The following is a 72,089-nucleotide window of genomic DNA, read 5'->3' as shown; positions in this document are numbered from 1 at the left end:
TCTGTTAAAACCGACTTTCAAAAACGACTTAAATTGGTATTTTTAAATTAAAATTAAAAGAAATAAATTATTTGTGGCTACTTGTGCATAGAGAAATTAAATTAAATTTGACGGGACCCCTAGCAGCCAAGTTAGCTTCTTATTGCATTTTGGACAATTTTGACTTTTATATTGGATATATTAAAGCAACTGTCGGCTTTATCATTGCCACCTGTATTATTAAAAGGCCCCTGTTATTAGAGATGGCCATGAATCTTCGAAAAAAAATGACTTTCGTGGAGAGCGTGATGGGAACGGAAGCTACAATTCAAAATAGCGAAACAATAACGTCGTCAGAGAGCCATTATAGAGTATTATATTTAGACCTCTTTTACTCTACTTAGTGAACTTTAACCTAAATTATATATCCCATATAAAGTATATTGTAAACAATTACTATAATTGAAGTTATTGACAAATTTACAAATGAGCCAATCTTGTTTCGATTTCGACGCTAGCGACATCTGTTGAAAAAAGAGCTACTTCACCTAGAGCCGACACTTGCTTTACGCTATTCATATCACGTAGTATTTTTTGGAAGGCGATCTTTGACTGGCTTTAACTCCAAACTTTGCGAGTAAGTTTCGAAGATCTTTTCACTGTGGGTTGACAAGAAGTCATAAAATGTAATAACGGTGAAAAATCGTTGCGATCTCTTTTAGTTCTGCAGCCTTAGACGTTTATCTATGATAAAACAATTTCTTTAATTTAGTCCGAATCTACCCAAGATTCGGGCGGTTTTTGGGCTGGGAAAATTAAATGTTTAAAAAAAATTCCGAAATTTAAATTAAATTATTAAGTAAAATTAAAATGTTTTAAAAACACGAATACGCGCAAAACTAGAATTGGCACCCTTCTAAGAGTGTACTACGAGGCAATTTCGATCTCGAAAAACACGCGATTCTTGCGAATTGAAATCAAGAGCGTTAAACATAAAAAAAAAACGTTGTGTTTACCTTCTGGAAGGAATAATGTCATTCCATTATCTGAGTGAAATTGTCAAAATGAAACACAGAAGACTGATGTGTTTTCCCTTCAGAGAAACACGATATTTCCATTAAAGTATCATATTGCATGATTTAGCAACTTTATGTTCATTTTCCGCAACCCCTAAATGTGCCATTTTAAAATATGGAAGGTTTTCGTTTGCAGGGTACAATCTGGATTCTTTTTCATTTAATCAGGTAAATTCTGTTCTAAGGTGTTTTTTCGTTCGTTTTAACGGAACCTCGCATCTAAATGTACAATGACGAAACTTGTATCTTTCAGTTTCATTAAGATGACGGATTCTCAAATCAATTGGAAAGAAAGTAAACCGAAATATTGCTGGGGAGACGAAGAATATGGTCTGGAATTTAAAGGTATTCTTAAGAATTAATAATAATAATAATTATCAGCTAGGCTAATACCCAAGGCACCACCTTAGGCCCAAGTCATCTAGCGACTTATTATGCCTTTAAACAGGTGGCCGGGTTACAATGCGTAGGAGGGTGGTAGCAAGCCCAACCTGCCACGCGAGCCAACAGCTCCCTACACTAACTATTAACGTTAACCTCTACAAGTTTTAATGGAAGGGGAAACCGAAGAACTCGGGGAAAAACCCCTGAAACCAGAGACCAGCAGTTTAACAAAACGCACTTGTGTAAATTATATCATTGGAAACAAAACAGTGGCGATTTCCGTGAAGCTTATTTTCACTATCGCAATGTTAAATTAAATGGACTAAGAAAAAGGTATGGTGGCTAACGAAAATTAAAGATAAATATAATATAAACGGTAATGCTATAAACTATTTCTTATTTAAAGGGGAACGGTCAAGGTTTAACCAGTTAGATAGCAATATAGCCCATTAAAAACTAAAATGTATGGCGAAAACCGCATCAAAAAATATTGAGAGGATAATTTTTAATAAAATAAAGAAATTTCGGGAAATCGAAAAGCCCGCGTCCGCCGTGACACCTGGTGAGAAGTCGGTGAGACAGAAAAACAACGTAAAAGCGTGCGCTGCTGAAGACGAACAAAAAAATTGTTTTGCACGCGCGGCGCGTTCTAGTTTTAAGAGACCTAAGCCTAAATTGCGCGATTTTAAACGTTAGGATAGTTCGCAAATCGCTCTTACGGGGTTAGGGGCGCTGGCGGCAGCCCCTAAGATGGCGGCGAAAATTCAAACCCAAACACCTGGTGTTATTTTTCGTTTCAACTTTTTGGGCCCAAAGCTATTTTTCAAGACAAAAAAAGGTACTAGTTAGTATATTGAACGTCTTGTTAATCTTTTGATACGGAAATAAGGCCATATTTGGAAAAGCTTGGCCGTTCCCCTTTTTTTTTTTCATGTAGAATACTCGTATCTTTATCAACTAACCTTATTTAAAACTCATCAGATCTGATGAAGATTTTGTGAAACGTATTTCACGTTGATTAAAAAACTCATTGGGTTGCATACTTCATATTTATTTTATTTTCCGTGCAAACGCTGAGCAGTATTTAAAAAATTAATTAATTAAATAAATTTTATTTCTGTGTAATTTTTATTTAACAATACTTCGGTTTAGTGTTTATGGTAATGACGACTTATTTGTTTTCATAATTAAACCATAATTTTTTTGTACAAAATGGTTACATTAATGCCAATATATTTTTGTTTACTATGTATTTCATATTTTCAATTTTGGGGTTTTGGGTTCCCTTGTAAATAATACACATGCACTTAAATGAAAACGAGATTTTTGCTGTTCTTTGTGTTTTACTTTAATACTAAAGTTACATTAAGTGAAAGTTTCAACCTATTTCATTTCTTAAACCAGATCAAATACCAATTGAAGTTTCAGTAAGACTTAAAATTATGAATTTATTCGATGTAAATGAAGCTAAAATGGTACGTACATTTCTATAATGTTGCAACTTATGTATACACTTTCACAATATATGTCAACTTTACACCTTTACTGCTTTAGTCGATTAAACCCCCCCAGGTACTTTTTTATTTATTTTTTAAATCAAATCAATTGGCTATTTATATTGGACTAGTTACGTTACCACTTTGGGAACATCTGATGTTCCCGAAGGGGTAACGAAACTAGTCGTCATTTTTAAAATTAAAACTTGTTATTGCACAATAAGTGGATTTTTAATTTCCATTTTAGTTTATTTACTTTAAACGTATTCTATGGATATTTCCAAAAAACAAACCTTAAACGAAAGTAATTCTTAAATAGAGTATGCATTTCCAAACGAATTTCACATTTCTGACATTAGGTTTAATAGAAGCTCTAGTTTTTTGGCGCTTGTCACTTTAGTTGATACCATTGAGTTGGGAATAAATAGAGGTACAACTAAATCTGGCTAGCGCGGGACCAATTTCATTTAATAAGGATACTTTATCAACTTTATCGTTCTACCGTGGCAGGATCTGTCTCGAGTGGTGGCAACTATATTGCAATTGAATTTTTTCGCGAATCTGATGCGAAATTGAAATGTATGATTACTCGTAACAAACAAACCTTTGAAGTTGTTTAAAAATAATTTCATTCTGTCAACACGACCCTTTTGTAACTCAAGTTACGGTGAGTAATAATTATTTATTTTTAGCCATATAACTTTACAAAATATAGATGGCGCTACCGCCTAATTATAAAGATGGATTTTGTACAGTCTTATCAGAACAGGTCCCGCGTAACCATGGCAACCGAAATCGTAATTGTAATTCTAGCAGTATTATTCCCAATTCAATGGTTGATACTCGTTTTAAAAGGCTCTCACTTATTCTGTTATTGCTCAAAAGGCTGCACCGTTATAAAAATGGCACAAGCTACCAAAGAACAAAAGTGTAGTAGCACTCCGTTGTTTTGGTCACGGCAGCCATTTTGGTCTTAAATTTTGATCTATACGAAAGAGCATGGGTGACGTACTAGGTCTTCACAGTGCCACTACTCTAAATGGTTATTTATTTGTAGGAATACAAGCTTTTGCTTTTAAAGTCTATGCTGTGGAAAGACCCAGTTTTGGATGTTACAAAATTCCATGTTTCAGACGCAGTAGTGATACCGGAGAATTTCTCGAAATGTCTCTGGAAGCCGGACACTTCGTTTCAAATGTGTAAACGCATTCAGCTCTACCTCAAAGATCACCAACCATCTGCATTATACAGAATAGTTCGCGGAGGGTTCATTTACTTTTATTCGTGGTAATAAACACTAACACTACAGTGAGTGAACAGTTTAAGCACACCACGATCATTTAGAAACGCAAACTTAGAAGACAAATTAACGGCCGGTTATTTAAGTTTTGGAATAAATTGTTTCTTGAACAAAATTATTCTTAGACATTTTCAATTGTCATAATCAGTTAGCTAGGCTAATACTCGTGGAACCTCCTTACGCCCAAGTCATCTAGAAACATTTAATGCCTTTAAATCAGGTGGCCTGGTTACATGGCGTAGGAGGCTGGTGGCAAGCCCTTCATGACACGTGAGGCACCAGCCTACAGTACCAATTATTCTCATTAACAAGTCTTTATAGAGAGCAAATGAAAAAACTCGGTGTTAAATCCCTTTTACCAATGGGAAGACAACTTGCAAACTCAAAGCAGAAGGACTGGTTCTGATTTTGCACCAAATGCCATAAGCTGGGCTCAAACCAGGCTACTATTACTGCGAGGCGAAATCGCTAACCAATCTTCCACCCCTTCATAAGCAAACTTCCAAAAACTTCTTATAACTTTCGCGTTTGTATATTTTCGTGACTGCTTAAATTGTCAATTGATGGTTACGATTCACTTAACCGTTATTTGACTCAATCACCGATAGGTATACCTTGGAAGTAAGCTGTAATATGGAGTTTCAATACTATCCCATGGACACTCAGACTTGCCCACTGGAAATATTTTTCCGTAAGTAGGCATATAACCGTAAGTAACATAAACGTAAGTTAGTAAGATACTAAATGACATGGGACTCATTTCCATTTTACAAACAATATTTGGTATAGAAGACATACTTATATTCCAAGAATACAAATATATATAACGTTTGCTATATTTATCTCAGAGGTACCAAATAAGTGAACTTTAGTAAATGTTCATCTTGGCCTAGAAGATGAAGATTTTGACCTTTGCCTACAAAATAATTATCTTCCAAATAAATTAAAATCTTACGTTACAAAAAACTGCTATAAACAGCGCGATCTCGACCTTCCTCATACTGGGCTTTTATGGAAACGTGATTACCCAATAGGCCGACTAGGATTGGGCCGAGGGCATCAAGTCTACAATTGGCACCAAGAGGTTTCGAAAAAAATAAATGTAAAATATTTTTATCATTTACTTTTCACAAAATATTTTTTCCGGCTTAATTTGAGTAAATGCGTCCACATTTTTCGAAACAATGTAAAGCAATCATTTATTAACGTCACTAAAATATCCGCGAAGTTTACATTGAAGTTGTATTTTCCATCCATTTGTCAATTATTAATTGCGGGAGCACCAAAAGGGGCACCAAAATTACCTAAGGCCTAGGGCCCCACAAGGTCTTAATCCGGCCCTGAAGCGTGTCCTCCACCGTGGTAAAAAGTAGTTCGCTTCATTTTGAGTTTGAATTAAGCTAAACTAAACTTTTAAGTACTTAAAATTTTGCGAAAATTCTTTTACGCAGATTTTTCTTCTGCCTACTAAAATATTTCAGATATTTATTGAATCTTATCAAATAAGCTTCAAATTCTTCCCCAGAAACGGTGGCGTCACTAAGACCAGGCGCTCACTGCTCTTCGTAACATCTCCGTCCTAGCTTCCACAAGCCTTTGTTTCGTAACGGAGACAATGCCTTGTGGAAGGCAAGACGGATACGAAAAGAAGAGCCAGTGGGCGCCTAGCCTAAGGCCACTGTCGTTCGGTGGTAACACCATATATCATTTATGAACCATGCATGCCAGTCCATCTTGAAAGCAACATTTATTATTTTAATCAATGGATAAAAATAAAAATACTGAGGAGAGTGTCACCCTTTTAGGAGATTTCTGAGGGTGAGAACTTGCTTCAGCAAAGAAGGCTCTAGCAAAAGAATATAAAGCCCCAGGAATGGAAGGTGTAGCTCCGTCTAGTAGAACTTTTGCACCTCTCGTTTTTAAAGAGAGACCGGGTTGCGTTAGCCGATTCCGGTTACTCTGATTTGCTCTGGCGGAAGTTTCTAACGCAGCCAAAAACACGCGGCGAATAATAGCAATCCTTCCATTCCTGGGGCTTTATATTCTTTGGCTCTAGAAGGGATTTTTTTCAGCTCACGCGTTATCCAATAATTTGGAACATGACAACCTTAGTAGAAACTAGAGTATGGTTCTTTTGCTTTAAAATGAATTCAATTTTATGCGGTCCCAGTTCAATAGCAATCCTAGGGTTTCAATATATTAATTAATTATTTTATTTCACCATTTTTAAGAAGAAGCCTTTCCAAACGCTAGTGCGACCTTTCTTATTCCGTGCAATAAAAATCATTTTTGTCTTAAGTCTATAGTAGAGATGATACAGCCAAACTCAAATGGATGAGTGACACCCAAATTGGCCGTCAACGAAAGAATTCCAGAAGTCTGGCGATCAAGGAGTCTGTGGCTCCGCTGCAATTTTATTTAAAAGAGCCCATTTCGGACTATTACACCAAAACCACCAGCAGTGGTAAGAACAATGACTGCTTTCTAATTAAAACTACCTCTAATTCAAATAAAGGGTGTTTCAAAAGGTTATGCAAAATGTTTAAGGAATTGTAGGGGGTGAGTTGATAAGTATGCCTGTTTGTTTTCCCTATTTTCCTACGATGAGTTAAAAGAGCGCCAGAGAGCTTCAAAGTGTGGCCTACTATCCTCTGGAAGTTGGGTGCAACATGCGGAAAACCAAGCAGCACGGAAACGCGAACATTCAGGTTTGGGTTCGTGTGATAGTTAAAAAAGGACTTTGTAAACAAATCGAGGTAAACATCGTAATAAACTAAACTTAAACGGTATTTAAGTCCCTGCTGCTTGGCTTGGCGCTTGTTGCAGCCTACTTCCATACAAAATAATTCTAAATACTACTGTAGCAACATATAGCACGAGTTGACGAGATCGCTAATATAGCCAAGTTGATATTTTATTACAAGTATTGGTTTAAGAAGTTAGTGAATCACTTCACTTAAATTACAATTACAAACTCGTGCTACTATGCCTAATGATTTCAATAGAATTGACTCAATTGAGGGGTTATTTAAATCAGTAGCTAAGCAAAAATAAGGACCCAAATATTCAATTCTAAGGAAGTTAATGATCGTTAATTAATTTAATCTTTCTAAATCTAAATGTATATTCTAGACAGCACTAACCATCGTTTTTAATCCGTTCGTCATCAACTGATCAAAATACTGAGTTATGTTATGATTTATGGCACTGTAACTCAAGGGATACTGGTTTAGTGCAAGCTATTTTGAAATTATAACAATAAATATTACCTAATATCCAGAAAATGTCTCATTTATATATGGTCCAATAAGTATTTACACTTTTATGCTAGAATAATTTATCAGTGAAGGTAATCAAACCACTTTAACAGTTTAATATAAATTTAGACTGTGATGTCCTGAGAGTAGACCTAATTTTAAAATTTTATCCGATTTCCAAAATATTGCAAATATAAATTTGAGATTTCGTGGATCAAGGTAGTTCAATCAATAACACGCAGGCCTGCTTTGTTGTATATCCTCCATCAAACATCAGAACCAAAAGACTAAACTTAAGTTGGTCAGAGGTCCGATTTGAAGTGTCCTTAACCATCACAATATGAATCCACTCCGAGCCCCTATATCATCATTCATGTTCCACTAAATTCTACATTTTGTTGGGGTTATTACTAGAGTGGCGATAGTGTTTTGGCCATAGACTCCTAGGAGAGATCTGATACTGTCGAGGCTTTTGACACCTATGTGAGTGGCAAAGGTGTGAAGGATATTGTTAGAATAACTGTCAAAAAAAATTCTCTAGCCAGAGGAGAGTAAGATCTTGTACGTTTCCAAACATCGTTATTAAATTAAAAAATATATCAGCCACAAAATAATCAAATTGCAAAAAAAAAGAGTTTTGTTGTGTTTATAAGTGAGTAAAATATTAAATTATATAAAAAAAAGGAAAGAGTATGATGAGTAAAGTCTGACTTTAAACGCCAATATTAAATATTAAAAAAATTGTTAATAGGCTTTATTGGAAATGTACTCTGAACAGCTATGAAATTTAACCTTTTAAGCAAATTAAATTAAACCCCAAAAAATGGTAAAAAATGAAAGTGGGAAATGTGTTTAGGCTATCTACATATAAATGAATGATGTTAGTTTGAAGGCTATTCAGAACTAGGGGAGTGGGAAATTTGTGGATACTATTTACACCTTGAGGAATGGTTTGATTGGCGGCTATTAACACCGAGGGAAGTGAAAAATGTGTAGAGGCTATTTACACCAAGATGATGGTGGTAGTGTGGAGGCTAGAGCGTGAACGAATTGCGGATTCTCCGTGAAAAATCCGATCCGTCCAATCCGTACGGTTACGGATTAGTAAACCGTAACAATGGACAAATTGATCGGTAATGGATTTTTACATATTTACTTTGAATCCAATCCGTTCGTGGCCTTTTCTCTTCGAATATAATCCGTAAGCGTTCACACCGTAAGATATTTAATCCGAACCGTCCGATCCGACAATTAATATAATCAAGTTTATGCAAAACTCCAATCCGTAGGATTACGTATTGAACTCTCAAAAATTCACGGATTGGATTTTGATTGGATGAATACGATACTGAACGAATTCAGGCTTTCCAAATTCAATCCGTCCGTGTTCCGTTCACTTCGGATACAACTATAAGCCTTTTATGCGTAATAAATAAAATTCGAACCATCCAAAACATTAAAATTTTTAGGACTACGGACTAATATATACGAATAAATGAATTGTTAGGTTAGTTACGGATTTTGATTTCTTACTCATCTTACGAATTTGATTTTTCTGTATGAATCTGAGCTTGAAAGGATTTGATTAATTAGCTGGATCTTATGAAGGTTCGAAATTGGACCGGTTTTGGAACCCCATTTTCGTCACCCCAGGAAAGGTTTTGTGCAATTAGGCATAAAAATATAAAGTTTTGATTTCTCGAGGGGGAGGGAATCAATTCGAAAGTCTTGGATGTCCAAATGACATTGCGCCGAAAGAGTCTACAGTCGTATAAACGCCCATGGTTCTTCCTCTACTTATAAGTCGCGGTAGTTGGCCCTCGTCATCGGAGCTGCTACGAAGAATACCCTTTCCCCCCTGGCCCTGGGTGCCGCGGGGTTTTTCTCGCTTCCTGCTCTGATCAACCCTGGTTGTATCATTTGAAAGCCCCAATTTTTGGAGGTTAAGTTTAGACTATTTTATGAAATGCAAATGTTACAAGATATATTCTTAAGTATGCTAATTTTTTGGTCTAAAGCCCCGTTCACACTACAAGTAAGTGGGTTACTTAATTGTATCCAATTAATTGAAGGCAAGAACATTGTTTTGTGTAACAGAAAAATTGTAAGAATGGTTAAATTTCTTTGTTAACACTACACAGTTTTCTGGAGTACAATAAGTTGCATACAGCTAAGTGGCTTAATTACTTGTATAGTATGAACGTACAAATATATGTTATTTCTATTATTTAATGATAAAATGTGAATTTGCACACTCCATGTCATCAGGAAATCGTCTGCCATCCGCGGCAACATTTGGTAAACGACGTTGCAGTGATGTTGTTGGTGTGATTAATAATGAACCATCGTGCCTCGAATAGGAGAGTTTTGTTAAAAGTCATTAATGATTTAGTTGATTACAGTTTGTCGTAATTTGTAAAAGTAAGTAAACTATAAATTGTAATTCACAAATGTTTCATTTTACTTTTAGGAAGTAGAGCCTTTTTTAAGATCGAATTTTCGATTTTTGTTATTGTTTTTTGGATATTTTCTAAATTGGGGTTCATAATATCACCAAATATGACAATGGGAAATAAATGCTCTCCTCACGGTGATGCTAAAATTTTTCCAAAAAGCGCTACTCGATAGCGGTACCATAAACTAATCTATGGCAACATCCGGGGATTTGGCGTTCAAGTTTGTATACCACTATTTAATAGCTTAATGCGTATTTAGTCGCGTTAACTTCAGAGCCGCAATATTCCCTTCGATAAGTAAAATTCGAATCTCTCCAATTCGTGGCCAATTCTCACGGATTGAATTTGGAAAATCCGTTACCGACCAATCCGTCCCATTATTCGGATATATTCATCCGTAATCCTATGGATTGGATTGTTTCACAGAAGGGATTATTTTGATTGTCGGATCGGCCAGTTCAAATTAAATTCCTTACGGATGCAACGCATACGGATTGTATCCTACATAAACAGTTCACGGACGGATTGAATCCGAACCGAGTAATCATTGACGGATTGGACATCTGAAGACAACGATCCGTTCAGACTCTGGTGGATGCTATTGAGACCGAGGGGAGTGGAATATGAATGGAGGCTATTAACACCAAGATGAATGGTGGTAGTGTGGAGGCTATTGAGACCTACGGGAGTGGAAAATGAATGGAGGCTATTAACACCAAAATGAATGGCGGTAGTGTGGAGGCTATTGAGACCGAGGGGAGTGGAAAATGAGTGGAGGCTATTAATACCAAGATGAATGGTGGTAGTGTGGAGGCTATTGAGACCAAGGGGAGTGGAAAATGAGTGGAGGCTATTAACACCAAAATGAATGGTGGTAGTATGGGGGCTATTGACAACTAGAGGTGTGGCGATATTGAAGAGGCTATGGGCACCCCAGCGCCCTGGGTTAAAGTAGCCCCAGCCTTTAATTTATATGTAGAAACTAAAAATATTTGGCAATTGATGTACACTTCTCTTTTTTTTGATCGGACGAAAAACAAATTTATGAATATAAAGTTACATTTTGAACACCATTATAGGAAATACTACAAACCTCATCTGCACTTTCAAATTCATTCGCTATTTGACGGGAAGCGTGATCAACGTGTACATTCCGAGTTCCTTGGTTGTCTGCCTGTCGTTCGTGTCCTTCTGGTTGGACGTGGATGCCGTGCCGGGAAGAGTGACCTTGGGAGTCACCGGCCTGCTGACTTTGGCCACCCAAATCCATTCGTCTCGTAGCGCGCTACCTTCGGTAAATTACATGACGGCTCAAGACATCTGGCTGCTGGGCTGCTTGGTCTTCGTCTTTCTATCCTTGGTTGAATTTATTGTCGCTAATTCCAGAGCGAGGAAAAGTCAAAACGTTGTAAGTTATAAATTTAAGGAGCTCATCATGGTAGAAGTGCTACAGCGAAATCAGTTGCAAAATACCTGTGAAATTAAAACTTAATGAAAATCTACCCTTGCCATGGCTTTTTCAAATCATGAAAAGCGAAACATTCAACAGAAAGATTAATATTATCATAAATAATAAACAGAATACAGTGTGACTATTAATCTCTTAAAACTGGCCTTCTAATTTTACAGAGAAAAAAGTTTTTCGCAACCACTGATAAAAGGGTTTCTTCGTTTTCTCCTTCCATTAAAACAGGTTGAGATTAATAGTAAAAGTGGTTATATGTAGCTTTTGGCTCGCGTGGTAAGAAGAGCTTGTAACCTGGTCACTTGATTTAAAAAACGTATTCAAGTCGCTAGCTGACTTGGGTCTACCGTGTTGCTTTGGCATTAACCTAGCTGATTATTACTGCATTTAAAGTTGAATTTTCCTATCTTGATGAGCTCCTGTTAATATTAAAAATTAATTTTCAATAAGGTGAATTTACCCTACCTGGTAAAGAAAAAAATTGGCAATGGCTCTTCTGCTTGTTAATTTTTAGTCTTAAGTAACATATTTTTGACGACCTGAAAGTGAAACACACCACCACCTGATAAATATAGTTATGAACTATTTTCCAATAAACCTTTCATGGTTGAAATAAACTATTACGTATCTTATGTAACTACTGTATATCTTTTAAATTAGGAAATGTTACCTGAGCCTGGGATTCGGTCAATCATTGTTAAAAACTTCCTTTTTTAAATTGGCTTAATATGGTTGGCATTGAACCAATAATTCATTTAAAAGAACAATTTTAAAAATTCTGGCAATAGAGCAAATTTAAAAATTCCGGCAATACACCAAATATAAAAATATTGGCTTTATGAAGCATTTCTTCTAATTCGGATTTTTCTCTAAAACAGATTGATTAATATTTTGAATTATATTTTCAATGATGAAATAGAAATTCATAAATACTTAACAAAAAGTCCTGAGATTGAATAATTTATGATAAAACCATGACCTAGTCAATTGCATTTGCTATATTTTCATTTCCTAAAAGTTCTTCCAAACTAACTACAAAAAAATGTCAATTTCAGTGTCACATTGATTCTACTCTATTGCTTAGTTGTAACTTTGCGATAAGCCAAGTTTCAAATAAGAGTAACAACTACGTTCCTATTTTTGTTTCAATGTTATTTATTTACGCGATAACTATTTTAAATTGTAGATAAATCCAGAAGAGCCACCTTTTAACAGTTTGGAGAATTTAAATGTTTGGATAAACAAATCAAAGCTGGAGATTAAGTCGGAGAACAATGAACCCAAGAAAACCTCGGGGAAAAGACAAAAGAAGCTCTTGGGAGCAAAAAGAAGGGAAATTAATTTCGATGGCATTTCGAAAATATTATTTCCCATTCTGATGGCACTGTTCACTATCATCTACTGGATTTTCTTCTTGATCAAATCACGAAGAATGTAAACACTACAAAAATTCACTAAATACAGTGATTCCCAAATCCATGAGTCTATTATTATTATCCATTAGTCAATTGAGTTAAAACTAAAACCTTAAATCGCAATCGAAATGTTTAACAATTTAATACATAATCCGCATGTTTACGAACAAACAATCTCCAAGATTAAAGCACTAACGCACAATCTGCAAGTTTAATCTGCCAACTTAAGATATCAAGACACATGCAAATTTAAGACATCAAGAAACAATTGCAAGCTTAAGACATCAATCCACTAGGCTCGATTTTATAATCATATAGTGTCCTTTTGTCATTATTTTCAAGCGTTTTTGTCTGATGCTAGTGCTTAGTTCAATAGGCCTTTCTATAAAGTCATTACGCTTGCCGAACTTGTTTTAATGTATCGCTTTCGTCACGAGAAACGTAGGAGTTCAGTTCAGTTTTGAAGGTTACATTTTTATAAAAAGGGTGACTCGTCGAATTTTCATAGTGAAACGTCACTTCTACGTCACGAGTGACGCGCCCGATACATCTAAACAAGAAGGCCAATGTTACTTTATAGAAAGGTCTATTTATATTTTCTTATCACGAGAAAAATGAAAATAAAATAAAAACTTCCGAATCCCAAGTTGGAAGAGTTGACAAAACTAAAGCGATTGACTTACTTCGTACATTGAGTACAATTGTGAAATGAATATGCGCGTAAAATCAGAAACAATTCTTGAAAATACGTTTTTAAAAAAATGTTACGTGAAATCTGATAATTTTAAGCATTCTTGAGCGAAAACCCAAGAATTATCACAAATTTAACTAAGCTTGAAAATACATCAACCGCTCTACTTTGATTAGATATTAACTTTTTTATACCGTGTTCATCTCTGATTCCATAGATTTGGGTACTTTTGACAGATTTCCAAATTATCGACGGCGGGTCCTTTTGATCGCAGTGTATTTGATCAACCTTAAAAAATGGGTTCCTTTATAATTGAAAGATATTATATCAAAGTTCAAAAAATCGACCAAGCAATACAATGCATTGTTTTTTATTTTTTAAACTAAGTTCAAAGTACCTATAAAATTGGTGCCTAGCCTAGCAACCCTATTCTCAATTATCACGATGGATGTATATAAAAATCCCATCTACTGACATTGTAACTAGGGAAATCCCAGCTACTGACAAAAAACATAGTGACATCGTAACTAAATAGATCCGACATAGTGACATCGTAACTTGTTAGATCCCACCTACTGACATTGTAACTAGTTATATCCCACCAACTGATATCGTAATTTATGATATCTCACCTTTTGATATCGTAACTAGTTAGATCCCACCTACTGCTATTCTAACTAGTGAAATTCTAGCTACTGAAATTGAAATATGAAATTGATTAGAAAGGTCTACAACGGGTGCTATTTATTTTTTGCGATCAAATGATCACACTTAAAAAACGTATCGATCAAATGATGACACTTACAAAACGTTTCAATAAAATTAACTTTACTTTCGATCAAAAGGATGGAACATTTGATGAAGCTTGTTCTTTCAAATTTTGATTATTTTTCTTAAATGTGAAATGTAGTTCTTTTAAAAATCTCCATACAATTACCTCTTAACTTTGAGTCCAAAAACTGTATGCACTTTGAATTTCCTGTACATTAAACTCATTCTTGTTATTAAAGTAGGTTCTCCGGTCTTTGGTTTCATCACAATAGCCACAACAACAAACAGGTTTTGAATTATTAGTTCCTCATTCACATTTGAAAGTTTTGGTGTCAATAAAGTAATATATTATAAAAAAAAGGTTTTTGTGTAACTTTCCATCTTGAAAAAGCGGTATGATTTTCAATGTCCACTCGGTGGGGCCAAATTTTAAATATGGGAATAGTATTTGGCTAAACCCAATTTATTTTACATCAAACATATGATCTTTGTGATAAATCCTACATTATTTAACATGATTCCTGAAATCAATGTACCTTTGCCACGTACAAATTTGTTTACTTGTTTAACCAGGAAATAGAAGATTGATTGCCGGGAATAAAAACGTTGATGTCTGACTACGAATATAATAACATCCCTTGGTCTAAATATAATATAGGGTGTCTACTAAATTTCGAAAATTTACGAATAACGGAAAACGTTTTTTTTTTATTTCAAATTTCTATGGAACAAACCTCGAGCAGGGGGACATTTTCTTGCGTAAAATTGAATGACCTTGAATGATGTCTAAAAGTTCATTCAAAACATATCTCGAGAACCAACCGATGGGTTTACGGATTTGGTTCCAATTAGAAAGTTGTTGGTCGCCATATTAATAGTTCAACTAATTTTGATTTGACCAAGTTTGTCTAATCAGAAGCAAAGAAATTGAAGTTTAATGAATTGAACCTGATTTCTGTAAGATTAGTTATCATGACAACATAATTTAGAATAATTGAACTCCGTCGTTAAACGAGCTCAAGAATGTATCGCAGCCGACGGTGGCATAATTGAAACGTTGTAAACTATTGGGTATTTATTTGTTTTAGTCACATTAAAACTAATCAGGTGATTTTTTTTACTGAATTCAAAACATGTAAAAAAGTGGTATTTTTTTGGCATGCGCTTTTGAACTCTTTAATTTTGAACGCGGTCTTTAAAATACACATGCGGCTTTGGCAGTCACAAATGAACTACATAAGCAGGTAATTTAACTAAAAAAGCCAAAAAATAAGGAAAAAGGAGCAAATAAAAATCACAATTAATGTAGTACAAATAGCACGCCCTACTATCTTTAACAGTACAATAAAACAAACATAAGCAGATGGCTTAATTTTCTACTCCTACTCATAAGGATGTGTAAAAAGAATAAACGGATACAATCGTTTGCCTATCCAGAAATCTTTTTACTAAAATCGTCAAAGCGACCATTGAAGGAAACCAGATTTGGCCCTCAGGTGAAATATTCTAAGCTTGCTCGTGGGTGTGACTGGTGTTCGTTGCCATAGTAACACCTTGAGGTTGGCCATGACATTAAAGCCGCGTTCACACTCAACACTTTCGAAACGTTTGGAAATTGTTTCGAAAGGTCAATTTGTAAAATTTTTATGTCGAATGTATTAACCGTAAGCCTATTCATGCAGTTGACACCGAAAATGTTCAAATTCTTTTTTCGAAACCGATTTAAAACGTTTCCAAAGTGTCTATTGTGAACGCGGCTTCAGACGTCACGTGATAATTCCAAAGGATCGCGTTCCTTTTTGCCTCGTGATCTGTTACCTGAAATAATGTCATGGCGGGCGTTATAAGACGTGGTTTAGCAACGACGCTTGCCTACGACGCTACGAGCAAGCACCCAATTGGTCACCACAGAATTGGAGTAAAATGAAATGGTAGGGTTCACCTAATGGAAAACCTCTAACTCGCTGTCACTAGTTTAATCGAACTATGCTTTTGATATTTAAAATATATATTTGCAAAAGTAGCATAAGACCCAAAAGTGCGTCGGCTGTACCTTCGCACCTATTAAAATTTCTAGTGAGACCTAGTCACACTATAAACTACATAACCTACTAGTTGGAATAGTATTAGCAACGTTATATTTAGTCTATAATCTGGTGCGATTATCTCTTTTCGATTTACTCGCCCGTAGACATACATTCTAAAACGCCTCACTCGGTGGCGCTGGAGTATCTTGATTTTGATGACGTATTTTCCGACCTCCTTCACCCCCTTCTTTTCCCTTTTTTACTTTGCGACCAAATCTCATTAGCTACTATACCGTTCTGACACACTTTTGGGTCTTATGCTACTTTTGATATTCGGTAGATGATTTCGGCTGGTTTAATCTGACAATGATTAATATTAAAAAAAACACAAAGACTGAAAACAACCTTAAATTAGATTCCAAGATTCCATTAAATTTATTTTTTATTATAAGAAGTTAATATGAGGTCTATAAAAATATATTAAAACAGTCATTCTCATCAATATGAACAGCAAATAGAACTTTTATGTTTCGAAATGTTCGTCCACGCTCGAACTATGGCGAAATCCCAATACAATAATTTAAGCACCATTAACGAACCGTTCTCTAATTAAGTCCTGTAAACCATTCGTGATAGATAAAAACGAATATTTACCTTTTGGGAAATAACGCTAAGTTTCCTTAAAGACATCGTAACAAAGTGTTATTTCTACCGCTTCGAACCGATCTATATTCTCCGAAACAGAACGGTCACGTATTTGCGCCCAGGAAACGAAAGAATCGCACGGAAAATTATATTTAGCAAAGACAATTCATTAAGTTTCGGACACGACGGAAAACAGTCATATCGATTGTAATTATCTTTGAACTTCATAAAATAGAATTAAGTAGTTGCAAAAAGGATTGTGGTACGGTTGAGCGTCTCTAAATTTTGTGATAAAGGATTTCACATTTCAGTAAGACCGCACTATGAAAAATGGGTTTTCACAACTTGTCTGTCTTCTGTGTTACATTTGTAACTTGGAGGTTAGTAGGGCATTTTAAGTAATAAGGGAGCTTTTTAAATATTCTTGTTATGAGATGATACCGTAAACCATTGAGGGTAGAACTTGCTTTGGACCGAGATGCAAATCACTTTTCTTTCGGGTGCATTGTTAATCGGATTTAATACGATTAAATATTTTAAATCGTGTTAATCGCGATTAAATTTTTAATCCGATTTAATTACGCTTGAATCTTTTATTCTTGATTTAATTACGCTTGAATCTTTTATTCTTGATTTAATTACGTTTGAATCTTTTATTCTTGATTTAATTACGCTTGAATCTTTTATTCTTGAATCTTTTATTCTTGATTTAATTACGCTTGAATCTTTTATTCTTGAATCTTTTATTCTTGATTTAATTATGCTTGAATCTTTTATTCTTGAATATTTTATTCTTGATTTAATTACGCTTGAATCTTTTATTCTTGATTTAATCTTTATCTTTTTAAATCTTGATTTATTTTTTATTTAACTTGATTTCATCTTTCAAATCTCAATTTAATCTTTCAAATCTCGATTTAATCTTTTTAATATAGATTTTATCATTTAACTCTCTATTTAATCATTTAACTCTCGATTTAATCATTTTACTCTCGATTTAATCATTTAACTCTCTATTTAATCATTTAACTATCTATTTAATCTTTTAACACTCTATTTAATAATTTAACTCTCGATTTAATCATTTAGCTCTCGATTTAATCATTTAACTCTCTATTTAATCATTTAACTCTCTATTTAATCACCTAACTCTCGATTTAATCATTTAACTCTTGATTTTATCATTGAACTCTCGATTTAATCATTTAACTCTCGATTTAATCATTTAACTCTCTATTTAATCATTTAACTCTCTATTTAATCATTTAACTCTCTATTTAATCATTTAACTCATAATTTAATCATTTAACTCTCTATTTAATCATTTAACTCTCTATTTCAAGTGGAATACAATGCATTGTACCCCTGTACCCCCCCTTGAGGGTCGTTCCTTGCCGTGGTAAGGGGGCTAGCGCGGGTCGGGGCTAAGCTGACGGCGACTCGTGGGTCTTCGAACGCCAGAAACCGGATGTGTTCCTCCAACTCCAGACTAAAAGCGACCCCGTTCCACCGATGGTCACGCCTTGCATGGTGGGGGGCTTAAGGTGGATTGTTGACACAAAGGGCCGTTGGCGCAGTTGATTTATCCTGTGTCCAGCTCGTCCCGGCGAAGAGATCCCCGACTGAAGTGACTGATCCCCTAATGGTGACACCTTGATGGTGGGGGGCTTAAGGGAGTTGTTTGACATGCGGGCTATGCTGGGTTAAGGCTTCTTATATTAGATTGGTCGTGCTTAGACTCTGAACTGATCGTAACCACCCTCTGTTGAGGTTTCAGGTCTTGACTATGGCCTGTCTAAAATTAGTCACATTCGTTTGCCATGGATGGCGACCTGTAAGCCATGCGATGGGAGTCCTGGAGGTTGAGTTTGTTGACATACTGCGGTTAGTCTCCAAGCAACACGCCTCTTCGGTCCTTGAGTGTGCTTAGACAGGAGGTCTGCTCTGATCCGATGTAGATCAATCGACTCCTATACGGGGATTATAGTTCCCGATAGGAAGGACAAACTGGGCATCGTGATAATGCTAGTTATCCGTGCCTGGGTATGTATCTCTCATATCACTTATCTTGCTTGCAAGATACCCATGTTGGGCTCCGTGGTGGGCGGTGAGTGGGGTTGATGAATTTTTTGTTTTTCTTTATGGCTACCGAAAACAACTATCTTGAATTTGGATTCCTCGAGTTTCAAGAAATTTCCGATTCGGAAGACGCTGTCTTCCAGAGGTCCAAGCGACCTCGAAATGACTTTCCAGAGGTAGAAGAGGTGGTTAAGGAGAGTGACGAAGCTACACTCGCTAGGGAGTTCCTCGCCCTAGATAGAGTCCTTTGCAAAAAGGACAACAAAGTGCAAATGGCAGTTGCACAGAAGATCAGGACGATCTTCAAAGCGGTGGAGACCATGGTGTACGCCAGTCACCTGGAACTTGCCAGGGTGCAGGGTGCTTTTGAACAACTTAATGAGACTGTGAAAGATCTCAGAAAGCAGAAAATGAGCTTCGCTACTGTTGCAGCCAGTAACGCAAGCTCAAAAGTTCCTGAAATTTCCAAGGGCATGAAAAAGTCCACCAGCATGAAGGGGGGGGACCAAAGGTCCTGCCCAGGGGGGGAAATGTGGTGTTGCTCTATCCCACAGAGCAAGATGAGACTTCTAGTTCTCTCGAGAAGAGACTAGAGATGGAGGTGGATCCCTCCAAACTGCAAATAAGTGTTCAAAGTGTTCGGTCCTGTAGGAACGAGGGTCTGGTGGTTCAGGTTAAAACCACTGAAGATATGGAGAAGCTGAAGAAGGGAATCAGCGACTGTGCTGGTTTGGCAGACAAAGTCAATGTGAGAGCTCCATAGCTCAATAATCCTAGGGTTATCCTTTAAGGTGTTGACGAGGACATCGTAAAGGATGAGATTGTTGCAAAACGTATAAGCAACAATAAGCTCTACAGCAAGGAGAAAGATATTGTCCCAAAGTTCTCCCTGAGGAACAGAAAGGGTGGTATAAATTGGGTGCTGGAGGGGCCTCCAGCCCTGCTTAATTCGTGGAAGGCGAGAAGAAGCTTAATCTGGGCTACACAGTGGTTGGTGTCAGAGAGTATGTGTATCTTCCAAGATGCTTTAAGTGCATGAAGATTGGGCATATAGAAGGTGGGTGCATTGAAAATAGAAGGTATTGTTCCCTATGCTCTGAGGATCACAGCTACAAGGATTGTAAGAGTGATCTTAAAACTTGCAGAAACTGTGCCCTGAGTAATAGGGACAAAAGAAACAAACACAGCACTGCGCATTTAGCCCTGGATGGCCAGTGTCCTGTGTATAAGAAGGAGTTGGAGTTTCTAAAGAGTAAAACCAACTATGGAAGAGAGTAGGAACCTAAGTTGTCTGCAGGTCAACTTAGGCAAGGGCAAAACTGCAACCTCTGCGCTTAGACAATGCTGCCAGGAAGGCTCTATAGACATTGCCTTACAAGGATAGTCTGCTCCCAAGACACTCCAAAGGCAGCTGTAGCTGTCTTCAACCCTCAGGCACAAGTGATCGTTCTATACGAAGACTCTTACATGGTGGTGGTGGATGTTATTTTGGGGAATCTAAGCTTATGCCAGTTCTACATCTACATACCACCGGGCGATGACACTGAGTTCCATATCGATAAGATTGCGAATCAATTAGGAATACAGCGTGGGAAAAAGATTATCTTGTGTGATGACTTTAACGCCCATCACGCGCTTTGGGTATCAAAGCACCACGATGAGAGGGGTATGTTGTTAATCGACTTGTTCAACTCGTTTGATTTGAACGTCGAGAACGACCAGGGTAGGGGCCCGACGTTCTGGACTGTTAATGGTGAGAGTTGGGTGGATCTCACGGTATCCAGTATGGCAATTGCGAGTAGAGTAATTGAATGGCGTGTGAGCAACGAGGAGAGCTGCAGTGATCACAAATACATTTTCTTCGAAATTGCTGATCTTGTCCTGGAGAATGATTCGAATGCAATTCGTATCAAGGATATTGATATTGAGAGATTACAAGATAATATCAGGTCTGACTTGGAGAGGTTGATGGAGTCTCCTCTCTACAATGAGGTTGAGGTTGAGGCATGTGCAGTTGAGATTAATAATATCATTATTGAGCGTTCGAAAGAATGCTCAAAGCTGCGTGGAAGTAAGGGGCACAAGTTCACTCCCTGGTGGAACTCAGTGAGAAGAGGAAGGAGTTAAGAACGCTCAGGAGGAGGTTCCAAAGAACCAAGGACCAAGCTGCCCGGGAGGCGCTTAAGGTCGAGTACTGTCGCGAGTCAAAAAGCTATAAAGCACTTATAGCAGACTCTAAGCTTAAGTCCTGGCAAGACTTCTGCACGAAGGTTTCAAGGGAGGATCCTTACTCCGTACCTTATAAGTTGGCCACAAAGAAGGTCAAGTGCAAGAATGCATTAAATTTCATTAAAAAACCTGATGGTTCCTTAACCTCGGGTATTGAAGAGACGTGGTCTACTCTGTTGGATACTCTTTTTAAAGAGGACTCCATGGATGATGACGACGAGGTTCATACGACAATAAGGGTGTCATTGCAAGAAGACTTCATGAGTCAGAACGATGAACCGTTTATGAGTGATGAGGTCTTGGAGACTATCAACTCTTTTAAAAAGGGCAAGGCACCTGGTGAGGATGGTATTACCATTGAGCTTTTCCAGATTGTTTTCTTAGCTTGCTCAGCGTAGTGTGTCAGGCTTTTCAACACTTGCCTCAGCATGGGATACTTCCCTAAGCTATGGAAGGTTGCTAAGCTAGTTTTTATATATAAAGATGGCAGAGACAGGCATGACGCTAAGGCCTACAGGCCAATCTCGCTACTTCCTGTGGTAGGGAAGGTGCTTGATAAGCTGTTGTCAAGAAGGTTGTATTACTTTCTGCAGTGCAGGTGTAAATGGTCTTAGGTTATATTAAGTGAAAAATACAACAATTCCAGAATTCTTAGTTATTTTTTTATACGAGATGGCGTTGAGAGCCTAAAATGAATGAAAATGACAAGATAATTAATTCTAGGAATATAAGTAATATTATTCGAGGAATTTAAGTAACATAATTTATTTGACATAAAAAGAAGAGAAATGTTCTAACTGAAAGTAAAATTAAAATGAAAAAATATTTAACGGAAGCGAGAATCGTTCTTTCACCCGTTCGCTCCAAAGTGCTCGTCCTTAAACATTACACCGGCCTCTCCGATGGGTCGATTGTTTAAAAAGTAAAATTCGGAAAACGCGGCTCCCGCTTTCTTCGTAATTTTCTGTTTTAAATACTTCATTTTTGACGGTGTTAACTAATTAAATAGTAAAATGTGGATATCGAATCTAAATCTCCGAAATGCAAGGAATCCCCATCTGGTCTCAGAATTAAAATCGGGCGAGTGGTTGATTTTATAATCACCGCAAGTAGTTGATTTTGTAATCACCAGCAAAAAATAACGAGCGACTTTAAATTTTTAACAGTGTTTCGATGTTTTAAATTGTTTGACGGTGTTTACTATTTGAACAGGAAAATGTGCACATCGTGGCCAGTGCTACGAAATCCAAGGAATCCAAATCTGGTCTCCAAATTAAAATCGGGCGAGTGGTTGATTTTATAATCATGCGCAAAAAATAATGGGTGACTTTAAAGTTTCGATTCGCGGATCCGTCCGGAGTGTGTACACGTTAAGTTGACGTGACGCGGATTCCCCCGTTTTGGGCTGCCTTAAAAAGCATCCTGTACAATTCAGCGTGTTTTTAAGGCGGAGGGAAAAATGAGCTCTAAATATACGCCGCTGCCGCGGAGTATAATACACAATTAAATGCATGGCTTTTGACGGGTTGCATTTTCCTTCTGTGGGGTGCTGTGTTTGTTGCTCATAGTTTAAAGTAAGGGAGTACGTTTGTATTTAAGCTGTCTTCAGTAGCGTCGCGTAAGTTTGCACAACAAAAAGTAGCGTCGCTAAGAAGCGTTTGGTGGAAGCTAATGGCAACGAGTTCCAACTTCGGAGGTATTGAGACTTTCAAGATAATAAATTACTTTAACTTTTTGATTTTATTAATTTGGTTTTATAGTTTGATAAGTATAGTCGATGAAAATTTGCTCCAAAATATATATATAGTAATGGTTAGGGACTGATTACTGAGTCGTAATCGGTGTACACTAAGGTGATTTCATAACTGATTGCAGATTAAATATAACCAAAGACGGTACCCGGTACCAGTTGCTTATAACCGATGCACAAATTTTATTAATTAAATAGCTACTAGGACTGATAAAATTTCTTATTTTTAAGATCTTTCGTATGGAGCTTAAACTATGTGGACTGGAACGCCAAAAAAGATCTATTCTGTCCAACCGAAGGTCCTGCGTATTTCCTAAACAGTAAGCAAACTATTAAGATTTACGGTTTTTAAATTCATTTATAATAAAAATAATTATTATAATTATTATTTTACGAGCTGTCAAAAAATGTAGATTTATATAAACATAAGATAATCATTTATAAGTATGCCTCTAAATAATATTTCATCATAAATAATTTCAATGATTTGCTTACACACGGAACATAAAATACACGGACCCCAAAATGCAAAATACTCTCTAAACTCTTGGCGCTATTACAAATCTATTATGGAAACGAAATCACGCGATTGCGATGTACGAGATAAAACTATTGCTTGTTAAGGCTAGAAAGGCGGTATGAATTCTACGCATTTTCAAAATATACTTCACTTACTTACGTTACCCAGCGTCACAGAGTGATGTAACTTACGTCATATCCCGTGAACAAGGTTTCATTACAGATAACGCTTTTATGGCATACTAATGAGTAATTATGTTACAATTGACATAATGGAAAATCTCCAAAAAATGGTGCCTTGTAAAGCAGAACCTGACACCGTAGGTTCTGAATACGTTATCAGGGTATATTTATATTTAAATTTAAAGCAAGTGTCGGCTCTAGGTGAAGTAGCTCTTTTTTCAACAGATGTCGCTAGCGTCGAAATCAAAACAAGATGCTGAAGTTACATTTTTACCCAAATAAGGCTTCGCGTTCATTTGTCAAATAACATCAATTATAGTAATTGTTTACAATATATTTTATATGGGATATATAATTTAGGTTTCAGTTCATTAAGTAGTGTAAAAGTGGTCTAAATATAATACTCTATAATGGCTCTCTGGCGATGTTATTGTTTCGCCATTTTGAATTTTAGCTTCCGTTCCCATTAATAGATGGCTCCACGCTCTCCGCGAAAGTTATATTTTTCGAGGATTCAGATAGATCCATGGCCATCTCTAATAACAGGGGCATTTTAATAATACAGGTGGCAATGATATAGCCGACAGTTGCTTTAAGTAGTTAACAAAAAGTGAAATTAAAATAAAAGTGGTTTAAAATGCAGAACGCTTTTTCCAACAACATCAATAGAAATTTTTAAAATAAAAATTATTTATAAAACGTTTCCAGGTGGACATTACACGTTTTCAAATGACTCTAGTTATGCTATGCCGAACTCAATATTCGGTTTATATATACCGCGTACTAACAAGGAGAGTACCCAAGGTGGTTGTTGCCGATTTTGTTCAAAGTCGGGCGTAATGTAAACCTATATGGGATATGAAATTTTTGCACTACCCATTCGATTTGCTAGGGCAACCGAAAAGATTTTTGACCACTTAAAACCAAAAATAAATTCCAGTTCCTTATTTTACCCCAAAATTGTTACAAACTTGATGTAATGTACCTAATTGTGGTCCAAATTACCCATTTCGTGAATTTCAAAAATAAATTAAAATTGTAAAATTAAAAAAATTTCGTTGATTAGTACCCCGTGAAACCGAGAAAATCCCATGCTTTTTCAAATGGAGATTTTTTGTTTTAAGTGGTCAAAAACATTTTCGTTTGCTATGGAAAATCGAATTCGTAGTACAACGTCTCCTTTTGGGAAATTTCATATCTCGCATAGGTATACATTACGCCTGACTTTGAACAAAATCGGCCAAAAACACCTTGCCTTGTAAGTGTAATTTGAACGTTAAATTTACAAGTATTTATAAATCAGATTTTTTCCACTTAAGTGAAAGAGGTTTTCCACTTTGGTTAAAGAGTTTTTCCCCCTAGTTCTTCCGTTTCCCCTTTCCATAAAGACATGTTGAGGGAGCTGTTGGCTTGCGTGTTAAGATGGGCCTGCCACCACCCTCATACGCAATGCAACCCGACCACCTGGTTAAATTACTTTATCTTTCGGTTGTGCCTTGTGAATTGGCTTATTATATTTATAAATTTATGGTCATATTTTTAAAGGAAAGTAATGCTACATCCACCTTCGCACGCTTTAAAATGTATAACTTCTTTTGGGAAAATTTCATTTCAGGTACTCCAATTGAGGTATCAGTTCGTTACAAAATATTTGAAATTTACGAAATTGATGAATCTAAAATGGTAATTAAATTTTTTTTACTCTTTTTTTTAAGTTATTGTTCGACGCCTAAATTAAATAATATAACGTTGTAGGGTACTAACATATTTTACAAATCCTTGATTAACTGCAGTTATTTTTAAGGCTATAATTTTTTGAAATTGTGATATCAAGAGGCATTTTTATGACTATTTGTTCCAACGTTTTAGGTTTCTTAGTGGGTGAGATTTTAAATAAACTCAATGACCTCAAAGCTAGTGTTGCGCAGAAACTCCGGACAAATTAAGGTAACTCCAAAACTCTCCTCTCTTCAAAGTCCAAATATGGATAAATATAATATCAGGAGAGATGTCTCCGGATAATATTTAATATATAAGAAAGAATATGCCACTTTTGTAGGTATTTAAACTATTTTATACCTTATATACCTAGACCTATTTTTCGAGAAATGGCTACATTAACGGTTAAAATATTGAAGAAACTTTAATTAACAGGGTCTATATTTAATCAGTCTTCTCCAGCTTCAATTATTGATGCGGCGCAAAAATCTCCATTAGGCCTAGGCCTACCCTAACAAGGAGACTACTTGAGGTGTTTATCTTCGATTTGGTTCAAATTCGGGTGGTAAGTAGACCTTAATGTAACTTGAAAACCCCTAAAAGGATGGACAAGAATGGGCTTTAGTTTTTCCATGGCAACCAAAAATGATTTTCACAACTTAAAAACTGATTACTCGTATTTACCCAAAATATGTATATTTACTCATATTTACCAAAATTGACGTATATTGGTCCAAATGTACCAGATTTAGCCATGATCTGAATGATATATCTAATTGATGAACCTTTTTTAATTTTTTGAAAAATATTGTTATGGGGGACCCTTAAAATCTTCGATTTTCCCATGTTAATTTTCATAGAGAAAATCAGTTTTTAAGTTGCGAAAAACATTTTTGGTTGCCATGGCAAAACGAAAGCCCATTCTTGTCCACCCTTTTAGGAATTTTAAAGCCACATGAAGGTCTATTTACCACCCGAGGTCGAACCAAATCGGAGATTAACACCTCGGGTAGTCTCCTTATAAGTGTTTTTCTCACCCTCGGAGAGATTTGCTTTCTACCTTGTGAAAATCGTTACCCTAATTTCATTTAATTGCTCTTGTTGGTCTTGATGTTCATGTTTTTCGTCGCCACTATTTCTTCAATAGACTTAAAAGTAGGAATATAATTTGGTTTGTGTGTGCGATTACGCGTCGAACAAGAGTAGGCGCGATAGAATCTATGCATATTTTCTTGATGTCATTTTGGAGGGGTTTTTCGATTTCTGGCTTTGCTCGCGCTCAAATGGTGCTAGCGCATTATTTTCACGGCATATTCTTTTTCAAAAAAGCCCGCAGGCGGTTCTCTACATAAAAAAGAAACAAAATGACTGCCAAGTATAAACCTTTGATTGGGACTGAACCTTGTGTATTAGTCACAGATAAAATAACTTCGTAAATAGATAGGAAACTTCATGTTGTAGAAGTGACGCCAGAATTTTGGCCGACATCGGGTGGCGGCACCCGAATAATATTATTTGGTGAAGTTCGCTCTACTCGAAGTACGTACTAGAACCTTGGTGTAACGCAATCCAAATTGCAAAGGCTTAAGCGAGCTATATGTTTTAAAAGTACTTTTTCTTAAACTGAGAGCAAATTTAAAAAATAGCATTCAGTAAAAATTCCAGTTTGTTTTAAACACAATTTCTGGTATATTTGAAGACATTTACCTTGCAAAATACGTTTATTCCCAAAACTCCGACGTCAAATTTCTCAATACGTTCTACACTCTTGAGAACACAGCCAACTGGCGCAGTCACTAAATGTCAGGGCAATCTCGTGAGAGTCAGTTTGCCCCATTGAAGTTTCCTATCTATATACGAAGTTATTTTATCTATGGTATTAGTCTAGCTGATTATTTAGGATATTAATTTTCCCAAGTAACGAGAGGGGAGAGGAAAAACTTTATTGAGGGATAAGTAGACCTTTATGTAACTTGAAATTTCCCAAAAGGAAAAGCTTCGATAGGGTTTAGTTTTGCCTTGGCAACCAAAAATGTTTTCGATTACATAAAATCTATTTTTACCTTTGTCCCTTCTTTGAAAATTTTTAAAGTAAATTATATTAAAAATGGTACATTTGGTTAAGTAGGGAAATGTAGATTTAAAGTAATCAAAACATTTTCGTTTGCCATGATAAAACCAAATCGGTGAAAATCACCTCGGGTCGTCTCCTTGTAGGAGGAGCCTACTGGCAGGCGACTGGTTACCATCAATCATCGCGTTTCACGTTATAGAGCTATGGAAACTTTATGGCAGTCAAGTATCCTGAGTCGTAACATTTAGTTAAGGCAAAAAAATAAACTAATTTAGTTACCCTTCCACACTCGTATAGCAATTTGGTCTGCAACTGAAGTTAGTAACATTATGGAGGAATCCCACTTTTTCACTGAAGGACGTGGTCATATCCCAGCCTGTTCTGATTCCCCAATTTATCGTGGATTGTATGTGGAAACCCGATCATACATTCTATATCTGCAAATCTTTGCATATTTATCGTGATGGTAATGGAAATCTCCAAACGATATTCACCCTGCTTGAACGTGACCTTGTATTATACCACGCAACGTAAGTAATTTATACAAATAGTTAATGCCGCGAGAGTTATATTCGTGGTTATGTAAAATATTACAAAATGGAAATGAACCAGGTATTTCATTATGCATATGTTTTAAATGGGAACGGCCAAGCTTTTCCAACTATGGCCTTATTTCCGTATCAAAAGATTAACAAGACGTTCAATATACTAACACGTTCCTTTTTTTTGTCTTGAAAAAATAGCTTGAAAAATAACGCCAGGTGTTTGGGTTTGAATTTTCGCCGCCATCTTAGTAGCTGCCGCCAGCGCCCCTTACCTCGTAAGAGCGATTTTCGAACTCTCCTAACTTTTAAAATCGCGCAATTTAGGCTTAGGTCTCTTATAACTGGAACGCGCCGCGCGTGCGAAACAATTTTTTTTTGCGTCTTCAGCAGCGCGCGCTTTTACGTTGTTTTTCTGTCTCACCGACTTCTCACCAGGTGTCGCGGTGGACACGCGCTTTTAGATTTCCCGAAATTTCTTTATTTTATTTAAAATTAACCACTCAATATTTTTTATGTGGTTTTCGCCATACATTTTAGTTTTTAATGGGCTATAGGGCTAACTAACTGGTTAAAGCTTGACCGTTCCCCTTTAAATATATATTTACAGAAATTATTTGTATACATTTTTACATATTAGATTCCTTAAATGTATCAAATTTGGAAATATCATTTTCTCAGGTTCTCCGCTAACCAAAACAGCAGTGAAAAACCCCAATTTCTGAGATGGTTATAGATGATTTAATCAAAACCTAACATATCTTATGTTTAACTATTAGCAATATTTATTAGAAAACCTTCATAAATTTAATTGTTTTTAAATTAAAAGAAATTGATTTCTACGCAAATTTAAAAAGAAATTTATAATTTTTAACCAAACCTTTTCACGGAAAATGGAACAGAAATCTTTAGCATTGATTTCTAAATCGATTAGATTTAATGTAACGTTAATTTAATGCCCACCAAAGGGTTGGAATTTCACTTGTTAAGAGCTCGGTTCTCTGACAGAAGATGATTGGTCCAATTTGTTGCTACGTAATTTTCACTCAGTTTTTTCCGCTGTAGCCCTCTTAGAGTAATAGTTAGTATAAATATTTAATAATTTAGATTTTTAATTACATTAATCAAGAATAATATCCCAAAGTGGAATACACAGCTAATTACTTATTCAATTAATATGGCGACTATATTTACATTTCGAAAAAAAAAGAAATGTGGTTTTTGACATACAGAAACAAATGTAAATACAGTGGATTTTTCGATTTTTTTTTTAAATTAACGAATTTGTATTTTCTTTTGGTGAAATTATAAAGTTTTATCTTTATTTTATGAATTATGTTGTTCTCTGAACCGAACAAAATCATGACTATGGTTTCGAATAGAGATATGTTTTTAAATCCACATGACTATATTTTTCTAGTCTACCATAAAAAACTGTGTTAAATTAGCGATTAATATAATAATATTCTTAAGCGAACTCCATGTGAGTGCTTAGCAACGTTGTCGGTCACTAGATGGCGTCTAGTCAACCATAAAAACCTGTGTTAAATTAGCGATTAATATAATAATATTCTTAAGCGAACTCCATGTGAGTGCTTAGCAACGTTGTCGGTCACTAGATGGCGTAAGGACTCCCTTCCTTACATATTCTTGGAGTAACTCTAGCCAGAGAGAAGTAAAGAGCCTGCACGCTTCGAAACATTATCTTTAAGTTAATTGATATTCTAGGCCACACAATCAGCAGATTAAAAAACTGTTGTTACGTACAGAATCTATATTTATAAACGAAATAACTAGAGGGTTATCAAAAGGTTATTCTGAAATAATTCGAGAATACCAGTCAGTTTTATTTTCTTTCAAAAACCGAACGAAAGCTAAACTTATCGAAAAATGACATAAGTCGTGACATTCGCTTGGTTTCGGCTTAAGCTGATAAGTTTCGTTCATACTTAATTTTTTTGGTAAATCTTTAATTAAATTAAAATCAATGTATGTGGGGAAAATTGGTGTTCGTGTTTAAAAGGAAGTGTCAGCTCGACGTGAAAAAGCTCTTTTACAACAGATGTCGCTATCGTCGAAATCAAAACAAGATACTTTAAAGCAACTCTCGGCTCTATCATTGCCACCTGTATTATTAAAAGGCCCCTGTAATTAGAGATGGCCATGAATCTATCCGAATCTTCGAAAAAAATTACTTTCCCGGAGAGCGTGGAGCCCTCTATTAATGGGAACGGAAGCTAAAATTCAAAATAGCGAAACAATAACGTCGTCAGAGAGCCATTATAGAGTATTATATATAGACCTTTTTTACTCTACTTAGTGAACTTTAACCCAAATTATATATCCCTTATAAAATATATTGTAAACAATTACTAAAATTGTAGTTATTGACAAATTTAGAAATGAGCCAATCAACGCGAAGCATACTTTTATGACCCGCCTTTTGGGTAAAAATGTAGCTTCAGCATTTTGTTTTGATTTCGACGCTAGCGACATCTGTTGAAAAAAGAGCTACTTCACCTAGAGCCGACACTTGCTTTAATTATATCTTTTTAAATTTGACAATAATTCAAATTATGGTAATTTTTAACAATATATTTTTATTGGATATATAATTAAGGTTAAACTTCACTAATTATAGTATAAATGGTTTAATTATAATATTCTACAATGGTTCGCTATTTTGAATTTAAGCTTCTTTGCCATTAATAGATGGCATCACACTAACCAGTTAAGTCGTTTTTTCGAAGAATCGATTAGATTCATTGCCATAACTAATAACACTTATCATAATATCGCACCTTTACATTGTGAGGTATAACAGGCTTATTTACCTGCTTTTATATCCCAAAATGGTGGCGTATTTTGACGCGGAAAATGAATTTTAAGATCACCTAATTGCTTATATCTAGCTCTCATTACTTATGACAAAAAACGAAGGTTAAGTTTTAGTTGTTTCAATATTTATAATTAATTTCTCCTAATTTTTATTTATAAAAAAAAGTTGGTTTTAACCATCAATTTCTTTCGGTGGTGAAATCCGGATTAATCCAGGGTGGATTAAACTTATCTGGCTGGTTCTTGCCAACCCTGGGAATAAACGCCACTCCTTTCGTCGCGTAATCTCTCCCCACTTTCCTCAGTTAATAGTAAAGACACTCCGCAGGCTGTCTCACTCTGTGCAACGGAGAATACCTTCCGGCAATCATGAAAACAGAGGCTACATTTGCGGCCCACCTGAATAGACTCTCGATAACGTTTGTACCTAATGTACAAATTAATGTGTAATTATTTCCAATAAATACCGCAATCCATAGTGAAACTTTCACAAAATCTCTAGTGGTGCTCATTCGGTTCTTAACTATTTTATATGGCAGTTACAATATGATTGTCAGCTGTTCAATGCAGTTTTCTTTCTATCCAATGGGATAAACAAGACTGCCTTTTACTTTTTACTTTAAGTAAGTACCTTATAACGATCCCCGTACCGCGTTCAAAAATCATTTGGTTTCTTATTTAGTAAAATCCGGAGACGAAATTGCTTCTTTGAAATGGATGGAGCATTCTTCAGAACCATTAGCGAAATCTTACGAGTCTAGTGTCGAAGTCATGCATCACGTTAATACTCAACAGTTTTGGATGGAAAAGCCAAAACTGTCCTACTTATGGGATAGACGTAGAACTGGTATTATGTTCAATAAATAAACTGAAATAAAGCGTACTAAATGAAGCTTTTAAAGGGCAATTAGTTGTTTTGTCGTCGTAGCTACTTATTTTAGAGATCAAGCGAAACGTGCATTATGAACGCTAGGACCAACAAACACAGCACCCCACACAAGCAGAACGCAACCCGTCAAAAGTCGTATATTTTTTTGTATACATTTTCCATTGGTTAGACGGAAGGGGAAACTCCGGAAATTGTCTTTCCCCTGCCCGTAAAACGTTCAGTGAAAAGGCTTGTCCAATGAAATTTTTACACTCCTAGCCGTTAGCGTGTTTAAAGGCTAGCTGCTCCTAGATGAAAGCAACAAAATAAAAAATAAATACGTTAAAATTTACAATAAAATTTTATGAAACTCATCATTAAATAACATTTTATTTTTAAAATTTTTTAACAATAATTTTGAAAGCTTTCGTTATCAAAGTAATTGTCTGAATTCATAAATGTTTGCGAATATATTTTTCAAATTTTTCATTTAAATTTTGTAATGTAATAAATCTCATTACGCGTTACATTCGTTTTCCAGGGAATTTCACGTTTTTGCAATGTCATTTCGTGTTCATTCGGTATGTGACGGCCAGTTTGATAAATACATATATTCCAAGTTTCTTGGTGGTGTCCCTGTCCTTCATTTCTTTCTGGCTGGACATCCACGCCGTTCCCGGAAGAGTGACTCTGGGAGTGACCGCCTTACTGACCCTGGCCACGCAAATGCAGGCGGCTAGGGCTTCTTTACCCGCCGTCAACTACATAACAGCCCTTGATATTTGGCTCTTTGGCTGTCTTTTCTTCGTGTTTCTCTCTTTGGTGGAGTTTGTCATCGCTAACTCCGCCGCCCGAAAGCTCCAGATCGGAAAAGATAAAACGGTCAGTATTTAAATTTTGTGTAAAATATGTTATAACATACCTAAAGATGGTCGGTTTATCAATGGACCAATTACTCAATTGAGGATGTTTATTCGTAATTAACGTTCCCAATTGTTTTATTGGTTTACTATCATTATTCGTAATTAACGTTCCTTAGTGTTAATTAAAATGTTCCTTAAGTCTATCTAGTTTTGAAAGTATTATAATTAGGTAATATTAAGAACTTCACTTAGCAGTAACCATTAGAATAATTTTTGGAAATTTATTAGTTGAATTTATAATATTTCTAAATGTATATAATAACGACAAAGAATAAGTTGGCTAGAGCGGAATATGTTACATTGAATATAAAATAATGTAATACAGTTTTTTATTACCGATTTTATGTAGGAAAAGTGTAAAGATGGAGAAGACAAATCAGCCATGAAACCAACTCCTGTGGCGTTTGTACCGTCACTTTCAAATGGCCTCGTATTTGTGTCGACAAAATCAACTAAACTCAAGTCAATTAATCTGGCGGCAATTTTCAACAAGTGTAAACTCTTTCGCAGCTTGAAGAATAACGACATGGACAGTTATGCTAAATTATTTTTTCCCGCCACTTTCTTACTTTTCTCGGTCTGTTATTGGGTCTATTATATCATCCTGGCTAAAATGATTGTATGATAGGGATTGCATAGGTACATTTACATCAAATTAATTTATGTCTGGGTTAAAGCGCCTTGATACGTGCTCTTAAATATGCATAATCATAGTGCTTTGTATTTTTTTGGTTTTGCAATAATACAAGAATGTTTTAGGAATTTTAAAAATACCGAAATAAAATATTGCGATTAAAAACATTTAAATATTATTTCAATAGAGCGTTCTATAAAATTGGCCCAAAACCGGCCAAAATTTGCATACAGACTATAGAGCTAATTCAGCAGGAGTAACAACTTTTGTTATTCTTTGATTTAAGATAATTCGGCAGGATAATGTCCTGTCTTTATATGAATATTTTAGAGAAGTGCCTTTTAGGAGCTGTAGCAGGGACCCTAGGTGTTGTAGTATGTTTGGGGTTAACATTATTTTCATGATTTAAGTTTATTTTTAAACCCGTGTGGGACTAGTATTTTGCTTATTTGCCATCATACATTTTTTACAAAAATAATTTAAAATAAGAAAAACGGCGCGGAAAGCCAGAAATTAGTGAAGCCTAGACTAGCAACTACGCTACTCCTAAAAATCGAACGTTCATAATTTCATACGGGTTTGCCAGATCAATATTTTTCTCTCCCACGAAAAACCGGCCAAACCTTCACCTCCTCCGAACTCAAGAGGGGGAAAGCACACCACACCAATTTTATAGAACGCTCTATTTCCGGAAAGACCCTGAGATTTGAAATAAATAAAAACCCATCCAATGGATTTAAAAAAATTAAAACAGTGCGTCCTAATTTGTATAGGTCATTACAAGAAAAACGGGAATATTAAAATATAAGCTGGTAACCCCGTTGTTGGGTCCATTAATAATGAGGTTTATATCCTAAGACTCCTTATTTTGTCAGCTAAAGTTCTATATCACCTACGTTATTAGAGAGAAATTTCTTAAATTAATTTATATCATTTTAGTTTTACAATTCTGTCCACTATAATTTGAAGACCCTTAAAAATAGAATTAACAAATTTACGATGTAGTTTACCTTTTTAAGGTTCATTAGAAAAGTTTAATATCCACAATATAAATAAAAGCACATATTTTATTAATTTAAATGGCTTTTATATAAATTGTTGTGTTGTATCCTAAGAAAAGGTTAAACCTAACCTTTTGCAAACCCAAGAGCGAGACTGAATAAAAAAATTAACTCTATCCCTCTCTCGCTTTTCGTCACTCTTCCCCAAAGGTGAGATTAGTCAAGGTCATCAATTTCACTCTTATTCTTGGGGAGAAACTTGAAAATTAAAGTGATAAATTCAAATTTGGTCCAATAAGTATATTTTAGTTTCTTTTGCCGTTAATACATGACACCACGCTCTCCAGTAAAGTTATTAAATTTAAATTTAAATTTCCCGCCTTCTATTAATAGTCATGAAAATAGGTAAGAGTGAAAGAGCTGACCTTGACAACCTTCATTCTATTTCCCGCGAGCTCACTCTTTCGAGTGACGAAAAAGTGAAAACTCCACTCTTGTGAGTGCAGTTCCTTTAGGGATTGGAGTGTGAAAAGCATGGGAGAAAATCACTCGCACAAGTTCACCCCGAGTTTGGCCTATAACTGGACTAATATGTTTTATAAACCTGTTAAATTTTTTATTTCAATAATAAAGTTTACAATAATATTTAATTAGTAAATTAGTAAATTAGTAAATTTAATCGCCTAACATGTTCCACGTGCATATTACAATATGAAATTTTGCTTGTCAATCCCCATGGGCCTACTCAATATGAGACGTTGCAGAAAAAATTTAAGAAGTTTGGAACATCAAAACATCAAATGAAGAATCGGTTACGTTTTTGAACATGGTGGCGCTTTCTCCAAATTATCAGAATGTGAAAAGTAATTTCACCCATGAGGAATCCGATATCCAACAAAAGACCAATGACTAAATATTTGAATATATTTTTCAAGTCGCTCATTTCGATCATTGACATTTGAAAGACATTTTTCTTCTGGTTTATCTCACTTAAGACGAACATCATATTATCTTCCCATTTCTTCAAAAATCCGAAAGCTTGCAATACCATTATTCTGAAAGACCAAGTTAACAGGTTTAAGTTATTTTTATAAAGTACCGTGCGTCTTTTTTACAGATTTTTCGCACTGCTAAAAGAATTACCGACTTTTAAAAATATATTTCAATTAGAAAACATATGGGTTGAATTATATTCATACAATTTATTGAACTCCTCTTTGCAAACGAATGTTTTGACGAATCCAATGCCAATATTTTCCTGCAGAAGAGGTTCTTTGACGATGTGATAGGCGTTGGGCTTCTGAAGCTTGTGCGTGAACAGCTGAAAATGTTTTCGACTCAAAATGAATGCTATTTTACCATCCACAATTTCATGAATTAGGTCACAAGAATCAATGTTAAAGATTTTGCTTTACTATAAAAAGGGGATAGGATATTGGATGGAGCCTAAAATAAAACAGAAAATACTAAACTTGTTAATCTTAATTATCCTTACATGCAGTTATAACAAGAATACAATTATTTACCGAGTTATTGTAATTATTCTATTAACCTGTTCAAAATGGGTTCCTATCGAGGAAGCTACAATTTAAATAGTCAAATGATAAAGTCATCAGAGAACCATTGTAGAGTATTATATTTTGGCAACGAAAACTCTGCTTAGTGGGCTTTAACCTTAATTATACAGGGTGTTAACTAATAAACGATACAGAGCCAATTTCTCAAAATGTATTTTATGTAAGAATTTGAAAATTCCAGGTTACATAGAGAGTGCAAGGGGATAAATTACAATTAAAATTTTAATGACCTTGAACCAGGTCTTCAAGGTCATTCAAATTTTATCTCGAGAACCGTTAGGATTAGAAGAATGGTTCCAATTAGAAATGTGTTCTACGTTTAATTGTTAGTCTAAAAAGCTTTAACCCGATCTAATTTGACCAATAGGAATCCGAGAAATGTTAGACCGAAAACCCAAAGGTCGTGTGTGGTATTCAAATTAAGACACGACATTTAAGGGCTTATAAATCGTCCCTTTTGATTTATAACTTATAACCCATCAAAATTTAAGGAAATCTTGAGCCATTGCATTGGATAGCAGAAAGTGGAACACACCAAACTTTCTGATAAGTGTGATTGTGTAGAATACAGTTCTAAAATATATATTTACATAGTTATTGATTATTGATTAAGTCGTAAATAAGACCTCCATAAAAAACTCCGAGTTCCATCGTGCCAATTTTTAGATTCTCGCGTAATTGCGCTAGTGTGTTGATTTCCAACTGTAAGCTAGAAGTCGATGCAAGTTGACTACTGTACACAGTAATGATAAAAGCACAAGTGACAAGCCAACACGTTAACAGAATACTTTGAGAATTTCTGCTAGAACAATTCTTGAAGAGTACAGAACCTAGAAGACCATTCATAAGACTTTATGCAACAAATAAATTTATAATTCATTCTGACCAATTATCATTAATGGCTACCAATTTTGAAAGAATAAATAATAAAAATGTTGTGCAATAAATGAAGTATATTTAAATACGAAATTTAAAATTAAGTTTATTAGCTCTTACTCTGTTTAAGCACAGCTCCAAATATTGATAACACCAAACACTGAAATGATTTTCCACGTATAACCGTTTTTATGAAAATTATAGTTAAAAATAACAGTAACAAAGGAATCCAAATCTGATAAGGGATAAATGATTTTCTAATAAAAAATTATTTTTGATGTAAATGTCACATACATTTCCTGCGAAAGGTTGAATGAAGAACATGCCATCCAAATAATTGTAATCTGTCGCTGCTTTAACGAACAACGAAACGGTGTCGGTGAAATAGGGATACGTGAAATCCATTACGAGCATTCTCTCGGAGGACATCGTCAAGTCTGCCACTGCAAAATCAGCACCCTGCATAAAATCCACGCAATTTTTATGTTTTACTCAAAGATAAGAATGTTTCTCTGACGAAGATCAGATGGTTTACAAGCGGGTTAAATCCAAACGGATGAAATGTATTGAAACTGAACTGAAATGACATTTTCGCAATTTAAATAATTCTTACATTTTTTTGCAGCAAGCCGATTACTCCATTCCACGAATGGTTGTCAACCCGAACTCCGAAATTGTAGGAACGAAAAATTTCTAATTCGTACCTATTAATAATATAATAACATAATTCTGCTTGAATGGTCGTTATATTCACAAGCATCACTGCTATATTCTGGATGGTAGCGTTTAAATACACTTGAGTGACTAGTGTTTAAAAAACATCAAACTATATTAAATAATGCAGTCTGACATTTCCGCTATTAACAGAATATCTGTTCTCGGTTTTTAATATTTTCCAAAAATGGAAATCAGGTGATCAGTTTCTGTTTGGCGAGGACAACAACATAAAATGCATTCAATACCTAACACAACTTGGTGTTTTCTCTACGATTCTGAAACGCTATTATTAAGCCTGGTTTTCACTTGGCGGAAAATCACCGACAGAAAGTTTGACGTCGGCGATATGGTTTTCGACGTTTCGCTCACTGTCGGAATTATAGCATTTTCACTTGGCGTTTTTTAGGGCGGAAATAAAGCGTTTTTTTCTGGCAGCGAGTTCGTCGGTTTTCGTCTGAGACTGATAGTGGAGATTTAAGCCTAGGCCTAAAAATGGATGATTTATCTAATCATAATAGTGAACTATTGATTAAAGATCATGTAAGCATTTTAAATTTTATGTTATTATACATGAACTATCGTGTTCAAAGAAATATGACTTAGGAAAGATCGGTTTGGGTGAAAGAAACATACAGGAAAAGAAGGCAACAAGGGTATCAAGAAAAAAAAAACGTTCAAAAATTAACACAAAAGCACGTGGCCGAGTTCCGGATGCTAGAGGCAGGAAATTAACCATCCCCCCTGACGTCACAGTCCCCTTTCGATAATGGATTTTGATTGGTTGAAAAAGAGCGAAATCGCCCAGCTGAGCGAAAAAAATAGAAATGAAAATCGCCACACAAAACCGAAAACCGACGGAATTTCCGCCCGGCGTCGACGGAAATTTTCGCCCATTTTCCATCGACGCCGGGCTTTTTCGTTCAAAAACCGCCAAGTGAAAACCAGGCTTTATATAACATCGCCAAACAATGAAAAAACGCCCTCTTTTTGCCATTGGGTGGAGTATAATTTTTTCTTAGGCTGAGATTCGAACCTGAGCCCTCCTGTACGACAAGTGAGCGTTCTACCACCGAACCCCGGATACAGTTACGTTTCATTGAAAATTAAAAACTCCTCCGAGGAGAGGTATATTTTGGCTTGCCAACTTGTTTTTACACTCTTATTGTGCCATCCATCACTGCAATCATATGTAACATAATTTCTCATAAGTATTTCCACTAGCTCTATTTCTTCACTAACGGTTTGTTTCACAGATATTGCGTCATCCGTACCCTACGTAATATTTGACGTCATATTTGATGTAATATTTGACGTCATCGAATCTCAAATGCCGATAATGCCGTCGTCCAATTAGCTCTACTTCTGATAAACCGACAGCCATTATTTTAGTAAACAAACCGGTTTGAACAAACAAGGCTTAGGTGCTAAAATGAATTACAATATAGTGTCAAGTGCTGTTAATGCTATTAATATGCAAATTAATAAAGTTTTCGGAGACTCGCGTTCTAAAATAAATTTGCGTTGTCAAATAAAAAAGTAGGTTTATTGAAAAAAAAAAAAAGTTGAAATTCAGGTTGAGCTTTTCTGGTGCATCTCCAAGGTTGGAGTCTTTGCAGATTCTTTTGAGCCTAGGCCTAACTCTTCTAGGTTTGGTATGAGTTTTAAATAATAACGCTGGTGGAGTATCCCACTTCGACTACTTGTTTCATTTTCCTCAACCTTTTCTTTTCTAAACTACTCATTATTTAACCTCATCCGCACAAACCCAGCCAGTTGATAAATTTCAATAAAGCTACATTGGGCTGACTAAAATTCCGACGCAAAAAATTTCTTCTCAATTTAGAAGTTTTCCATTGGCTTAAATAAATACGTTAGTAGCCAATAGTGTGACTCCCAAAATTACTAGAAAGAAATAAAGGTAAAAAAAACGTAGTCCACCTTTTTACTGGTTCGTGGTGAAACAAACCGTGAGTGAAGATTTTTGAATGGAATAAAGGTACAGTGGCATACTGATGAGAAATTATGTTACATATGCCGCAATGACTGCAGTGATGGATGGGATATTTTTGGAATTTAAAAAAAAGGAAAAGTAACATTTAGCCTATCACACTTTTAACTTTATATAAATAAATAAAAAGGCAGCTTCTTTCGCCGAACCGTTCGGCGGGATATTCAACAAGATCAAACGGAGTTCCAAAAATGATCATAAATCTTCGTATTAAAATTCTTTTAACAAATCCTACAAACAATTAGATAAAATCTTGCACAGTTCTTTAACAAAAATTTATATTATCTTGTTAAATGATCCAAATTAATGTTATAATTTCCAGATATTATTGGATCCAATATTATAAACACATTTTCATGATTTCATCTCAGGTTGTGAAGCAACGAAATCAATAAAAAATCAGTAAAATCGCGACCATTTCCGATATGCTGTATCAGTAAAAATTTGAATAACGCATATTGCAACGAATTTTTTCTATATTATCTCGCCTTTTATTTGCCCAGCTACTTAAGGGTGACTTATTCAATTTTTAATTTCAGGGACGGACGAGATAGCCAGAAGCATAAGTTCAACATTTCAAACGACAGTTAAGGAAATAAACACGAAAGGACAGATATCATCCAAGTATAAAAAGTCCAAGAAGTAACCTTCTTTTTCGTTTCAATAGATTCAATTTATGTGAAGAAAGCCAAGCCTACTTAAAGCTACTTGGTACCTGGGGTTAACTTATTAATTAAAGTTTGCCCGTGGCCTATAGCGTAAGCAAAGATAAAATATATTTAACGGTGAGTAATTGGTAACATTTTGTTACAAATACATAAAGTAGAACTTGTGAAAGTATTCTACTTATTCCTAAGCTAACAATTGTTTGAGGCGCCGGGTCACTACCGTAACGTCGAATAACAACGACTCAAAAACGCACCTGTTTCAACTGCCGAAGGCCAACCCATCGAAGAAAAGAACCAACCGATAGAAAATGTAAAATTTGTTTTTTATTAAATAGGTTAAAGGTTTCAACGGATCGAATTAATGTTTTTTAAAAATAAAAGATAAAATAATTCAACGGATCAAAAAATATTTTTTTTAAATCAATAAATGATTAAATAATTGCACTTTCGTGGATGACACTTAACAAAATATATATAATAAATAATTAAATTTTCGCCACCAGTGGCAGGGAAATGATTCGTGATATTCGTTACATAATGGTAAGGCGCTCGTGCTGGGTGCACGCAATGCCACCCAAAGCGAAATCCTCGAAAAACGCCCTTCTATCTCGTTAAATAATAAATAATGTCCTTTCCCCAAAAATACCCGGACATTTATCTAAATTAGAATACATTTTGTCCTCACCCAAAGTCCCTTTTTTTCGCCCTGGCCCACATTGAATGTTGGGAGACCTCGAAAATGCATTCAAATTGCCGAAAAATGGGTTGAAAAACTTCAAAAATGCAAAAAACAAAGTATTCGTTAAATTGCACAAAAATTGCGAAGAATAATGTCTTTACACTAAAAATACCCGGATATTTATCTTATTTAGAAAACATTGTGTCCCCACCTAAAGCCTCTTTTTCAAATTAAAAAAATTATCATTAAATCATGACGTCTTATTCGATCCGTTGACACCATTAAACTTTTACTCTTATAAAAATAAATAACTTGAAAAATATTTTCGCGGTTTATATTTTCGGTCCGTTGAACCTTTTCCCCTATACACGTCTAAAAAACTTATTTTAACTTTCGACCGGTTGGACAATTGATTTCGAGCCGTTGCACCCTTTCGGTCGGTTTGTCTTTTGCCCGTTAGACCATCCCCGATATCTACACCTTATTCAGAATCACCGACTTTGTGAGCGAATTCGAATCTCAAAGAAATGCTTGTCCATCATAACTCAACGCGCTCTTTTTCAATATCTCAGAAGCAATGTAATGTCACTCTTAATGTCTTAACCGTTCAGCCTAACTTACCAAAGTGAGCAAATTAGTCTTAAAGGTTAAAATGACCGCTATGACAGATATACTTTTAAACTATATATGCAACATATTTATAGATGAATTGTAGGTAAAAAGGGGCGCTGAGTTCGACAACAATAGTCTTGCGAGTGTCAGGGTGGGGGTTGTCCGCCATAGGGTGGTCAAGGTCACATTGGCTGATACTAGGGAAATAGATTAAACATAACCTAATCACGGGATCATTTCAACCTTCCGACTTTAAAGTTTTCTTTCGTTCTCGCAAAACATGGCCTGAGTTGTTTATTTAATTTATAGGTGTATATATTGTTTAGATCACAATAATATATTATCTACTCTGTTTAAAATTATTCTTTTACCTTAAGAGCATAGTAAGCGAGTTTCAATTATCAAAGTCAACATAACTTGGCAGTGAAATAAACGTTGGCACGTGTTAAATTCTTGTCTCGCTCAAAGTACCACCTTGGCCAACCAAGACCAAATAAAAACACTCGATAAAATTACTGAAACTGTCCGTACTAAAGGTACTTGAAGATTTCTGTACATTATCGATAGGTGGCGGTGCGACTATTGAAACTGGCAAATTACTGAAAGCAGACAAGTTGTTGACTGCAGTGACGTAATTACTGCAGTCAACAACTTGTCTGCTTTATTTAATTATGCTTTTAAGGTAAAAGAGTAAACTTAAACAGAGTAGATAATATATTTAGATCTAAATAATATATTTGATACAATGCGATTCTAATATTAGCCATTCTCTATGAAATGTTTTATGGTTGTACAAATGATTTTACTCAGTAAAACACTTAGGACGCGCAAGGTCTAGTATATTACTTCAGAGCACATCACTTGTCGACAAATAAGTCCAGTTTATGACGTTTATGGGAATATAATTTCAGATCTTGACCGTTATTTGATTTCACTACTTTTATGGCCTTGAGTAATATAGGAAGTGACGTTTTTGTATAAAAGACCTTGCCAGTTTTTGGATAAGAAGAAACACATAACGAACGTTGTTTGCATTTACGTCTACTCAAAGACTCGCTTAATTACTGAATAATAATTGTAGAACCTGAGAACCAATGTTATCTCGAAAATGCCTTGTTAATTAACTCCTGAAACGTCTCTGAGCAGTTTCTGATTTTCTTCTTTGTGGTCCTCATATGGCAAAAAGAGTCACAGACTATAGGAAAGATTGAGCTCCTTTTCGAAATATTTTACTAGGGGCAAAGTTTTTCATGGACAAAGGTTATCATTATTTCTCCCTGAGCTTTATAGCCGTTAAAGATTACTAATTAAACCAGCATAAATTGCTTTTCTAGGTGCAACATCATTTATGTAATATAGATGATTTGTAAAATAAAATTAGTTAATGTTTTCCAAAAGTTTTCGGTTGGAAATTCATAAGATAGTTGAAACAAACATTCAGCTAGGCTAGGCTAATTCCCAAAGGAGCACGACGCTGGTTCTATTAGGGGAACAGAAACTGAACGTCTGCCGTTTAATTTAGTTTTTTGTTGAGCCTTATTTTAAAAGCACCTTAAAGCTCGTGAAAATTTAAATTTATCGTAATGTTAAATTTTATCGTTAATAAATTTTGGTTATTTCTGGTAGAGTACGCGAAAATAGTAGAGTCCCAAACCACTTAAATATTAAGAGCTGCTCACCCAAAGAAAACGGTTTAATAATACAGGTTATAATCTATATCACAATACAGACGAAACAGGCTTATGTTTCTTTCGCAAGCGCACTTTTTTCATTTCTTCACCAAGTCAATTATTGATACATCCAGTAAAACAACGAAATGCCAAACAACTCACCCCATTTACTAAATTTGAAAATGTATCTATTTCACTTGTTGGTTGCAATCTAAATAAAAGAACGGATTTAAAAAAAAACAATTTTCGTTTTTGTAGTGCTTGTATGGAATAAAAAAAATATATGGGTATAATTTACCACAATAGTGTCCAAATAATCATTTGAATGTATTCTTTATACTGATAAAGTCCTTATTTTGACAAGTAGCTTATGGATTATCAAAATAAAATAAATACACCAGGGTTAAAAATGTAAATCTTAGCGAGAGCTCTTGATCTCGTAAGTTATTTGTCAATCTAAAGTCTAATACGAACAATCCCTAACAGTCAGTTATAAAATTTAAAAGCAAAATAAATAAATAAATAAAACATGTTTTTTGAAGAAATATCGTGACTGACTTAAAAATATCAACACAGTTTTGTCTCTAAATTACCTGAGCCGGAAGAAATTGTCGAAGATAAATATGAACTTGCGTTAAATTACGGTGACTTTTAATATCGCGAAATTAGTAAAAATGGATTTGGGAACAAAACAACTTGTAATTTAACTTAAAGATTATGGAAATTGAATCAAGTGCAGTCGTGGCAGCCACAATTCTTGGAGATGGCTGACAAAGATTTTATACTTGAGAAGATAGTAGAGTTCTTTTGCACTTAAAGTTTTGGTTTTTCTTTAGGTCCTCGGGAAACTGGACAGGGGGCAGTGCCGTAGCGAAGTGGGGTGACGGGCGCGTCCAGCACCGGGTGCCAGCCGTTTGGGGGTGACACCCGACCGGAAAAAAACTAACACAACCTAGAGAAATTCGAATAAACTTTTTTTCTCGTTTTGACTAGTTAGTAGCACACCATGATATCCGCAACGGGTGCCACTTTTGCTAGCTACGCCCCTGGAGGGGGTTTATTTTCTCTTAAAAGATAGGGCGACCAAGTATCACACCCATCTTTTCCTCTAAAGGGTGAAGTTGCACCAAGTGACTGTCCAGTTCCTCGGGTACCGAAAAGAGAAGCGAGACTAGGACCATTTGTCTTTATTTCAATACTTTCCTTTTTTTTCTATAATTTAACCATTTTCCTATATTTTCCTACAATTCGATATTAATTTGTATTTTAGGCGATATTTTCGAATTTACCGCGTGTCTAGTTCACTTTTCTTAATACAGATGGCGCTCAATGTACTAAATCCCTTTGATAAAATGTCAAGGTTTTTGAAATTCGTGCATGCAGATAAAATGTAAACTGCTTCCCCAAAGAACTGCACTTAACGTAATTAAGAATATCGTCGTCTGCTTAAAAGATTTTCCTTCTATATTATAACAAATGTGAATTTTATTTATGCATTTTTTTATATGTTTCTATATTATCAAAGAAAATACTAATATTTTATCCTATAAATCAACTGTTGAATTTCCTTTATTTCTATTAATTTTTGGGTTTCCAGTGGTCAACCTGGAATCCCACTAGTTAAGCTAGCGATACAATTTAAAGGAAACAGTTAATCAATAATATTGTTTAACAGTTCGGGGCCTCGTTGATTTTGATAAGAAAAGATTTACAGGACATTATTGAATAATTCAACATTCAGATGAAATCTCGATTTGAGAAACAGTTACCAACCCAGTTTAAAGGCAGATTTAAGGGTATGAGTTGGGACCTACCATAAAACAGATATCGACGATATTTCAGATTGGATGTTCTGGGGAAATAATATAAAATTGGGTATATGTTAGTTTGAAAATATAAGAAGCCAAATTTCCTCCCCATTTGGAAAATTGATATTCATTAGACGCAAATGTATATATTGGACACCAATGAAATGTTTTTCTGGGGACCTTGCACAGGCTGGACGATCTTTAGGATGGAAATTGCATTGGGTAGAAAATGAATTTTTGTTGGACCAATCGTAGGTTGGAAATGTCGTACGCTGGAACACTCATAGGATGGAAATGTCGTAGGATGGCCCAGCACCTCTCAAAAGGAATTTTGGCGCCCCTTTCCACCTGGCACCTAGAGCTTGCTCCACCCTAGGGTCGGCGCTGGGTGTGAACTATCACATTGGGTCCGAGGTCATTCATTTGGTTAATGTATTTACTCCTTGCAACAGGTTCCATCGTCTTGCCATATTTAATGGCGTTTACGTGACTTATATCATTTGGTATGACAACGTTGGTAATATCCGCTTCAGTCCATGATTCTCCTCTTCTCTTACATACGTCCCCAAACTAGATGAGCTTAACCTGGTACGTCTTGCATTTTTCGACTCAAGAGAGTCTGCTTGGACTACCGTTTGTATTTCCACACGAAATCTCATTTTTCTGCAATTAATGTATTTATATTATGGGTTTTCAACTAAAAATTATATATAAAGAAGCCTTACCAAGTGAATTTCCATTTCGGTTTGTGGTAATGGTAAGTAAAAACCACTAATTTGCCAATCACATTTACTATTGAGTATTGAAAACATAGGGATGCGAATAAATCTGTCAACGTCAACAGGAGTGGAAATTGGAACTGTTTTCAAGTTAAAAATAACTTCTTTTCCTGGATCGAAAATAGGCAATTGGTAAGAAAGTGGTGAGTTTTTAACTGCTTTTCCCATTTTGGTATTAGTCCAATCAGCAGAATTAGTGGAAGGAATCATTAACGAAAAATCGTTTTCACCATCTTTGCTGTCTTAAAGAGCGAAAAGTAATTTGTTGACAACTGCGTTAACAGCAGTTTTATCACGTATAATGGCCCTGGATTCAAAAATTCGACAGTTCATTGGCTTAGAACTTCCGCATTCTTTTGGAGATTGAAAATTTACATCCATTACGGCTAGTGGTCGAATAGATTTGCCCCTGGGATGGCACCATTCTTGTTTCTTGCTTGTGCAAGATACTTTTTCTTTATTATCAGCTGAAGTTGGGGGAACAATTTTACTTTGAATGTATTCCAATTGCCTCAGGAAAGCTATCAAATGGTTGCAGCTTCCTGATAGCCCTGCAGCACATTCGCAATAACCATCAATTATTGCGTTATTACTACCTGACAATTTTAAAGGAGCAGCATATAGATATGGTTTCTCAGTCTTCTTTTTACTGCGGTAGCATTTACCTTTTACATAAACAATGCCATTTTCTGTATAATAAACGATAATTAACATAAAGATTAAATATTGAAATCCGGACTGTTGAAATAAAGCAAACATACCTATCAGTGTTGGTAACCAATGAATCTTTATCAACATAACCTTCAACGAGAAAGTTATAGCTACGGCTTAGCTGCCTATTTGTGGTATTAATTTATTAATAATATTGAAATATATTATCTTTAGAAAATTTAGGTATACTTCCTAAGTATTTCTTATACCCTGTTATTGGAAATATCAATCTCTTGTTTATATCCGAATTAAAATTCATTTTTATTATTGTCTGAATCTTTTACAACATTTCACTTCACACTCGAGAAATTTACAAGCCCAGGGAGTGCCAAAAAATAGCAGACGATTTTTAAGGTACCCGATGGTAACGCCATCTCATGAAATATATAAGCGTGAGCTCAAATTGCTACTATGTATTTTACGCCTGGTAGCTTACTGATGAGCAAAAAAATTATAAATCGACCTATTAGTCGCCACTAACTGAATTTTGAAGGCGTCGTTCTCCATATAAACAAGTTGGTCGAATCGAACCCATAATTTCACTCGCTGATTTCTTCAGTGTAACATTAAATATTTCTTCCTCTCTTTTCTCGGCTTTTTTAGAGGCTGTTATTTTCTAAGTTGATGTGCGCGGTGGTGGTGATCACTTCACGCCGCTACTGACGGTTCTAAAACGTTCCGCGAAAGGGAAATATCTCATCAACGGTCTATAAAGAATTTTCAATTGATACTTCGTTATATAGATAGGTATTGATCACCTCTATATTATTGGTATTTCCACGACAGATTGACTTGTTCACCCTACCATCGTGAAACCATCGTCTGTAAGACTGTAACTCTGTTGACTTTCAAATAGTCGTAAGCCACTTCCGGTCACTAGCAAACAAAAACTTTAGTCGTGGCTGGACGAGAACAGCTGCCCTAGGTATAACTTGTGCTTACCGGACTGTCTCGAGCGATCCGCTAAGGTTTCTTGATGGTATACAACCGTTAGACCTAGTGGTGAGTCAGGAAGCAGCTGTATTCAGGTCCATCTGTTTCGGAGAAGACAGCAAACATTGCGAGATGGAGTTACAAGGGGGTAACTACCTCTATCCAGGTGACCCACGGTTGGACCACCCAGCGGTCAACGAAATTATAAACATCAAAGAGCAACTACCAATAGGGTAGAGGTGTTTAATGACGGTTCGTTGTCCAGAAGGGGTGCCAACGTGGCTTTTATTGTCTATAGGAACGGTGTAGAAGTCTATAACGTGGTCAGTTGCATTAATGAAAAGGTGGATGCGTTTTCTCTGGAGTTCTTAGCAATACATGAAAGTATTTGCTGGTTAAAGACGCAAGGTCAACGTCCAGGTGATGTTGCAACGGTTTTTACGGATTGTCTTTTTGCTATTAATGCAATAAGCAATCATAAAAACAATCATGGCTTATGCCATAAAATGCGTAAGATGTTGAAACGGATGGTGACGCCGGTCACGTTTACTTGGATAAAGTAACACACTGGGTATGTAGGGAATGAGGGGGCTTACTTTCTTGCATATTCTTAATTGTGTATCTCTTTTAGGAAGTGACTCCTAATTTCGTATACAGATCGACGGCTCGGACAGGACAAATAAACCCCTCTAATGATTAGGCAGTGCACGAAGTGTATAAATACAATATCTGATGCCGGCGGCAGCAGGCCCTAATGGGTCAGAGTGTGCGATATCTGGTGGCTTTACCGGGGAGTAAGGGTCCGGCTTTTGTGACCCATAAGGGCAGTGGCACACTAGGAGATGTTATCTCCGTTCAAATGGCCCTATCTCATCCTCCGACATCGGTCAGGAAGAGGCTGGTAACTGGGCTTCGGCTTAGGCAAAGGAGAGGGTCCCAGCCTTTTGGGGCAACATCAGGTGTCTGGTGCTAACTGTGCCGGGTAACGTGGGCCTCTATGTAACTGTCGTTCCCCTATAGGAGCTCTTTATGAAGGGTATGGCTCTCTACATACGTGGGTAGGGTGTTGGCTGGAGTTGCTATCGCATTCCCACTACTGTGTGCGAAGTGAGGGTTTGGTCGTCCCATTGTTGCACCTTCTGCGGGGTTGAATGGCTTCCGCCAAAGGGGAGACCGTCAGCGGTAGGGTTATCTACCGGCCTTGACTGTTCTGTCACAAATCCGGTTTGTGGACGCTGGCGTAAGGTATTATGATGATAGACCTCCAGTGGCTGCGGCTTGACGGGAACGGTTGATTGCGGCTGCGGCTGGACGCAATGGTTTACGGCGGCTTGAGGCACCGGTTTATTAATTCTGACCACATGGCTGCAGCTGGAGGGCAACGGCTGGCTGTGCTTGCGACTGGACAGAACGGCGGGCCACGGTTACGGCTGTGGCTGGACGAGAATTGCTGGTGGCGTCAGAACTCGTTGTAGAAGCGGCTTATTAGACTCCTAGTCTCAAATCCCTGATCAGATTTATTAAATAAAATATTATTTGGGAGAGAGATCGAGTTACAGACATGAGATACGCTCCAAAAATTCCAAATTCAGCTTCGTTAGGACAAGTTAAATACAAGATTTCACTAAATTTCACGATGGTAGGGTGAACAAGTCAATCTGTCGTGGAATTACCCATAATATAGAAGTGATTCAATACCTTTCTAACGAAGTATTAATTGAAAATTCTTAATACACCATTAATGAGATATCTCCGTTTCGTGGCACGTTTTAAAACCATTAGTAGCGGCGTGAAGTGATCACCACAACCGCAAAAATCATCTTAGAAAATAAAAGCCCATAAAAAATTCGAGAAAAGAGAGGAAGAAATCGTATAAATTAAATTTTGTGGTCTCGATGTATAAACTAAAATTAACAAGTTGGCAAGCTAAAATATACCTCTCCCTGGAAGCATTGTCCCTAGTGGTATTAAATTCTCGAGACGTCCCTTAAAGATATCTCCGCAATTCAGAGTTATTTACTAAAAACGTAATCCTGGTTCAATCCCGCATGGTATACAATTTTAAATGTAAAATAGTTGAGACGAAACAACCGAGTTTAATTTATTCAGAATAATATAAATTAAGTAGTTACAACAGCGAGTTAGACGTACTAAATTAATGCACAATTGAATTTAAACCTATTTTCAGAACAAGATTATCAGTTAAATATAATACGAAGCAAATTTTAATGAAATAAATATATACAACGGGTATTTGTATTTTTCTCGCTTACGAAATATTTGCCGCATCTTTAACGCGCATTTTAATTCAACACTCGCCCTTGATGAATATACCGTCAAGAGCTATATTCGACATCTGGTAGTGGACGACTCGTAAACTTCCTGTTGAGGTTGTGACACATACCGCGTGAAAAAGACCGAAACCGTCCAATTTCCAATATCATATAATGACTCGCTCACCCAGGAAATCAATTATGTCCAAATATCCACACCAATAAAAAATTAATTAACAAGAAACGAAAATTTTACCAAGAAAGCCCCGTGACTAAATAATAAATGACCGTAGACGGAATAGTTAGGGCTCTTTATAAATAAAACAAACTAACCCGATTGATAAACTGCACTAAACATTTTTTTTTAGATACACAAACATCGGTGTCGACCCGAGGCCTTAGATTAATCAGAGTGAGATATGTGTAACGGCCACGCCAACGGGGGGATACGTGGGGACAGGGGTGGTGACACCCGTGGCGGAAGTATCCTGCACTAAACATCTTAATCAGTCGAGAAAACGTTTAAAATAAATTACGAAGTAATGACGGACGACCCAGTTACAAACCCAGACCACTATGTAAACAACTCGATATTTTCTTCATAAATGAACTATTACCCTTGAAAACTAATACGCTAGATAAAAAAATACTGAAAAAACGAAATAAATTACAACCCCCCCCCCCGAAATGCTGATGACTGGGGTGCCTAATAAAAATCAGTGAAACTTCCGTCATCAAACCCCCCCCCCCCTTGAAATTTTTCCTCAAAAACCCCCCTTGAAATAAAATCCTGGATAAGCCCTTGTCAAAAGTTCCTGTTTGTTATCTATATACTCGGGGGTATTCTGCAGACTTTCCTAGGAAAGTTGTGACACGCCTTCTTTCTTTCAACTTTCTTCTTGAGATTTCATTGGGCGCGAAATCACATGTCACATTACGTCCACAGGGACCGTACAAATTCAACCCCTTCGCTCCCATTGGTTGTCGTTACGTCAGAGAATGACACCACGTGAGTGTGAGGCAATAATTATCATCTATGCGACTCCGAAGGACAAAGTTCAGTTCAGTTCAGGAGCCAGATTCAGCGGGCCCGTGTTTAAAAGTGCTCATAGGCTGAAGTGGTCGTGAAGTATGCCTATTGTATTTGGCTCCTGAAAATTGAAGCGGGAAAGATTTCCCACGGGAAATTGCCGTTATCTCTGACGCATTTCCGGGTAAAAGAACTTTTAGCTTGGAGGCTCCTTCTGTCTTTGAGCGCGAAAACTAACATCATGAAAATTCGAACGGAAGTGAGTTTATCAAAAGGTCACGACAACCAATCAGAGCGAAGGGGTCGAATTTGTTAGGTCCCTGTGGACCTAATGTGACATGTGATTTCGCGCCCAATGAAATCTCAAGAAGAAAGAAGGCGTGTCAAACTTTCCTAGGAAAGTCTGCAGAATTTCCCTGTATATGATGTAACAGCGAACATTGCTTGTAAATAGTAGGAAACCCACTATTGAGTAGTTTTAACGAGAGCGGCAGCAAAAACATAACAGCCACGTTCACACTAGAGCCTAAAACCCAGTTTAGGTCGGTTTGTATGCCAGTTTTGACCGCCTACGATAATTCAAGTTCACACGTGCGAAATCGCTTCACCCCGGTTCGCTTATAGCCAAGGCTTAACGCCATTTCAAATTATGACTAGAATTTTAAAAATACTAAAATGTATCCCAAAACAATTACTTAATCATGTTTACTATACAAATTGTAATATGATTTTACATTATTTAGAATTTTATCCCCATTATTTTTGAAAATACGAGCAATTTTACTTTTCCGCCTTGTCGTTTGGAAAGCGATTCTAAGCGAACCGACTTGGACGAGTTCCTTCCCGAACCAACACGAAGCGATTTCTCACGTTGGTTTTAAAAACCAGTTATCTAAACGAAGCGAATTTAGGGGTAAGTGTGAACGTAGCTTAAGTCTAGAACAAAACTGTAAAAAAAATTAACAATTTTTTATATTTTTAAAAATTAGGTGTAGGTTAAATTTTATCATTTTCACTGACATCAGACGGATGACTAAACATGCGACATCGTAAGTGTCCGTCCATGGCAAATACTTATCAGGAGTAAATTCTATATTAACATCTGCTCTGCGAAACGTAGCCAGCGCAGTGCCCCGCTGTGCAATAAAAACAGGGGCAAGTTGGGTGTTTTTAGGGTTTTATTAAAGTTTAGGCTAAAGAGTAAACATTACAAAACCCGACGTATTTCGACTCGCAATATTAATAAAATTTAAGACATTTCTAGTAAAATCTATGAACTATATATATAATTTTTTTTAATATCACGCCAAAATATAACAAAATGTTTTTAAAGTTTACCATTAGATGGCATTAGCATTTTAACTTTTCAATGAACTAAGGTCAAAAAAGTGTTTTTTTTTAAAGTGGGTTTTACAATGGGTTTTTATAGGTGGGTCGTACCCCAAATAAAAAGCACCGCGGGTTTTTTATTTTTTATTCGGGAGGGGGTTCTGACCCCCCAAAACCCCACCTTAAATACGCCCTTGCTCCCCTATTATAGCATTCATGCGCGCTGGGACGGTTCTTGACTTCTCATTATTAATACAAGTATGGATTTAATTGTTGAAAATATAATCACTGGAAGGAAAGCAATTTAAATAGCATCTAAATATATTTTTACTAACTAGTAATTTTCTATTTTTTCAACCTATGACGACGAGGATTGGCCAAACTAAATCGCATATTATTAATTTGTGTATTTTTAATAATTTATTTAATATTTCAAATGTTTTAGTCGGGGATTTCAATTTTCGCCCCCACCGCCATTCCCCCTCCCCGCTAGAGACCCTAATAGGTTTTGAAAATATTATGGACTCGCCCCAACGACGGTGGAGAAAATTGTCCAAAAACAAATACATTTCATCGCTAGCCTGATTTGGCGCAGAACCTTTTAATACAACAGTGCGAAATCCGAAGTTTCAAAAATATATACTCAAGCTAAACGGAGAATGAAATTAGCGAATTAGTAGATAAGTCCATTATTAAAAGGGATAAAAAAGCTCAACCCTAATCAATTTTGAAGAAATTTAAAAACTTACAAATATACTCTTTTTTGAGAGTTTTGCTGGGCGCGTTCATGTTGAGTTTCCCCCCTTAACCCCCGTTTTCCATATCTTGGGACCAAAGACCCGAGCCTAGACCCCCCACCGGTGGTTCCAGGTAATGGCCGACTAGCGGGCGACCAAAAAGATTGGTCGAAAAGACCGCGAAAAAGAGTGTATAAGTCTTCGAGCAAACAAAATAGACAGAGATTGCCTTAAAACGACAGGTCTTGGAGTGGCAACCTAAATTGAAAACTGAGACGAAACGCAACGGAGGGCGGAGAAATTACCTTCGGCAAACGTCGTTTCCATCCAATGCAGCTTCCATCCTATGAGTATTCCAGCGTACGACATTTCCAACCTACGACTGGTCCAGCATAAATACATTTTCAACCCAATGCAATGTCCATCCTAAATATCGTCCAGCCTGTGCATGCGACCCATTTTTCTACATAACAAATCACGACCTAAATGAAATCAGCGCTATTCTCTACTCTTGGGCTTCAGTGATCCTGGTACTTGGCTTTTTTCTCGTTTACTTTTTGGCACCCGGGCCTATTCTGCCATTTAAAATCAGACCTGTTGTACAGTCTTATGAAGCTCAGCTTCGTCGTTAATATGCTTTTAATTTGAAACGCTTATTTCAGGCCCTGATTGACAATCGGGAAGTCGTTCGCTACACTTACAAGATTTTGTGTAGGTCTGTAAAAAGTAATGCATGTTTAATGAGTTTTAATAACGTAACTATTGTGTTTTTATGTATTCAAGTCTAATTCCGTATTTAAACCAAGTAAATTAAATGGTTGAGTTTTTCACATTAAACGTAAGAGCTGCTGCACAGTCTTGATACCCAAACTTCGTCGTACCGTAATTTATCTTATGAACTCTCATTAATGTGGAATTTGGTCGTTCAACTAATCCCCACAATTAAGATTAATGAAGACCTAAATAATTTTTCATGCAGAGTTAATTCTTTTCTTATTTATTGAAGACGGTTAAATATAATTCCATATACGAGTATGTAGACAATTTCCAAATTAATATTAAAGCAGGTGTAATAAATTATTATTTTTCCTTGAATAAAGTTATTTAAAAACAGCACTTTTACCTTACGTGTCGTAGATTCTGAAAAATGTATCTCGCAAAATTTTTTTCTGGATAATTGTACCAAATGAATTGCAATCCCAAATATTCAAATATGGATTTCTGCCAATAAAACAAAAGTTACATATTTCAACTACACCGAAACTAATTTTTACTTCATTTAACACCACTCAATGGTTGACTCTTTAAATATATTCGTTTTAATTATATTTATTTTTAACAATTGAGAAGTAGAATTTAATTTTCAAGCAGTATTTTTTTTAGCTAGGCTAATAAACAAGGCACCACTTTAAGCCTAAGTAATAAAGTGAGCGGGTAAAAACTTGAAGGAGGTAGTTGGCAAGCTCTTCATGCCAGGGGAACCAACAGCGCCCTACACTAACTATTTCCTTAATCCTCAAACAAGGTTTTATGGAAAATTTCCAGAAATGCTTAACTTTTCAAAAACAGTGTCTCCCTGCATAAAAAACGATCCATTAAAATTTAAAAACATTTAACTAGCATAGCAAGAAAACATCCTGTATATTATAAAACTGCGTTTTTAAGGACTATTCTATTAATAGCTTAGCGATAAAAAATATTACAATTGATAGAGACACTTGTACATAAGATAAATTAAAACCACAACACCCACTTCTTGTACAATAAAAGTTTTTAATTTAAAAAACGACGACTATAGTTTCGTTGCCCCTGATGATGTTCCCGAAGGGGCAACGAAACTAGTCGTCGTTTTTTAAATTAAAAACTTTTATTGTACAAGAAGTGGGTGTTGTGGTTTTAATTTATTTTTCGATAAAAAATAATTGAATCTCGTGTTTTGTGATAAAAACATTTCACTTTCAAGGTAGCTTGCTTACATGAGGAAGGTCAAGTTTTTAAAAGGATGACTTTAAATTGTTGTTCTGACGACTGTCATCTTGGATACTTTTTAAAATGTCTATAGTTCAGCCAATTGTGGATCGATTTCCATCGTTTTGCGAAAAATTAAAGCTTTTAGCAACCACTTACTATATCTCTAATCAATAGATATATCTATAATACAGCTAGGGGCTGGAAACTGGGTTTCGGCACAGGCTAACAAAGAGGGTCCAAGCAGCCTGGCCAATTCGGCGGATTGAGTAGCAAGCTGTGGCGCGGCGGGCCTCCGTATGAGGGCACGGTGGTCCTTTTTCCTGGCTTTTTGGAGTCACGCCGGGAAACTTGGACCGCTGTGTGCTCGGCGTTCCCCTTTAGGAGCTCTCTTCAAAGTGCTTGGCTTATTACCTTCGAAGGTTTGGTGACGGCTGGACTTGCTACAGCATCTACTCTCTATCGTACAGCTGTACGCGAAGTGGAAGCTGTTCGCCCTATTGGTGGGCCTTTTGTTGGGATGAGTGGCTCGTGTCGAGGGTGAGACCATCAGTGGTAGGGTACTACTACCCATGCTGGATTTGTCACTCGTCCAGGCTTGTGGACGCTGGCTTAGGACATTCTGATGAGACCACCGATGAAGTAGGCTTTTTGATTCGGTTGGAGCTCCGGTATATAAAATTCTGACAACATGTCTTACAAAGCGCATCGCTGTTGATGTTTTCATTTAGCAACCTCGTCACCGAAAGTTAGAAAATACCTACGCTTGGAATATTCGTCTGTAGGCGGCCTGGTTTACTGAATTTTCATGGATTTCTAGACTCCCAACTGAATCATTCTGGAATCGTATATTTCCGCCAGCTAATTGGCAGAACTAAAGCCATTTTAAAAGGTATTCAAACTCGTTTAACGGTATCTAAGAACCACAATTGTAAAGACCTTATTTAAAAATAATTGACCATCCCCCTGTAAGGAAGCTACTCTGAATGTGAAATCTTTTGTCACAAAACGCATAAATTTATCGCTATGCCGCTTGACTAGAAGTTCTTAAAAAGGGATATATATATTGATGGATGAAAATTGTAAAAAGCTAATTGTGTATCATTTATCTAAGCTCCAAAGGGGACATATATTGAAAAGGATTGTTAAAATCTTATTTTTTCAAAAAACAATTTAGGATATAATTGTAATTTTTGGTTTAACGCCCATATGACTAAAAATATTGTATACATGTTTTAATGACTATATTCCTCTTAGCATTACAACTTTTATCTGTTGCATTACTGATAAGTGAGTAAAATATTATTCGTTGTGTATTTTGAATAAGAACCATGTATAACGTAGTTAATAGATCATCATCTGCATAGTTCAGTTAATAGATCATCATCTGCATAGTTCAGTTAATAGATCATCATCTGCATAGTTCAGTTAATAGATCATCATCTGCATAGTTCAGTGAATATAAGTAGTATGACGAATCTGGTTCTACCACTATGAGATCCCTTTGGGATCATTGTAATGCCGTCTAATTGGAATCTGTTGGAGATTGTGTATCTCAACCTTAATGAACGACAAAAAGGTGGACCTCCAAGTCTAGCACGAAGGATTGCGACTTCAAGATAAAGGACATGTAGCGGCTACTCTGAAGAAACTCGGTTACAAGATTATCAATCAGGAGACTGATAAGCTATGCGGATTGTTGTATCTTTGGAAAAATGAGTCATCACAGCTTTGGCAATCAGTTGGATAAAGCCACGAAGCCAAAAGAACGAATTCATTCAGATCTCTAGGGACCATGACCGACTTCATCAATGAAGAGCAAGCTCTACTAAGCAGTGCCAAAAATCTTAACAGCTTAAGGTGGAAATGACAAATTTTGAAAGTCTTTGAGTGCCACATCAAACACCCGGGGAAATATTCCCTTAAACGGCCAATAACTGTAATAGCTTTAAATGTAAAGATAGTTTTCAGCGTAATTAAAGAAATTGGCAGTAAAAAATATCGCATCGCGCGTTATTAAACTAATTATGCTATTGACTATTAAACGTGTGGAAAAAAAAACGTTTGTCCTAAGTATATTTTGAATCGAGATTGTAAACTACTCTTTAGCAAACATTTTATTTTCGAAATATCGTCATTTAATAAAAATCTTAAATTATTTAAATAAGCTAAGAAAAAAGGTCAGAACCTCGATAAAAGAAAGATAAAAAGAACGTTATTTTGTGAACGATTTTACATTAGTGTTACCTTTTGCTTACAAAATTCGAAACTTAGAAATATCTAACTATTAAGAATTTCAGTTATGGGCTCTATATTTAATTTGGTATTGGCATTTAACATGTTTATCTCCACATATTCCTTCCAGTAATGGAAGACACATTAATGTTTAAGTTGCGAAAGGTGGTATATATGACATAAAAAAGCAAAGACAAAGGCGTAAGCCACCCCCATACGTCCTAGGGACCCTCAAAACAAAAAGGGAAAAACTAGAAGAAACCAGAAGAGATCCCCAACAGACTTGCAGGCGGAAGCTCTGCTCCGCCATGACCCGACCCTTCACTTAAAAAACTTTAAACTTTAACCCAAACCTAGAAACTTTCGCAAAGTCGAAATGAAATTAAGAGGTCCCCTAGAATTTTAAACTTCAATTTCTGATGACATCCAGCGAGTCCCCAGACGTATCCAGCGACGAAAATCAATGAATCTAGAAAGAAGGCCAATCCAAATCCCAAGAGAGCGAGAGACGTAAATGCAATCCAGAGTTCGAGAGTCCCGTTCAGGTCCGAAAGAGTTATCCCGACGAAGACTGCTGGGAGCCTACTTGCGTAATACGGAAATCCTGTAACCCGGAACCCCGAAAACTGAAGAGACTACAGCACAGTCGTCAAATTCCAGAGAAAGAGTCCCCAGCCTTCCATTGCAACTTCGAGTCAAGCGACGCATCGTGAATCAGGAGAGAAAGAGGGCTCTGGGAGCCACTGCGATCTGCTGCCTGGATTCATCCCTTGCCGTACGGGCAACGTGCAACCCTTCCGCGTGCGTTTGAACGAAGTGTTGTTACTTTTTGTCCCTCCCCCCATCTGACTGTGAGAACGAGTCCCCGCGCAAAAGAAGAGAAGAAATCCCTCCTCTCCAAAGAAGAAGCGAAGACGCCGGACAAAAGGACAATTGATAAGTAGTAGATTCTCCTAAATTTCCTTCTAAAAATTCACTGGGTCAAATTGCGAGTCAAGTAAAGTCCCCCACCTTCAAACTGACAAAATCAACCCAAATCTAGAGTTTCTATTCTAAGATCCAACCAAACAAAGCAATCAAGTCCCCTAACCAGTGTTCCTAAAATGTCACTTTTTTCGAATATAGGCCATGTCACTGGTAAATAGTGACAAATAATGGCATATAGTGACAAATAATGGCATATAGTGACAATTAATGGCATTTAATGACAAATAGGGCAAAAAATATTTTTTTACTCTTAGAACACTTTATTTGCTAGAACTTTTAGCAAAGAACAAAATAAAAGGTTTAACTTTTTTTTTAATGTTTCAATCATCTCATTAATCATCTGCCAAACATTTTATATATATATGCGAAAAATATACAAAATAGCCCAATTATTGGCAACCCCGCATACTATAATTACAAAAATAGCTTAAAAATGTTTTTATGGTATTTCATATGAAAAATTTATTAGTATTTTACTTTTTCTATTATTTGCCAGTGTATGTCAATTTGTCACTAAAAATCATTATTTGCCATGACACTTTTTGCCACAATTTGCCACAGTAAATGTCAGGTGGTATTTACCACCCCGGAACACTGCCCCTAACCCTACGTAAATTTCCATTTTACCTGTGAGTTCCCGAGCTATCAGTCACTTAGGCCGAGATACGAAAGAAAAGAGTAAGTTCCCTTTCAGATTTTGCCAGGTCCCCCTCGTATTATTTCATTATTTTGGTTTATGTCCCCATTATATTATATGTGTATTTTTGTTAAAAAGGATTAAATAAAGATAATTTTGATTGAGATCATACTGTTATTTTTCCGTCTGAGATTTCACAACCTCCCTTCCCTTTCCCCTTTTATAATCATTTTCGGTGGGAGCGTATAACACCGGACTATTAACAACATTTGATTACTTTCCATATAATCACCAAAACGCTCCGACCGGAGAGAGGTTATAAAGATATTGGCCATAATGCTTGGGGGTACGGTTATTGCGCAAACGACACTTTAAAAACTTGGGGTATTTTCAAATGGATCAAGTTTCGGAACCTTTCGATATTTTCGGCCAATCCACTAGCCAATTGTTACAGTATATAAAATTTCATTACAATCGGTTGGCCCATGGTGAAATGAGTATTCGAACCCGATAATATATTTAATATAGGTTCTGCTTAACAAAAAAATATTAAAGCTATTAAATCTTTCAATTCATCACAGGGTGTTTCCGATAATTATGTTGTAATTTCTACGGCGTGTTTTTTGGACCATTATTTGTGAAAATGAACATAGTTTAGTGGCTCGTTTCAAAGATATGAGCTACCAAAGAGCATAGAGGAACTAACATTTATAGTTCCTCTATGCAAAAAGCAACCGAAACGGTTACACAGGCTTGTATCGGATCTACGCTATTCTCCCTTAAATGAAATTGTTGTTATAGAACCATTGTTGTTTTTTATCGGTGAAGCCAACTACTTTTATGTAAAGTTGAGCAAAATTCTTACCTGTTTTGGAGGTAAGGTTTTAAGAAATTAATTTAAAACTACCTTTAACAGTTTATCCATATTTATTAAAATCTCTGCATTTAGAGGCGCAAATTTTATTGAAGTGGCTACTATTGTTTAACATCCCCGGCAATCATCTACTAAATCAATACCACGTTGAATGTTATTTTAAATTTCTATTTGTCTTTATGTTTAGGAACGACTAAAAATTATAGTTTATTTCAGCAATAATCTTTTTTATTTATCGTTATTGCATTTAAGATTTTTCTCATAAGGCTATGTTAGCCCCTATATGATAGTTACGCCTTCGGTTGGTAAGGTGTGGATAGGCGACGTGCGATAAACTTAGTCCTACTAGGTTTTTAAAATTGTTTTTATTTTGAAACCTTTTTTTTTACAAAATTCTAAAAGCCTTCTTAATTTCAAGATGTCAAAATTATTTTGGGTAGATAGAAACTTGTCTTTAAATGAAATATTATATTTAAACTCACCACAAATTTTTCCATTTGGTAGTTTATTTCATTTTTTAAGTCGCACCCATTGGTAAAAAATGGCATTAATGATATCGCAAGCAGATTACCATATAATTTATAAGAACGCATATTGAATCAGACTTCAAGAATCGTTATAAAGCTTTGTAAGTATAATCTGAAAATGCCCAAAAGAAGTGAGTTTTGATATAATCAGTAATGCAGCCATTTTGAAATTATCTTGACGGAAATAGGAAGGGTTTCAAAATCTCGTAATAAAATATTCTTCCTGGGCCTCTCTTGAAATTCTCAGCAATTTAAAATTATATTGTCAACCATACAGATAGGCATACTCGCGGAAGAGGTGTTACAGTTTAGTCATTTATCACCTTAACATAGTTCATAAGTAGGAAATAACACACGTTAGAAATTTGTTCTCTGTATTTTACTTTAACTAATAGGTTAGTATAATTTTTAAAGCACAAATAAAAATATTTTCATTGATGTTAATAAATTTGTAAAACTCTGTTCTAAATGGCTTAACGTTACGGGTAGGTTTATAAAATAATAAAATAATAATAATAATAATCAGCTAGGTTAATACCCAAGGCACCACCTTAGTCATCAAGCGACTTTTAAAGCCATTAATCCAGGTGGCCGGGTTACAATGCGTAGGAGTGTGGTGGCAGGCCCTTCATGCCACGCGAGCCAACAGCTCCCTTCACTAACTATTACCGTTAACCATCATTCAGCATGTAGCTTTAGGTTGTACATTTCCGAAGATAAAAGGAAACGAATCGAGTGTGGTTATTATTAGCTTTGAAATTAATTGTTTAATAATTGCCTGTTTCTATTAATCACATTAAAAGTAGGAATTTGTTTAAACACAATTCTGAAAATTTAAGAATTGAAATGAATGATAAGGTTAATAATTAGTCTTTTTATAGATTTATAATAATTATCCTCAATGTATTTCAATTGTTTGAGGCATTTATTAGTTTTGCAGGAGTTATAATTACGGATAAAAATTCATTGTCAGGTTAAGGATATTGATTTAATATTCTTTAAGATTTTATCTCGATTGAGATGAGGTTTGAATCGTATATCACTGCTTAACGAAAAAATGGAACACCTTTCAAGAGATTGGATCGGATAATGCTAAAAACTTTAAATATCTTCGTTATTTGTGAAGAAATGTACTTGCTAAATCGTAAGAGCATTCGAGTTTTAGACTTATAGGACCTATTCCGTAAGCCATCCAAATTCAGATTTCAATAAAAAACTCGATATATTAAGCTACCTAAATTAATTAATTAGATACATGAAATTCTGCAAAATGTTTAACTGAGGATAAACCAGTTCCTATTGTTGATGTCGAACACAGCATTGTTTCCGTTTCGAGTGTTTTCAGAATAGATCCCCACGCACGAATATTGGTCTATCAAGAATGGGTGGTGGTCTGACAGTGACCAAATTAATCAGGTATTAAAAATATAGTTTAAAAAACGTTAAAAATCAATGAAATTGTTTCAATAAATAATTTGTAACGTTATTTGTTACACAAAGTACAATTTTTTGTTTTATTTATTCATCCTTTGGGCGAATAATCTGTTTCGAGAGCAGCCTATGTTTTACAATAAATCTATAGTAGGAGCTAAGAAAACAATTTGGGGTACAAAACTGATAAAAATATTTAGTTTAATATGCTAAATTTAATAACCACTCTGGCGCGTGTGTTAAATTAACAAATGTAGCTCAGTTAATAAAAAACTGATTCAAATATTAGGTTTATTAAATTTTATTCTGATTTTTGGTAGTTTTTGGCTAGGGGCAGGTCACTTCCTTGATTAACGACGCACCCCTTAAAAGATTAAATCCGATTTAATCGTGATTATTTTGATTAAATTCAATTTAATCACGATTAAGTTGATTAAATCACGTTTAATCATGATTAGAATGTTTAAATCTGATTTAATCATGATTAAATGATTAAATCTGTTTAAAATGATTAAATCCTGATTAAAAAATTATATCGTGATTAGTATGATTAATTCGTACTTTAGTTTTGATTTTAATGATAAATTCTCTATTCAACCGATTATATTGATTAAATCGTGATTAAAATTATTAAATCTAATTAAAATAATTAAATGTAATTAAAAAGATTATATCATGATAAGAATGATTAAAGCTCGTTTAAATGATTAAATCCTGATTAAAAAGATTAGATCATGATTAGAATGATTAAATTTCGTTTAAATCGTGATTAGATTGTTTAATCTTGATTACCCTAATTTGATCACGATTACCCTGATTTAATCATTTTACTATGATTAAAACGCACCCATAATTTAAGTGACCTGCCCCTCGGTTTTTGGCTATAGTCGTAAATCTTTTATTGTTATGTGGCCAGCTCTTTCCCACCAAAAAAATGTCCCAACCACGCAGGCGAGGCTATTAACCAGAGAAAGTCACTGTTCATATATTTTTATTGTAAACAGTGTAATTATAATAAAAAGCTATTTGGCATCAAAACGGAGAAATCACTACAAATAAGCGGGAAATTGTTTCATAAAGCAAAGAAGCCTAATTAAAAAAAAAAACAATTTCGAGCTCTTTAGTAAAAAGTTACTATAGTGATAATCGGGGTTTACAATTATAACGGTTAATACTGTAAATTTTCCAGGATAGGATTTTCTTAATTCACGTCAGCCGGCGAATCTCACGCGGAATCGTTAAAATAATTTTTACTGTTTATTTTTTTTAGTTTATCTCTTTCACGTTTTCATTGTTTATAAATATTAGAGGTTATCATTGTCTGGTATACGACATATGTAATAAGAGTTCGTTCAACTCTACTAGCTCTGTTAATAATACATAATAATTACTTCAAGACTGACATTTACAATTACTAATTATACCGTTAATGCTTTGTTTGAAAAGGAATGATAATACCGGTAAGGAAAATTGTAATAGAAAAAACCAAAACCATCTTACCGTTAACAACTCCCGGCTTCTAACGCAAACAAAAAACCTTTACTCAATAGTGAAGGCTAAACCGCAGCGCATATCCCAAAATATAAAACCAACATAACCGCATTAATGAAAATGTAACACACATTTAAAGCCGTTAAGAAAACACGTAAAATAAATTACGAAACTACGAGTAAAGTAAGCTAAACGAAAAAAGCGCGTTGTATACCACTTGAAATTGTATTCATAAACGACCCTTAACGGTTCAAAAGAACCGATAATCAAAATATAACGAAGTGGACCACCCACGGGCTTTCCCTTTAACCCTCTTATTTCTACTGACTATGCTAAAACAAGATTTGAATAAAATTTCATATATAAGAAATATACTATAAAAATATTAATATACTCTTCCGCTAAAGCTGAGCTTATAGTTTTCAATTAACCGTAACATGTATTGGTGTTTCTTTGGTAGAACGTTCACCTGTCATACAGGAGGACTCGGGTTTTAATCCCGCCCGATGCGATCGCAAATTGATACTAAGAAGAATACCGTGATAAAAATGAACAATTGGTGGAAACCCTGCCATTTGGACGTTGAGGCATTTACCGTAACCCTCAGCACGCGGTCCGTCGCAAAAGTCAATTAGAAGAAGTAGGAGAGAGAACACCCACAACCGTCGAAACACAATACACATAACCCAGGTAGCAAAATCGCGTGTTTTTCACGAGTTTTGAAATAATTTATTTCACGTGTTACATCCACGTGTGTCCACGATGGATAATGTCCGCCTAAATCACGTGTGTACGCATTTATTATCCACGTGAGTTACACCAGTAAAAACACCAATTCAACACCTTTCAAATACTGACTTTACACTATCTTAATACCTTTTAACCACCAATGCTACACTTGTTAACACTAGAATAACATCATTCGAACACCAACCTTACGCTTAAATAAACACATATTATACACTTCCTCAATACCCTTCTTACGCTTCTTCAACACCCTACTTGCACTTCCTCAAAACTCACTTACACTTCCTCAACACCCTACTTACACTTACTCAACACCCCACGTAACCCTCCTCAACACCCCACTTAACCCTCCTCAACATCCTACTTTCACTGCCTCAACACCCTACTTACTCTTCCTCAACAACCTACTTACACTTCCTCAACACCAATCAAACACTTGTATAATAGTTGCTGACAAATATTTTGCGGTGATAATTTGACATCGAAAATAAACGATAAAATTAGGACTTTTTAATATTTTTCTACTGTTTAAGACACAAGTTCAAACAACCAAATCGTATAATAAAAAATTTATTGTAGTGGGATAGTGGTACAATTTTTGACGAATCCGTTTTCCTTTGATTAAAAATTAGCCAAATAAAATATACAGGCGATTTTGTCAAATGAAATTTACAATTTTAACAAGATGATTACTTTTCGTAATCCTCATTGTTCAGGTTATTTTTCTTGTTGTTTTCTACTTGTTGTTCAGCATTTAAGGTTTTGTTTTTTACCTTTGCCCTTGCTCGAGCTTTTAATTTTATTGGTCGCTTTTTTCAACCATTCTTTAATGATCTCTTCAATATCCGTTTCCTGAGCTTTTATATAGCAATTGTTTACTCGTACAGCACCTTTAAAATTTAAAACATTTTGTTCAATATAAAAACAAATTAAAGAAGTATTCTTACTAATTACTAAATGTTTGGTCAATAACATCTTAATGACATAACGCAAGAAATTTCCCATTAAAAGTATTGAATACTGAAATTAACTCTTAATTTCAATTTCTAATCAATAAAATTATAACAGACTTTGCTACCATCAACAAACGTTTTTATGGTTTCCATGCAAGAGATGTTCCCATTAAAAGTATTAAATACTGAAATTAACTCTTAATTTCAATTTCTAATCAACAAAAATATAACTGCTCACTAGACTTCACTACTACAACTGACCTTTTTACCATCAACAAACCATTAAAAGAATTAAATACTGATATTAACTCTTAATTTCAATTTCTAATCAACAAAAATATAACCACTCTAGACTACACCACCATAACTGACTTTTTCACCATCAATAAACCATAAAAAGGTTTTTAAATATACATAAAAAAGTTTAACTTTTGCTTTAGTAATTAATCCAAACAATCAATGACTTATTTCAATTATTAAAAAGCATGAAAATGTATTTACCTTAGTGCAATGAAATATGTCCTTTGTGTATTATTTAGCGAATGTTACCATGCGGTCGGAGAGGAAATTACAAAGGCCTAATGGAAATACACCAAAAATTAATTTAACCATAAGAATGTAAAGTAATTTACAGTTTAATAAAAAGCCTCATGCCTACCTTTAATGAATTATTGCTTAAAGGATTAATCATAAAATACAACGATTTATACTATTAAATAAGCTATTAATTAAACTAATACACCAACCGAATATATCCTGTTCTATCGCTGTTGGAGCTTGTGTATTTCAACCTTAATGAACGACAAAAAGGTAGACCTCCAAGTCTAGCACGAAGGATTGTGACTTCAAGATAAACGACATGTAGCGGCTACTCTGAAGAAACTCGGTTACAAGATTATCAATCAGGAGATTGATAAGCTATGCGGATTGTTGAATCTTTGGAAAAATGAGTCATCACAGCTTTGGCAATCGGTTGGATAAAGTCACCCTAGTAGCACAAAATTCGGAACCTTTCGATATTTTCGGCCAATCCACTAGCCAATTGTTACAGTATATAAAATTTCATTACAATCGGTTGGCCCATGGTGAAATGAGTATTCGAACCCGATAAAATATTTAATATAGGTTCTGCTTAACAAAAAAATATTAAAGCTATTAAATCTTTCAATTCATCACAGGGTGTTTCCGATAATTATGTTGTAATTTCTACGGCGTGTTTTTTGGACCATTATTTGTGAAAATGAACATAGTTTAGTGGCTCGTTTCAAAGATATGAGCTACCAAAGAGCATAGAGGAACTAACATTTATAGTTCCTCTATGCAAAAAGCAACCGAAACGGTTACACAGGCTTGTATCGGATCTACGATATTCTCCCTTAAATGAAATTGTTGTTATAGAACCATTGTTGTTTTTTATCGGTGAAGCCAACTACTTTTATGTAAAGTTGAGCAAAATTCTTACCTGTTTTGGAGGTAAGGTTTTAAGAAATTAATTTAAAACTACCTGTTCGAAAATTCCAAAGCTTATAGCCCTTTACTCCTTCAGGGTAATCGATAAAAACAGTTTCTTCTCCTTTTGGGTGTAATTTTGACATTTTTTCCAATTTACTACGAACGGACCAAATTCTGCACCCAAACGACTTCATATGGCTAATTTCTATTTTTATTCCAAGCCATAATTCTTCAGGAATATCTTCATTTACACTTTTCGATGGGCATCTATTTCGGATATAACACGCGGTGTTCATGGCGTCAGCCCAGAAGCATTTCGGTAATCCCGATTCGATGAGTAGGCATCTGGTTGTGTCCATAAGTGTTTGATTGGCTCTCTCTGCCACACCGTTCTGCTGCGGCGTTCCTGGAATTGTAAGCTGGCAGACTATACCATTCTGAACTATATAGTCGTCAAACTCTTTACTGACGTTCTCCCCATTGTCGGTTCTGAACTTTTCTATTGTCAGTCCTAATGCATTTTCTGCTTTCCGTCTGAATTCGTCAAATTTCTCGAGAACTTGACTCTTCTTTTTCATGAAGTATACCGATACATGACGGGTGAAGTCGTCGATGAACGTCACAACGTATTGTGAACCGCCTTTTGAGATTGGTGATATTTTCCCCAATACGTCTGAGTGAATTAATTCCAGTGGCCTTCTCGCTCTGTTGGCTTGACCGGTGGGAAATGGTTTTCTTCTGATCTTTCCCAACATACAAATTCAACATGGTTTATCTTCGGATTCTGTATTTCCAATTATGTCTTCTTCTTCTTTGATCGCTTTGCGTAAAGCGTCATGGTGCAAGTGTCCTAGTCTTTTGTGCCAAAGATTTTCATTAGCCCGTCTAGCTGACTTTACTATTTGTTTTTGTAAATTGTCTTGTATTTTGTAGAGTCTTCCTTGGCGAGTAGCGATTAAGATTATTTTGCCATCTTCTTGAATTACTTTGGCTTTTCCATCTTTAAACTCTACTGTATAGCCCAATTCTTCTATACGACCCACTGATAAAAGACTTCCATCCAGTTCTGGTACAAAAAAGGACGTCTTCCAATGTGATAACATATTTATTGGTATCTTCACTCGCTGCGAACTGCATTGTGCCTTTACCCTCAACGCGAATAACTTCTTTATTCGCTACTTCAACAGACGCTTCTATGTGTTGGAAGTTGGTCATATTACGCTTTCGTGTCGACATATGATCGGTGGCGCCACTATCAAGGAACCATACGTCATTGTTCTTATCATGACCCTTCTTCATTCCCATGTAAAGTGCTTTATGCTGTTCGCCTTCGGTTCGAGTCTGCGTCTTCTTCGTTGTATTTTTGGTATAGTTCTCCTTAACTTTAGTTACTTCTTTTTCCGGACAGTCATACGCAACGTGCCCCATTTCTCCACAACAGAAACATTTAACGAATTTCTTCTTCGTTTTTCTAGATTCTCTAGAATTTTGACTTCCGCTTTGTCTTCGAGATACTTAAGCCTTTCCGAGTCCTAAATCTTCATTTTGGTTCGCACGATCTACTTCTTCAACCCTTCTTTGTTGCCTTTTTTCCGCCAATATACGCGCAGCAGATGTGGAAATGGGGGGAAAAGATTCCTTCGATCAGTGTCACTTTTATTTTTTACTTCTGATCACACTTATTTCTTACTACTAGTCAGCCGTTGAGTGTCACACTTTTTTCTTCTAGTAACTTATTAGTTACTTCTGATCACACTTAATTGTTACTTCTGGTCATACGCCGAAGACTAGGCCGATCAGTGTCATACTTAATTGTTACTTCTGCTCATATGTTGAAAGCGCCTTGAAAAACGCCAGAGGGAAACGGGCGCGTAGACCTCTATAAACACGCGGATTTACAATGTTGGAAATTGCGGGGGTCCGTATACGCTGCCCAAAAAACCTTACTTAGAATTAAATTTAAGGAACGTATTTGCAATTCTAGGTTAAGTGTAAACCACAGCTATTCAAAAATATAACTTTCATGAAAATCGGACTTAAATTAAGGAACGTTATGTCGACTTTCAGGCGGAAATATAACACCACGAACATTGGGGTCCGGTAAATAACCCCGAAAACTACACTATATTTCAAGTGAATCCTAACCTATCCAATAATATTTTTTTAACGTTATCGGACTTAATTTTAAAGAAAATATCTACCACATAAAGGAAATCACCGAAAATAGTAAATTGGGCAAATACCCAACTTCTTGGGCTCCGATTTGAAAACTTTATGAAAGGCTATCAATGGCGATGTTTGTACATTCGAACGATATATCATTGACTCTTCTAGCCTTAACCGTTGAAGAGGTATGCGTGACACGGCGGCATCGGCAACGGCTACAATGTACGTGAGACTAATACACACAAATCCTTAGGATTGTGTGTAAAAACAAAGAGAGGAGCGTTCACGTGACTGAATTTATTTAGCGACCGTTTCGCCATCTAGCGTTACGAGCCCAACATAAATATATAGCTCTAACATAAACATGGCCTTAAACATATTTCAAAGCTTATTAAGCACGTTTGTTGGAGTAAAAAGACAAATACCATTTCATCAGGTTTATTTGAAATAGCACCCATTTCCTCATTCCCAGTTTCAATTCTACCCATGTGAAATGCTCCAGTACAATCTGCCCTTTCATCAGGATGGCAATTAGTCTGAATTTCAACATTGTCAAAATTATCAAAATTGAAAGTTTCATTAGCTTGGGCCTCTGACTTCGCTTTTCAAAAACGTAGCTCGTCTCCTTCTCATTTGCCGTTTACTAAGCATAATGAGGCTAAAAATATCAGTCTACCCTAACTACCTAATAATCTTAAAACATTATTCCAATAATATGTCAATTTAAAGTATTTCAAAACCAGGAGAATATTTAATAACTGAATAAAACATCAAAACACCATTACCTTTTAAAAGCACTGCCTCCCAGTCTTCCAATTTTCTACTAAATATATTATATGTTTATACCGTTAAAGTAATAAAGGTTTAAAATATTAACAATATATAATAACAATAAATTTACCTTCAAATCTGATTAGAATGGATTAAAACTCCAATTCTTGAATTAATATAATGGCGTCTTTCCGCTTTAAAAGAAGGTAACTGCAACCATGGGCTAAGAAATGATAAATTTATTTATTTATTTATCATTTCTTAGCCCATGCTGCAACAAAGGCACGGAGTAGCGGCCACGATGCCGTTAGGCTTAGCGTCGTTAGCGAGAGAGGGGAACCAGAGAAAGTTTTATCTCTTACAGCGTTGCCAGATTTGTCTGACCGAATTATTGTAGAAAGGATTTATTACACCAAAAGAAATTATGATAGTATTAATTACTTTTAATTTAAAGTGTTTATCGCAAAACTAACTAGAACGTCTTTTGAAATTTTGCCACGCACGCTGATTAGAAATTACGATTTCTATGGTACTGACTATCGAGTAATCTGGCAACACTTGAACGCGGGCTTTATATTTCGACACCTGAAAGCGAATACTACGTAACTTTAACTATACTTATTATAAAGTTACGTGGTTTTTTCTTTCAGGAGACGATTTTAAGTACGTATATGATAAATTATTATTAATTTAGTAGTAGAAATAATGTAAATATAAAAATAGAACCATTATAGTACAATAGGTACATTTTGGTATTCTACTAAAAGGTACAGTTGTAAATGAAATTTACATTAAAGTATTTTAAATAATTCCAAAATTACTATATGTCGGCCTTAATACAGCTTAATGTACGTTATTATACATTTCAAATTTAAGTTCATAGCTGCTATTCAACTGGTAAATCACTTAAAACACTAATTAATTCATAAAAGAATAGCATTGTCGTTTGTTTAAAAATAATGGGCTTATGCTGGGAATGTGTCGGCGCTGCCAACACTATTCCATCAAATAAGGCCCATCAAACTTATGTACTCAAAATTTCGTATCTTAAGTAAATTCAATGTAAAACTTAACTTTAAAGTAGCAATATTATTAAATATTATATACCTTTAAGTCTTTAAATGGTAAAAAAAAACATTGAAAAAATTGTTGTCGGGAATCTGGTGGTTAGCTGCTGGCTAAATTAATTAAGTGATGGGATACAGAGGGTTTTCTTCATCAAACCAGCACCATCAGTTTCCCAACACCCCCGGCTTTTTCCCGACAGCAAATCGGCAGGTCTGTGCTACTAGGGCACGAAGCCAAAAGAACGAATTCATTTAGATCTCTAGGGACCATGACCGACTCCATCAATGAAGAGCAAGCTCCAGTAGCGGCGCCAGGATTTTTGGGGAGGTAGGTAAACCATTTGGAGGCCCCCACCACAATTTTTTCAAATGAGTCCACGTGGAGTAATTATTTTTTTTAACCAAGAGGTGCAATTTTTTGGCAAATTGGGTACGCGACGAAAAAATTAGAACTAATTATGAATTTAAACATAACTAAAAACAGAGTGTGTGTTGATCCTTTTGTGTACCGATAGAACTTAACAAATGAGTGGTTATTTACTAATTTCTACGGCTGAATTCCAGCCTATCAATTTATATTCATTCCTTCGGTACTTCGCATGTACGTCCCTTACATCAGAACTTTCAACTTTACGAAAATGAATGTACGTATAGGTACACTAACGACATAAGTAAAGTAGAATAAGAACCATTTATTTGTAAAGATCAAATTAAAGATACAATTTGGATATAGTAGCGCTCGCAAATAATTCAAACTAAAAAAATAACTACTGACAAAGAAAAGTGACTCGTACCTTTGAAAGGAATAAAAACAGCAGTGTCGTTAAGCGAATCACTCGCATTGAATATTGGAAAATTAATAAATAAATAAATAAATAATTTCGCAAACAAATTACAGAATTTTTTGATATTAAATAATTTGGAGGCCCATATATAAATTTTGGAGGCCCCTTAAGACTACCTTTGGAGGCCCCTACCAAAATTCCAAGTAGGCCCAGGCCTACACCGGCCTATTGCTGGCGCCGCTACTGGCAAGCTCTACTATTTTCTCTTCAAGGACAAGTACCCAGGCATTCGTAACAGTACAGTTCTTGGCGAAGAAATCTGAAGTCGTGAATTGTTTAAAGGACTATCTCACATTCTACAAGAACTTAACACGGTTAAAATTAAATATAGAATTGACAACTTCCTTAAGAAACTCATTTAAAATTTTCCCATCCAGTCGCTAGCTAATATGGAACATTTTTTCAATTATAAATACACGGATATGCACTGATTGTACGGACGGGCTCAATAAAATAGTCAAGGCGTTCAAATATGCCCCTGTAGCAATTTTGGGTCGGCCCGACGTCTAAAAAATCCGAAAAATGCCAGGTCAATCGACGGTTGACTGACCGTCCGATTGATAGTCGAAATGTCCTAGCCGAAATAGGGTCGATCGACTGTCGACCGACCGTCCGATTGTTAGTCGAAATAGGGTCGATCGACGGTCGACCTACCATCCGATTGTTAGTCGAAATAGGGTCGATCGACGGTCGAGCGACCGTCCGATTGTTAGTAGAAATAGGGTCGATCGACGGTCGGCCGACTATATAATAAGCTTTAACCCGTAAATAATCCGACTGAAAAATAAACGTGATAGTGAGGCTCTTTCCATGAGCGCACCCAGAGCGACCTTTCGGTGTCTCGGCATCTGAACGGTCATGGAAACGGGTTAGTGCGATAAAAGTGGTCGACCTTCTTGGCACGACAAAAGAGGTGTTCCGGGGAGAAAATATCGCTCATTTTTGTTTCTTGGAAACGGTCATCGCATCGTTCTCACTACATTTTTGGGTGTTTCTCTCCTTATTCCTTCTATACTCGGTGTGCCTCTTAGCCAATTTCCGAATTGAAAAACAACTGGTAAATCTAGTGCTTCTAATTTCTATCTGAACATATCAATCCGTTATCTTTTTCTCACATGATCAGGTACAATCTGAATTATATATCCAAACTGCTTCACTAATTTCACCGTCAAATTTACATTTATATGAACGTATAAATTTGTGGCGTAAG

This window comes from Leiobunum rupestre, chromosome 2 (genome assembly GCF_980474605.1).
Source record: "Leiobunum rupestre chromosome 2, qqLeiRupe1.1.hap1, whole genome shotgun sequence".
Classification (NCBI taxonomy): domain Eukaryota; kingdom Metazoa; phylum Arthropoda; class Arachnida; order Opiliones; family Sclerosomatidae; genus Leiobunum; species Leiobunum rupestre.
Note: the sequence above shows the minus strand (reverse complement) of the source record.